At 42.9% G+C, this 71,915-nt stretch overlaps 2 protein-coding genes across 2 annotated transcripts; both read right to left on the bottom strand.

Moving 5' to 3' along the window:
- Positions 1–14,521: 14,521 nt before the first annotated feature.
- LOC117026647 (serpin B9-like) lies at positions 14,522–22,556 on the bottom strand. The gene is made up of 7 exons (XM_033113542.1): positions 22,355–22,556; positions 21,055–21,232; positions 19,866–20,003; positions 19,396–19,513; positions 17,725–17,867; positions 16,277–16,432; positions 14,522–15,122 (listed from the first exon to the last, which is right to left on the bottom strand). Exons 2-7 carry the CDS (start codon positions 21,220–21,222, stop codon positions 14,718–14,720), a joined length of 1,128 nt encoding a protein of 375 aa, XP_032969433.1. The 5' UTR covers positions 21,223–21,232; positions 22,355–22,556; the 3' UTR covers positions 14,522–14,717.
- A 16,698-nt stretch (positions 22,557–39,254) lies between these two features.
- On the bottom strand, positions 39,255–62,102 carry SERPINB6 (serpin family B member 6). The gene is made up of 7 exons (XM_033113540.1): positions 62,068–62,102; positions 53,918–54,092; positions 51,202–51,351; positions 44,522–44,639; positions 43,640–43,782; positions 40,001–40,156; positions 39,255–39,793 (listed from the first exon to the last, which is right to left on the bottom strand). Exons 2-7 carry the CDS (start codon positions 54,080–54,082, stop codon positions 39,389–39,391), a joined length of 1,137 nt encoding a protein of 378 aa, XP_032969431.1. The 5' UTR covers positions 54,083–54,092; positions 62,068–62,102; the 3' UTR covers positions 39,255–39,388.
- Between the last annotated feature and the right edge of the window lie 9,813 nt (positions 62,103–71,915).

Here is a 71,915-nt window from a genome sequence, read left to right as displayed (position 1 = left end):
TAAGAACGCAGGATATGGTGAAGCCAAAAAGGAACACCCACGGAGCCATAGGTAGGGGAGTTATACTACTATATTCTCGCTGGCGGCTGGGTTGGAGATACAGGAAGCAGGAGCCACACTGTTCACAACCCTCACTCCGCTGCTTGCAGGCTCAGTCACCATCTTCTTGCTAGCCCCCATTTTCTGCTAGCGTAGCCACAGCAGTTATATTAGAGGCCAATAGCTCACTGGTTACAGCTGACAGCCAACTAGCCACAGCTGATGGCCATCCAATCACAGTTGATGTCCATTTACTACCTGAGCCAGCACCTTTCTATGTGAGGCCGAGAGCCTGGAAACTGCTTTTTGGGGCTCTGTCCCCACACCCCCATTTTCTGCTAGCCCAGCCACAGCAGTTATATTAGTGGCCAATGGCTCACTGGTTACAGCTAACAGCCAACTAGCCACAGCTGATGGCCATTTGATCACAGTCGATGGCCATTTACTACCTGAGCCAGCACCTTTCTATGTAAGGCTGAGAGCCTGGAAACTGCTTTCAGGGGCTCTGTCCCCACATTCTCCTAACCCAGTTTTAGCTGAAATCAACTAAAATGAGTACCTACAGCAATCTTGCTTATGGGACATTGCACAAGAATGATCTCTTCTGTGTCAGTGTCTCAGAAAATGAAGAGAACAGGAGGCTCAGATGCTGTCCTGATGACAGTTTTAAGAGACGTAACAAGGAAATACTATGCATAACTGTGAATGGGTTTTCATTTGAAGAAACGAGCTGTAAACAGTATTTACAGGACGTCATCAAAATGGCAGCGTGAGGTGAGCCTCTGGAAATCTGCCCTGGAATTTACAACAAATCAAACAACTATAACTCCACAAAGGACTCCCTGCACAGCAGACGGCAAGACGAAGAGGCTCACTACTGAATTCAGCAGTGTTTACAGGACCACTGGGAGTGGTCCTGAATATGGACTGAGTATGAGGAAATAATTGTTCCTTTATTTGGTCGGTGTGAAGATGGTATTATGGTTAGGGAGGAAAATGTTCTTTTTAAGAATAACAAATGCATACTGAAATATTTAGGGGTAAAAGTCATGATGTATATAATTCACTGATTTTTTTTATGGCCATGTCCAATCTCTGAAGCCCATCTACCAAATTTTTCATTTCAAATTTTTCAGTTCTAGAATTCCTTTTTTTAATAAAGTTTCTGTTTCTCTATTGTGTTTCCCCATCTGTTCACTCACTATGCCACATATTTCTAAATCCTTTAACATATTGATAACAGCTGTATTGCAATCTTTGCTAATTCCACCAACTGTATCATTTTTGTGTCTGTTTCTATTAATTGCTTTTTTTCCTGGTTATTGGTCATATTTACTTACACTTTTGTATATTTAATAATATTGTATTCTATGCTAGACATGATTGATTTTGTTGCTTTCCTTTCAACAGAGTTGAGTTTTGTTCTTACTTGATGGCTCAGCTTGATGCTTCAAGGGTTAGGTTTTGGGGAGGCTCTAATAGCTATGTTTAGGGGGCTATATTAACCCTAGTTTTAAGTCAGAGTCTTTCTGGACTCTCAGCTAAATGCCCGTGGTGTTCAGCAGAGGTTACTTAACTCTAGTGGGTCGGAAATTTAACACTGTCCAGCGCCATGCATCTGGAATCTCGGTTCGCCCACTTGACGCAGTCTGTACTCTGCCAAATGTCACAGAATCTCATCCCGTGCTTGCAGCTTAGTATTCAAAGACTAAAGGAACCTCCTATGCATATTTTGGGGGCTACTTTTCTGTGTTTCTCCCTCTTCGCTGGTGCCATGTCCTGCAAATGTACGTTGCCCCGGCAACCGTGGACTCTGATCTCTGTTTGTTCTGCCCAGTGAGACTGCTCCTTTCTGTTTGGGCTCCTCTTCCCCGTGCTGCCCCCAGACAGAATGTGGACCTCATCTCATGTGCTGCGCTATTTCAAAGATCACAGCCTTGCACTGTCTGCCCAGTACCTGAAAGCAATTGGTTCGCATCTTGCCCAGCTTTATGGTCAGTCCTATTGGGAGTGTAAATCTAATGCTTGTGACTCCACTGTGGCTAGAACTAGAAGTGACATCTACTTGCTTATTAACCTCTGAGCCTCTGAGCCAGATCAGTGGTTCTCAAACTTGAGCATGCCTCAGAACCTGCTCCTGGAGGCTCTCTTCCTCAGAGTTGCTCAAGTTGGGAAGGGGTGCTCAAGTATTTGCATTGCTAATGAATTCCCAGGTGATTCCAATGTTGTTCATACAAAGACCACATTTTGAAGACCTGCTGGACTAGATCCCTGTTTTCAACACTGGTTGGTGGTACATAGAAATCACCTGGAGAGGTTTTAAAAAATACCCACACTCAGGCACCAACCCAAAATTAATTTAATTAAAGAGATGCATGGCAAGGGTGCCGTTTGCTTCAGAGCGGCCTCCATGGTGGAGGGTCTGGAAGCAGAGCATAGTGAGAAATGGATCATTCCTTATGTGTCTGAAAGTTTGTTATGCTCAAGGGCAGGCACCTTCTAAGAAGCAGCAGGATGTTCAAGGATGCCTGGCTGGGAGCTGTGCTTCCCCTGGCCTGAGAGAGGCACAGGGCTCTTCCCTTGGCTCCCAACCTGGGGCTGCCATCTGCAGCTCACCTCTGGGACCCTCCACTGCCCCAGAGAAGAGGCCTCCCAGGAGGTGGGAGGGGGCATAGAGCTCATCTGCCAGAACGCCAGGCCAGGGACTAATTCCAGGTCCCAGGTAGTCAGTGTCTAGAATCAGTGCTCATATAAGAACATAACCTCTTGGTTCTCAGTGCCTTCCTTCCCTGACCCTACCCAGCTTCTACTCTACGGCGTGGTTCTCAGAATAAGGATCAAGAGCCATGCCCTTGAGAAAACGGACATCGAGGTGTTGTCCCTGCAAGTGCAATTGCAGTTAAACAACCCAGCCCTCTCTATCTTTGTTTCCAGACACACACCATATCCCTAGATCCTGTTAGACTTTCCTTGCCTTCCCCCAAAGCCAAAAGGAACTCTGGTCGGGCCCCAGGGTTCCCTTGGGAAACACATGGCAACAGCTGGCTGAGACCCAAAGCTGTAGACCAGGTTCCCATCCCCCTCTCCTAAAGCTCCCAGAGGACCTCTCTCCTCTTCAGGGCCTCAAGGGCAGGGTTGAGGCATGATCTGGGCAGCCCAGGATTCTCCCAGACCTGGGAGAATACTCTTCTTATGCCCCATCCCAACACCCTGAGGTCTGGGAATTAATCTCTGGGCCAACTTACTTCACACCAGGCATTTTACTACACCGAATACTGCCTCATCCTGTCCACCCAGGCCCGAGGTCCCAGATGGTGGCACAGACCCGTGGGCACCAAGAGCCATCCTCCTTGGAGAGATCCATCTTCGGATCCTAGCTATCCTCACCCTCCCCGTGCCCACCTGTCCTGAAACTTCCAGCAGTAGAGACTCCTTAACATGAAAGGAAAACAAGGACAAAACACTGGTAGAACATCATTTCATTATGGAACAGGTGAAGCTGCTGGGAGGACTCTGGGCTAGGCCCTGTGCATGCTGGGTCATGCCAGGAGTGGGGCGAGGGCTAGGGAGTGGGCAGACCAGACCACCGCTGGCCCACCTGGAGGAGGGGGACAACACCCCCAGGCTAACAGATGAGGAAGGACAAAGGATGGGTTTGTGGGAAAGCATTGACTGTAGTCTGACAGCCCTAGCTTCCTTTCCCCTGTCTGCCTCCTACCTCTTCACCTCCTATCAGGAACAGAACAGTTGCTTAACCTCTCTGAGACTCAGTTTCCTCATCTGTAAAATGGGTACCACTATTTACCTTCCTGGTGGCTGAGAAGACTAAGTAAAACAATGCTTGTGCAGTGCCTACCACAGTCTGGCAGGAGGCAGGATTTAACAAATGCTACTTACTCCTTTCCCCCTTGAAAGGGGATTACTAAATCCTATTTTTCTCTTACAGTTTTTCAGTGGAGTCCACCTCTTTTTAGAGTAAGTGGATTAAGCTGTACTTTGCCTGGTTGTCAAAGAGATGTCCAGAAACATAGGCTTGGAGAAGGTTGGAGATGGAAGTCTTTTCCATTTGGACCTGTTATTTCATAGTCCTGAAAGGTAAGGACCCAGCCCCCCAGCAGGTGGTGGGGAGGGAAGCATTAGAACTCAGGCTGCTGTCTTCTGTGTTGGTGGTCAGTGTCATGGTGTGGGGCTGGAAACCTTCCCTTGTCGCATGCACATCAGGCAAACAACCTTAGCTTCTTAGGAGCGAGTGAGAGAAGCAGCCCAAATCCCAGGGAACAAAGACGAAAGGCAGTTGATCCCTGTAGTGACAGCTTCCTTTTAGAGGCTCAGCTGTATTTCCAAGTGCTTTTGACCTTCACTGTTGACCTACCCCGCTCTATGAACCTTTTTCACCTTCACATCACAATCAAACAGTCTCTCATTTTGTAGACCAGGAAATGAAGCCCAGAGAGGCCAGACAACTCTAGTGTGGCCCATTTTGGTTTGTTGGGATCAATGCTTGCACTCCCTGGACAGGTTGCCTGGGCACTATCCAAATATCCTGCATATCCAGGGGACATGAGTCAAGCTCACTTACAGAATCTCTCTCTGTCTCTCTCCTATGCACAGGGGTTGAGGGAGTGGCCCCTAGCACTATACAGCTCTCTGAGGAAAAATCTCTGGCCAATACCCTCTCAGATGGTTCTCTCTAAGTCCTCTTATCCAGGAGGGATCCAGAGGTCTGGGTAATTTTCTTTTCAAATCTGCATAAGGGGAAATGGATGATGCGTGTGCACGGTGGGAAAGAAATGCCCCTTTCTGCAGCATTTGCCTGAACTGCCTCTTGTACTTCATTGCAGCTCATCAGAGCCGCCTCGCCTGTGAGGTTCACAGGGACTGTGAACCTCGGATGCCAGGTCTCCAGAAGATCTGACACTGCTGACTAGGGAGTTTGTACAGACCGGGGGGCTCATTCTGTCCTATCCAGACTGCTGGGTTTTAAAAGCTCCCCCATTCCAGCCTTTAAAATACCCCTGATTTTTCCCTCTCAGCAAACTACTCAGTGAGTTTCTGATTGTCCCCTTGCCTGGCTAGTCAACGGCCTCAGCCTTGTCATTCCTTCATAGCTCTGTTGGTCTTTGTCTTGGTCTTTAACATGTTTGGGGCAAAACTGAAACAGAACGATTCCCATTCCAGTATCCTGTTACAACACTATTTAGGAAAAAAACGTGGCTTCTTACCCTTTTCAGCCAAGGATTAGAAAGTTAGAATTCTATCTCAAAATCTTAAAAATCCTGGAGTGTGTATTTGGCTCCTGTGATTAGCATTCTCTGGGAAGGGCCAGCTTCACTTGCAGGCTACTGTGTATTTGCAAAAGATCCCTCTGTCAGAAGGGCTCCCTACTTGATTTGATGCTCTGCGCTGGAGCTCTTGAAATTCAAAGAAGGGATCGCTCCTTTGCATTTTGCACTGGGCCTCATAAAGTACGCTGCTGGTCCTGGTGCTAGGTGCTGAGGGGACAAGTGTGGGAAAACTCCTGCCCTCCAAGAGTTTGCAATCTTGTGCACAAGGGTGAATAGCTCATTTTAATTCGCTACAGCAAGTGCTTCTGCTTCAAAGAATGAAACACTCAAGTGGAGTATTTAACCCACGAGAATCTGTGAGGGTTAGCAGTGATGCGGGCTGTGGGGCTAGGAAGGTGGGTGGAGGGGGAAGAGAGGGAGGAAGGGTTTCCTGGAAAGTGGAAAGTGCTTTGTACTCTCTAGAGGTAAGACAGAGCATGGAATAGTAAGAACCCTACAACTAGGTCAGGCTACAGTTGAAGGTTGTCCTTGGAGAAATGGCAAAGGACGGAGAGGAGCGTGGGTTAAATTATGAAGCACCTTGTGTTAGTCTGCTATTGCGGCCATAAGAGAATACCACAGACTGGGTGGCTTACACAACAGAAATTTATTTCTTACAATTCTGGAGGCTGGGAGTCCAAGATCAACGTGTAGGCAGGTTTGGTTTCTCCTGAGGCCTCTCTCTTCTATTCTCATTGTGTCCTCATACGGCGTTTTCTCTGTGCGTGAGTATCCCTAATGTCTGCCTCTTCTTCTTAGGTCATGGGTCCTATCAGATTAAGGTCACACCCTATGACCTCATGTGACTTAGTTACTTCCTTAAAGGCGCTGTGTCCACATAAGGTAATGTATCACTTAATGAAGGGGATACGTTCTGAGAAATGCGGCCTTAGGCAATTTCATCATTGTGCGAGCATCACAGAGTGCACTTACACAAACCTAGATGGTACAGCCCACTACACACCTAAGCCTTATGGTGTAGCCTTTGCTCCCAGGCTACAAACCTCTATAGCATGTTACTGCAATGAACACTTCAGGCAGGTGTAACACAGTGTGTATTTGTGTATGTAAACGTATATAAACATAGAAAAGGTACCGTTACAATACGGTATAAAAGATAAATGATAGCTCACCTGTGTAGGGCCCTTACCGTGAATGGAGCCTGCGGGACAGGAAGTTGCTCTGGGTGAGTCAGAGAGTGAGTGGGGAGTGAGTGTGAAGGCCAGGACATGACTGCACACTGCTTAGACTTTATCAACGCTGTCCCACAAGCCCTCCCTTTCTTCCTGCCGAAGGGACCAGAAATAGAACAACTAATTGTCAATACTGCTCCATGAACAGGTGTGTGAGCTGGATTGATTGGTAATATAGAGGAGAAACTGACTGCACAGGCATAGATCAGTGTAATAGTGACTGTCAGGAGGGAGTGAAAAGTGGCCTGAGGATCAGGAGGAGTAAGAAATCAAGTTGGAGATATAGAGAAACCTAGGGGCTTGTCCTGGTGATGTGATTTTGGCTATCGTTTGCCGGAGCAGTGATCAGATTAAGGAACCCTGTGGTACTCATGCAAAAAAAGGGGGGGGGGAGGGGTAGCATGGAGAGGATACAGATCCAAGGACTCAGTATTATGACTTTAGAAATTTGTTTTGGGCTCCATTGACCATACCTGGAGAACAGGATTCTCTCTGGCATTGAATTGATGGAAGAAATAAAATTTACCTATGCTTTATGTCATTACAACCTGAAAATATTTCGAAGTACAGGCTGGCTCCACACTACCAGAAAGCTTTCACTAGAGTGTCAGTGACACTTAATATTTGTTAAGATGGCTCCTGTGGACCTGTGTCCTTGTACAGGATCTTAGGTCCTCAGCAAAGAATGTATAGCACTGTGCTCTGAAGACCATGAGACTAGCTCTGGGACGGCTTCTGTGCAGGCTTCTCTGTGCTGGAATGGTTCAGTGCTTGCCTGCCTGGATGGAATCTGTGCACTCAAAATTAGGGTGCTGGGAGAGAAAGGGTATCTATTGCCAAACTCCACAGATATTGGTCCCATCAAAGAGAAAAAATATCCCTCCTGAAGCACATGTCCTTCCATTTATGACAGCAAATTCAGCTTCATTATAATCTTATGGGACCACAGTTACATACGCAGGGACTCATTGACCAACACATCGTAAAGCAGCACATGGTCGTACAGTCACATGCTGAGGTACTAAATTTGAATACGAATTTTGGGTGGAACAAAACTCAGTTCATAACACACCTTGTTAGCTCTATGAAGGAGTTTAATCTTTGTCCTAAACTCAGTGAGAGACTACCAAAGCTGATCTCAAGACTCAGGTCCTCTCCTATCTGGGCACAAAGCTCGACCTTATGTTCTAGGCTCCTTGCAGTCAGGCATGGACGTGAGACTGAGTTCTTGCCAGCAGAATGAAGACAGAAGTGGTGTGTGCCATTTCCATGCTCTGCCCACCATGCTCTTTCTTCTTCCGAAGTATCCTGAGAAGGTGGGTGTTGAATGTGCCAAGACCCTAGTTCTCTGAGTCACCGCTTGGAACACCCATTTCTGACTTTCTGTGAGCTAGACATAGGTTTTCACTGAGATGTTTATGGCCTTGCTACTAGCATTACCCAGATTTGCGTTGAGGAAAGACCTCCCTGCCAGTAGTGTGGAGAATGGCTTGGAGGCCTGAAGAAAAGGCAGGAAGACACGTGAGGATGCTGCTGCAGGGGTCAGCTGAGCAAATAGTCAACAAGTAGCGTCTCAATTTGTATTCCACGGTGACAGAGGGAAGAATGTATCATGCTGTCTCGTGTGGATAACTGGGTGGATTGTCTTGCTTTCACTTCACTCTGATTAGTATCTAATCTGGAGTACCAGACACTGGTCTATGTGCCAAGTATGCAGAGATGATAAAATGAACCTGATTGCTGCTCTCGTGGATCTTAAAGGCCCAGAGATGAAAATTCACTAAGGAGAGCTGGGAAGGTGGGCAATGATCTCAGCATTGCGTGAATTGAGATAGAGGTACTGGTTGGGTGTCCAAATGGAAGGAGGAAATGGGAAACTGGACATGGGGTCTGGGACTCAGGAGAGAGATTCGAGCCAAACATTCAGATCTGGAATGCATCAGCTCTGGGCTGGCAGTGAGACCATTGATGTGAACCACATCAGCTTGGAAGAGAGAGGCTGAAAAGGGGACCAGGCCAGCCCTGGAAGAAGTAGCAGCATTTAAAGAATGGACAGAGGAAAGCGCTAGACAAGGAGACTACGCAAGAGATGTCAGGAAGCTACAAGGAAGATCAGGACCCAGGGCAAAAAGTACTTTCAGGGGATGTCACCAACAATGTCAGCTATTGCTAGAAATCAGGTATCTATTGAATTTAAGAAAAAGGATGGTGGTGGTGACCATTTAGTGCAATGGTGGAATATAAACCAGTTTAGAGCCTGCTGAGCAGGGAGTAGCTGGTAAGGGAGTAGAGAGAGGCTGTGTAGAAAAGTGCTTAATGAATCTTTCCTGTTACTGCTTAGCCATCTGGGGGAAAGGTGGGTACCTATTTCATAATTTATACCAAAACTCATTCCCAGATGAATCAAAGTTTTAACTTGAAAGATGAAATCATTGAAATATTGGAGGAAACAGGGAGACTGTTATAAGCAGTCACAAAACTTGAAAACTAAGATTGATACATTTGACTATATCTAAATCTAACATTTTTTTTAACATGCTAAAAACACCATAAACAAAAGACAAATGAGAAACAATAATTCATTTATATTTTACTTTATAGAAAAAGAGATAATTTCTTTAACATATTAAATTTTCATACTCATGCACAACCTTGGGGAAAATATGGGCAAAGTATATCTGTCAGTTCACCGCAGAGTAAATAAAAATGGCTCTTAAACATAAGGAAAGATGGAAAAAACCTAAGTCATTGAAGAGAAAAAAAGGTCAATCTTCAAAGTCATTCTCATTAAAAACATTTACAATATATGATGTCAGAGGGACAATAGATTGGGGGAGGGGACTTATCACTTTGTGAGGGGTGAAATATCTAACCATTGCATTGTTTTGTACAACTGAAACTAATAAAAAAAACGAACACTTACAAAAATCAATAATTAAAACTCTTTATGTGGATTTTATCGTCATTTCATACCATGTCCCTCAGTATTACACATATGGTTGTGTCCAGGAGTCCTTCTTTCATTAAATTATGTGCAGAGTACAGGATTAGATTTTCCTAATTAAAATTTAAAATAATGGGAAAACAGAGAGAGTAAAATATGGTAGTTCTCCTCCTGAACCCCCTTACTCAAACCTATCCCAGGGATAACCTTGTTAGCAGTGAAGGTACATCCTTTTAAACCTTTTCCCATGGATTCACATACACATGTTTACATATACACATGGAGAGTTTTGTTTACATGAGTGAATCATATTATCACAATGTATTGCAAATTACCTTCTTCACTTAATTTGTTTTCATGATCTTTTTCAGGAAGTTTATATGTAGACCCACAATTTAAATTATTTTCTACACAGTATTCGATCATATAAATGAATTTAATTCTTGTCCAAATTGAGGGAAAAATTACAACTGAATTGCTTCCACTTCATTCATTACCTTTGTGTCCTCTCTTTTTCTCTCGTCCTCCTTCCCCCTTCTTCTCTTTTTCTTTTATTCTTTCTTTCTCTTTCCTTTTTTGCTATCAAAAAAATAATGCTAACTGCATAGTTAGCAATTAAGATGATATATTTTATGTTATGTGTGCTGTTTACCACAATTATAAATAATAATTAAAACCCCTGTATATCTGAATTATTATTATTTTTAAATAATGCCGAAAAGAAAAACCTGGAACACACCTGAGCATGTATACAAATATTTCTGTTGAACAGGCACCTAAAGTGAATATGCAGGTCGAAAGACAATATTTATTTAAAATTAAAAGATTTTGTTAAATTCCCTGCAAAAACCCTTAACTCGCACACACAATGTGTAGGAGTGCTCGTTTTCTCATATTCTCACCAATACTGGGCATCATAACAAAGATCAGCACAGAGATTGTCTTGACAATTGGGTAATGCAAAAAAGACAAAGACAGAAAAAAAATTAAAAAACAGAAACGGGATGTAACAGTTAAAAAGATGTGCTCCCTCTTAAGATAATATGCCTATTGTATAATCATATAGCAGAAAATCCAAGAGAATGTATTGAAAACTCTTAAATTACTAAGAGTTCACCAAATGGGCCATATACATGATAAATGCAGTGACATGAGGAGTATGTCTACATTTGGTCTCTGCCCCACTTCCTGACTCTGCCCCATTACCAGCTCTGAAAACTCTGGTAATTTCCTGAATGGTAGCAGAGGTAGGAGCATGTTTTGTCCTAATATTTGGTCTTTGACCCGGGTTCCCTAACACAGGGCTCCCAAATCCCTTGGAATTTCCTGAGTGATTTGCAAGAGCGTCTTTTGTCCTAATGAGGCCACTGTTGGTGGGCTTCTAGATAGTTTCAGGATGGGGGCTGGTCACCAGAAAGGCCCAACCATGATTAGGAGCTTGGACCTTTCAGTCCCAGCCCATCCTCCAGGAAGGGGAGAGGAGCTAGTGATTGAGGTAATAATCAATCGTAACTACGTGAAGAAGCCTCCATAAAAACTCCTCCGTGATGGAGTTCGGACAGCTTCCAGATTGGGGCCACAGCGAGGTGTTGGGAGCATGGTTCACCTGGAGGGAGTGAAGCTCTGTGCAACCTTCCCCTTTGCTCTGTGTGTCTTTCATCTGGCTGTTTCTGAGTTTATCCTTTATGGTAAACCAATAATAGGAAGTACTTTTCTGAGTTCTGTGAGTCATTCTAGCAAATTATTGAACCTTCAGAGGGGGTGTGGGAATCCCATTTACAGCTGGTCAGTCAGGAGCACATGTGACAACCTGGAACTTGCAATTGGCCTCTGAAGAGTGGGCAGTGTCATGGGACTGAATCCCTAACTTGTGGGGTCTGAGCTAACTCCAGGAAATTAAACGTTGTAAACAGATTAAATGATCCAAATAATTTATATGCTTCATGTTAAATTAATTCCTCCTCCCCAAATCCCAAACTTAAAAAGATTATTTTACAGGGGCAACCGGTTAGCTCAGTTGGTTAGAACATGGTGCTCTGAACAAAAAGGTTGCAGTTTCCATACCCACATGGGCCACTGTGAGCTGCACCCGCCACAACTAGATTGAAACAACTACTTGATTTGGAGCTGATGGGTCCTGGAAAAGCACACTTAAATAAATAAAAGTTTTAAAAAAATTATTTTACATGTTGAAAAATTATTCTAAAGTTCACCTGCAAGAACAAAAATGAGAAAATTGGTATGAACACTAGGGAAACACAGATTATTCTACAAATAATGAGGAGAAATTGGCTATTTGTAAGTAAATCAAATTATAATTTCTCCTGAGTGTCAACAAAACAAAACAAAAAAAATTCCAGTTGAATTAAACAGTTAAGTTGATTAAAAAATAAAATCTTAGAAGAAAAAAACTAGGTGACTAATGGATTTCTCAATAGAAAACTACTTTTAAAAATAAAAGCAGTGTTAGAAATCATTAAGAAAATAACTAGATTTGAGTCTAGGGGGAAAAACCCTCATTAATAAAATATCACAAAACTTTATGGAAAAGTTCTCACTGATAATAAAGGAAATGCATTAGATATGTATCCTTGTATAATATATAATGTTGCAGTTGATTTTAATGTACATAAAAGATATTGGACTATATTCCTCTATCTCTTTTGTTGTTGGTGGTGGTGTCTCATAATATTTTTTTCCAGTATGGTCATGGTATTCTGCATGGAATGGATTTTATACAAGCAGATTAATTTTTCACCTCATCACTTGTTTAGATATTATCTTTCCTTGTTGTCTACTATCAACACATTTTTCAATTCAAAAACAGCACAGATGCTGGGACAACTGCATATCTCAAATATAAAATAATTAATTTGGACACCCTACTTCATATTGCACACATGGCAATATATTAACATTCTAAATATAAGAGCTATAGCCATGAAAGTCTAATTAAAAAACCAGCTGTAAATCTTCATAACTTTGGATTTGGCAATGGATTCTTAGATATGACACCAAAAATATGAGCAACAACAAAAATTAGATAAACTGGGCTTCGTTGGCATGAAAAATATTTTTAGGTCAAAGGCATCACCAAGAAAGTGAAAAGGCAACTTAAAGAATGAGAGAGAATACCTGCAAATCATATCTCTGATGAGAGTCTAGTATCCAGAATATATAAAGAACTCTTACAACTTGACACCAAAAAAAAAAAAAAAGAACCCAATGAAAAAATGGACAAATGACTTGAAAGACTTTTCTCCAAAGAAGCTATACAAATGGCCAATATGCACATGAAAAGATGTTCAACATTATTAGTCATTAGGGAAATGCAAATAAAAGGCATAGTGAGATATCACTTCCCATCCACTAGGAAGGCCATAAAGCAAAAAAAAAAAAAAAAAAAGTTAAACAACAAGTACTGGCAATGTTGTGGAGATATTGGAACCCTCATATGTTGCCACAGGGATGTAAAATGGGTCAGCCACTGTGGAAATAAGTTTGGTTGTTCCTCAAAAAGTTAAATGTAGAATTACTATACGGCACAGCAATTCTCTCCTAGGTTTACACCGAAAAAATGGAAAACGGGTATTTAAAAAAATACATGTACATATACCTGTTCATAGCTGGATTACTAACAAGTAGACAAAAGGTAAGAATGAACTAAATGTCCATCAATGGATGAGTGGATGAACAAATTGTGCTGTATCTACAGAATGGAATATTATTCAGTCATAAAAAGGAAGGAGTACTGACACACGCTATAACACAAATGAATCTTCAACACATTATGCTAAGCAAAAGAAGCCAGACACGAAAGGTCACATATGATTCAATTTATATGACATATCCAGAATACTTAAATCCATAGAAACAGAAATTAATTTGGAAAGCAGTAGAGGGAAGAGGGAAAGGAGAGTAACTGCTTAGTGAGTACAGGGTTTCCTTTGGGATGATGAAAATTTTTTTGGAACTAGAAAAAGGTGGTAGTTGCACAATATGAATATACTAAGGGCCAGTGAATCGTTCTTTAAAATGGTTAGTTTTAAAACGGTTAGCTAAGGGGTGGCCCATTAGCTCCGTTGGTTAGAGCGTGGTGCTAATAACACCAAGGTTGCCGGTTCGATCCCCGTATGGGCCACTGTGAGCTGCACCTTCCTTACAATGAGAAAAAATTAAAAAAATAAATTAAATGGTTAGTTTTATGTTCTCTGAATTTCACCTCAAAACAAAATTTTTAAAAAAAATTTAAATAAGGTCACTGATACCTAACCATTTAAAAACTTACAGAGCTCATCTATGATCAGATTACTTATCACTACACTATAAGTAGTACATAGATATGTAAAATATAGTCCCAACCCTGATGAACTTCAGGTCTAGTTAGAGAACAGATAATAAATAGAGCAACTACCATAAGAGAAATGTCCTTTCTCAGTGTCAATGAGAGTTCCAAAATGCATATGTGGTGATGCTGAAAAGGAAGAATTTCTCAGCGATGACATTGGAAATGAGCCTTAAGGCTTGAATGGAATTTTTACTGTTAGAGGTGGCAGTGGACAAATACAATAATGTAAAGAAAGGTGTTCACATACAAAGGCATCACGTGATAAGTTACACAACATGGTTGATGTAAAAGTGACATCATTCAAGCACGGGTATTAAAGACCAGGTGTCAAAAGATCCCCAGAGCCTGATACAGTGTTTAGCATATACTTGGTGATGAGTGAATGTTACAAAAATGATAAAATAAAAATGTGCACTAAAGAAACTTCCTAGGAACTCCAAGCACCAGAAAAACGATAAACCAGTCCAATAGCTAGCAGCTTTTATTACAATCGAAACAGTCCAGGCTAAGGGAAGTATGTGATAGACTTGAGGTACAAGGCAGAGCACAGTGTAACTAGAATGAATTGCATGAGGAATACATGGGAAATACCTAGGGCCACATAGGAAAACTCGGCATGCCCTCCTACGGGATTTGGACTGTATCTTAGATACAACAGGGAATCATTGAGGTATTTGTCCCATGGTCTCGGTTAAGTGGTGTAAATGAGTGGTCAGTATGGGGGCAGCTGAGTGAGGAGAACACGGCAAATCATTCATCTAGATGAGTAATCTGTCCTCACCTTTGTACTGGGCTGGGATCAAGCTGCAGAGTGAGAGTTGGGGACACAGAAAGAGGGAACGGCTCACAGGCACAGTAAGTGCACCCCCTTATGGAGAGCAAAATCTGCCACAGAACAGAATGCAGTCGGCTTTGTTATGCCTAATGAAGAAGAGGAAGGGGTGGTCCGCACAAAATCTTGGCCCATCTTCCAAGCAACATTCCACAACCACACTGGCCGAAGCAGCCGCGGCCTCCGTGCCCTCCTCGTTCACCTCCACAAAAGCCTTGTGCACAAACTTGGACAGACACAAGTCTCTCTTGGCTGACATTGCTGAAAAGTCAGCCTTGCCCTCTTGAAAGGCATCAATTAGTCCCAAACGTTGGAGCACAGATTCCATGTCATAATCCTCTTCCAGTTTAAATCTTGGGAGGAGAACTTCAACTTCAGTACACTTCATACAGTCTGGTTTGGTCCATGCTATGAGTTTCTCAAAAGTGAGATTTTTTTCCACCTGAAAGACCAGAGTTAGACTTCAGGATTCATCCTTCAGCCCGTATAAATATGCACACAGACATACTCAAGTATGCTTTCCTCTGCTATAGATGATGGGTATTGATGGTCACACAGGACCAGCGGCAACTGTGAGACCTTGCACTTGTGCTGTTACACACACGGCTTCCTAGCCAAGAGGGGTGACCTCAGACCGCCTAGAGGCACAAAGGCCTTGGCGGCTCCTCTCCTGACCCAGCAACTTCTGAGAGAAGTTTACCCTGACAATAGTCAATGCCCAGCTGTGTGTGCTTTTTTCCTTTTAACTATTTTTCTCTTGAAGACAACAAGACATGGCTGCTAAGAAAAAAGACTGGAAAAGATATGGTGCCCGTATAGCCCCCCGTGAAGGGAACGCTGCCCAGGGGGGCATCCAGCATGCTTTCTGGACAAGAGATGTCACTGGGAGATGGACTGAGGGAGAGCAAACACTGTAGCTTCCCTCACATAGGCCCCTTGGGACATGGGAGCACTGCCTGCACCCAACGCTAGTGTGGGGCCTAGAACCTCCTGGGCAATGGTTGATCCCCTCACCCCAAGAACCCATGCGGAAAGAAAACTGGGGGGGTGGGGGTGGCGAGTGCCATTTTGGGTTGTTCCTGGCTCTGTGCCCGGAGTGCTGGCCGCCACCCTCATCCACTCCCCCCTTGCTAAGTCAATGTGTAAGATTTTCTCATTCCCTGTTTCGGGTTCTGGATAGACACAGCGGTTCTCAGTTTTTAAAATAGAATGCTAATAGCAATGATTATGAAAAGAATAGTGGATCCCATTTACACAGGGCTTATATGTACCAGACAATGTGCTAAGCTTGTTCCCTGAATCCCTTCCATTTTGTCTTCCTTACAACCCTACCAGAGAGATAGCGTCATTATCCCCAGTTTAGAGATGAGAAAACAGAGGCCGAGGTGCGGTAAAGAGCTTGGTGAGGTCACATAGGTAACAATGGGAGAAGTGGGTCCTGAGTGACAGTTTGAGCCAGCGCCCACCTTCTGAGCACTGCACTCCACAGCCCGGCCGCCCGCATCCCTAACTGGAAAGGCAACCACAACAGGTGAAAGCAGTGCTGCAGTCTACCAGCTAAAGAAGGACACGAAGGGGTCACCCGGCCCATCTCACCGAGCTCAGGTCCACGCCGACGTCCGGGAGCACAATGAGCATGCTCAGCTCCTTGCCCGCGTAGGGCAGCTCCAGGACCTGGGCCTGCACCTCTTGGATGTAGGCGAGGTTGAACTCTGCTTCCTGAATCATCATCTGCACCGGCCTTTGCTCTTTCTGACAGGAAAAGACACATGCGCATCGACGTCAAAACAGACTGTGGAAAGGGCAGTGAGCATTTCCAAAAGAGCGCAGTTGACTCCAGGAGCGTTTTTAGCACCCGCGATGGAAACAATATTTGGACTCTAGCTGACACCCACTCCTCCATCATCATTACAAGGTATCGATTGTGAGTGGACCTGGTGCTTGCCATGGCACCTTAAGAAGATGATTTATTCAGCTGAGTGAATGTGCTACTCTGAATTTTCCAGAGGGGCAACACAGACTCTCCTCATTTAAAACATGCCCCACAAATAAATTTAGGAAATAATATAATCAAATGATTTCTATTTAATTAGAAAAAGGTTTTATGGTAAAGTGGGATGAAACTTATAGTTTCACAGCTATGTGATTGGCGTGTGGATGATTATGCCTTCTTAGAAAGCAGTGTGGCAGCAAGTATACAGAACCACTCATACCTTCATGCATGTACATTCCATTGTCTGAATTGTGATACTCTAATCCAGGAAATAGTATGCAAATTATTAAAAGGTATATGCATGCAGAAGTTACTTGAAGTAGTGTACTTATTACATTAACTTTTAAAAGTTGATACGCACTACCGACTATAACATTTAAAATAGTTTCTAAAATTAATGCTGGAACAGTTCTCCCCCTCCCCACTTTGCAACAAGAGAGCAGATTATATAAACTACACCTTATACCAAACAAAAGGGAGTCAGGTGCTACCTGTGTAAGTTTTCTAATTTTATTAAAATGGTGTATTTTAGGGCCTGGGGGATTTGGCTATTTTAATGACTGCCTGAATTGAAGTTATACTTCAACGTCAAGACTGAGGTCTTAGTTTTCATGTTACAAATTTATAAATAATTTATGAATGATTATACATTAATTAACAGAAATTCAGCCTAGATTAGAATACCTGATTAAAATTTATGTTTTCACATTCTCTGTCTCTATCTCCCTAAGACACACATATGTCACACTTCCTTAACACCTAATTATTTTTTGTTTTCCATCTGAACAACTTGGGCTTAAAGTTGGCAGAACTAGGTGTCAGCAATGACTGTATGAGAAATTATTGGAGGCAACAAGAGCAGTGATAAAATGCAAACAATTACAGGCAACAACTACTTTTAATTCCTTTAGTTCTTTTCTAGACTTTAAAATTTCATTCAGAAACGTGTTGTTTCAATTACTTTTAAACAATCATTTATGCTTCTACAAAGTTAAATTTTTCCATTCAATTCTTTCATCAAACTAGCTGGACTTTTGAAAGCTTCCCCCACCTGGTTTATTTTAAAAGGCATTTCCATTGTGCATGTTTTGTCAAACTCTTCAGCCCATCTTCCTTTGAAGTAGATGGCGTTGACAAGAACCAACCTGGTCTGTTCGTTGATCGAGTTAACTGGCAACAAGTCCTGAATTTTACCTTTTGGGAAAAGGAGAGAAGATATTCAGTTGATTGTTATAAAAGCATGATTAGTAAACCATGGTAAGGTTTATTGGCAGCTCCTTGATCATTAGTCAAGAACCGAACATACGTTTTTCAAATTTGCTAAGTCTGGTTTGCGACATACAGAGGTCGAAAACAACACATACAAGTGGCATTCGTGATCACCAATACTTCAGGAACATCTACAAAGTTAATGGTGTTGAAACACTTCTAGATCACTTAGGGAAAACACTACACCAGGTTGGAGAACAAAAGAAGCAGGAAATGAGAGACGGGCTGGAGGGGCCATGGCTATTTCATGTGGTTACGTGGAGGGTTGTATCTAATGCTCCAAAGTTACGTGCAATGATAACATTCCACAACCACGTGTGTAAACGCCTCAGGAAGCCAGAATGAATGGCTCAAAGGAGAAATAGCTGGCAATGACAGCAGGTGCGTTGAGGAGCTTCTGGAAGCCTCTAGAAGAGATTTCAGTATTTGATCCTCCAAACACAACACAAGACATTCCTGGAAAGGTAAGGTGGAAAAGAGAAGGATAATCCCTCTTCCCCTGGATATCAAGGTGTACCTTTTCAATGTAGTAAGAACATCCCTGCTAATTCACTGCCTCCAGATGGCATAAGCGGTAAATAGTTCAAGTAGTAACAGGGGAAATAACTGCTGAGTCTTTAAGGCAAGACAACCTCTTGTTCATTACTGACTTGTTTATTAACAGCAATAGGAACGTTCCCAGTGGTACTAAGTATGCTTGGTACAGAGGGGCCTGAATGGTTAAAACATCACACTGCCGTGGAGCGAGGGGTCCGAGATCCGAACATGCCTCTCTGAAATGAAAACGTATAAGGCTCAACCCTACACAAAGGGTGATTTCAGTCTGAAGAACCGAACAGTCCTCACCCAGGGTTTGCGCTGGGCCTGTCACGCCACGGTCTATCTATCAAGTCTAACTCAGGGAGTGCAAGTGCAAGACATGAAAGAAGCAGTAGAATAAGTAAGCTTAACGTGTAGAGTGAAGACGGTGGTGATGGAGGGCCACAGAGAATCTGGAAAGAGGAGGCCCTAGTGTATGACTCAGGGAAGATTTGACCACGAGTCTCCTTCCTACAGAGATGATGGATTCACCCAGCATGTGAGCCTTACAGCCCAAGTAAAAGCATGTTCCACTTGCAGTTACTAAACTGGAAATTTGGCCTATGAGTTTCTTTCGACATCTGTATCAGTCTCTCTGGTCCTGGGAGAATGGACAAAAGTAAGTCTCACTTGTTGACCTGCTGAGCATCTGTGAGTAGATTAAGGGTCAGCTGTTCCATGACGTCCAGCCTATCACCTTACTCTGACCCTCTGAAACACTAGTGAAACCAGAGAAGCAGCAAGAGGAGGGGCAGAGAAGGGAGAGGAGCAGGGAGCAGAGCAGGAGCGGGAAGATGAGAGAGAGAAGGAAGGGGAGGGGGAGGGAGAGGAGCAGGGAGAGAGGTGACGAAGGGGGATAACGAGCCATTCTGACCTTCAGTCTTTTTAGAGACCCAAGTGTTGATATGTTCCCTGGACGGCTCTGCAGCTTTGGCAAAGGAAAGCTGCTCCAGCTCAGCATGATAGAACCGAAGACAGGATTCCTTAAAGGTCTTTGGAGAGAAAAGTGTTCAATGAGGCTACGTTCCGAAATAAAGTATCAGCAAGTTGCCAGAAATCCTGAAAATTACATGGTTTTTATAAAAAGGAGCATACATCTCTTCAAAGTGACCAGATCTTAGTCAACTAGATCTTAAACTATAATAAATAAGCAAGTACTAAGCCATGAATACCAGAAAGGGATAAATGAATATTTGAAGTAGTCACATTTTAAATATTCAAGTTATGGTTATAGAAGTATGACTTTTTAAAGCAATGTTTATCATAAGCTTCGGATCTCTAGTGTCTTTCGCTTTGACTCTATATTTTAAATACAACTTTTATTGTTCTGTTGATTCAACTTACTGAAAGGAATTCATACGTCTTTTCTCCAAAGAGCCTGCTGGCCACTCTGAGCAAGTACTTAGTGCCAGGTTTGTTCACTTCAGCCAGAAGTGACTGGAAACCCCCATGAATGTCCTTCTCCGTGTTTAAAAAAAGCACCTGTGGAGAAAAATAATTTAAAACTGTCAACATTGTTCTTGGGTCTCAAAAAAAAAAAAATTGTATACAAATTTTTTTCTTAAATGCACCTCCCAATTTTCCTTTAAAAGGACATTGTTTTTTATTTAAAGTGGGTATATAGTATGTACTAGAGAACAGCACCTTGAGGGGGGTGGAGGGAAGATGCAGAGGGAAAATAACAGGGAAAGAGGGAAGGAGGGAGGAAGGGAGGGAAGGAGGCAGGAAGAGAAAGAAGGAAGGAGAATAAGGAATAAAGAGGAGCAAAAGAGTTGCTTTCTGCCTAAATAGATCTTTTTCATATAAAGAAGAGTAACAGGGAAAAATGAAAAGGACAAGAGGGCATCAGAAAAGAAGTTATTTAAAAATCTTGCATCCCAATGAAAGCTTGAGTATGTACTAACTAGAGGAAAGTTACCCCAAAAAATGTAGTTAAATGCTTTAAAAATTCAAACAAAATGGACAGAAATACAGAAATAGAGGGAAACACATCACTGTGAATCTCTGACAACTTAGAAACCAAGAGCTAGTTCTGGAGTGCCCGTTATTGTCTAGTCTAACAATGGGGTATAAGGAACTCTCAATGTCACACCTCCTAAAGTCACCAGACAATTTGGGGGCACTCAGAAATCATTCCTTTAAGGGTTCACAAGCTGGCTGGCCTAAAACAGAGAAAACTTCATCAAGTATGAAGAACCATCACACACACACACACACACACACACAGGACCAGTGAATATTTATAGTTACAAAGTCTTTTATTCCAAGAATCAGATAGATCTTAGCTACTTAGATTTAAACTAATTTTAGTATTATTTTCTAAACAAAGATAAAGTGCTAGGATCAAGTTTTGAAAGTTTTATCCAGGTTAGTCATTGGAGAAACGTTTCCCAAAAAATTTCGGGGAAGGAGTCCCTGAGCCCTGTCCTCTGCATCTTCTTTATGAGGTCTGAGGTATGAAGCTGGGAGACAGAACAGAATAACCACAAAGGCAGTCCCCTCTTTCTCCCAGGGGACACAGAGGCAGGTTTACCTGGGCCATCTCGGCAGCGGTATTTCCTTTTGCCCCCAGGAAGACCATGGCCAGGGCAGAGGAGATGCTCACAGGAGAATAAAACACGTTGTGAGAAGGATCGTCTTGACATAGTACCTTTAGAAGGTGGAGGGCAAAGGTGCCATTTGCTTCAGAAAGAGCATCCATGATGCAGGAGCTGGAACCAGAATAAAGAGAATAAGAGAGAGGCTGCTCGAGTAACATCTCTGGCTGTTACTGACCTAATACATGGTAAGTTTGAAACTACTGTTTTTTAATCTTAAAACTCATAAATATTTTAAGCGAGGAACATCCATTTACTGTTGCTCTCTGTGTAAAACATCATTCAAGTCCAAATTTTCAGGTAATTAGCTAAGTGTGGTAGTGGCAGTAGATCAAACTGACAAGCTCAAAGCTCCCTTGATTTAACTGGCACATCCTCCTCCACCTGGCACCCCCTCCTGATTCAGCTTCCACCTCTAGCCACCCAGAAAACTCTCCCATCCCCAGAGCCACCTCTAAGCCTTTGAAAACACTTTAGCTGACTCCCATCCCTTTCAGCAGGGTAATGGCCCAAACATCACATCCTCAGGAGGCTTCCGATTCATCCTCTAGACAAAGTTTCCCTGTACTCCTCCCTGCCTGTCTCTCCCCAGCATCAAGCCCCAGTCTTTATTGTAATTCCTTCTTCAATTGGTGCTGGTCCCACTAGATGGAAGCTCTGAAGGCCAAGGGCTGTCTGGCAGGTCTGAGCGCTCAGGAAAAAGGAAGGGCTCAATACATTTTACTGAATTAATGAAAGAATTAGGATGGATCAGAAGTGTTTGGGTTTGCAACTGGGGACTGGTGATTTCAGCAGGACAGAGAAGAGGGAGGGCAGATGTCCTGTGAATCCGAAACAGAGAGGAGCGGTGAGAAATTAGGGCGAGCAGGTGGGAATGGGGCTGCAGGGTGAGGATCCCGCAGAGGGGAAGGGGGCGACGCTGCAGCTCCGGAAGAGGCATCAGAGAGCAGAGAGGAGACACTGAGGGGGGCCCGTATCGGAGGCTTCCTTGAAACCACCAGGCACAGGCCCTGGGACCAGACACAGCCAAACCCCAACTGTGCTGCTCACAAGCTGTGATCCACAGAGCTCGGATTTCTGTAAACAAGAAGGCGCCGCCCTCTGGGCTTCGCTTTCAACAGAGACAGCCCTGGCTCCTGATTCATCCTCTAGACATCCTCGCGCCGGGTCTCTAAATGCCAGCCTGGGAGTTCTTCTCCTCCCTCCGACCCCCGACCTGCCCCGAGATGCCCCCACCTTCAGCACCTCCGCACTCCTGCTGTCGCGGCCCTCGGAGCCTAGACCCTCACCACGGGAACCGCAGACCTGGCCCCCTGCAGTCCTGCTCCTCCGGTTCCCCCTGGCGCTCTGCCTCCCACCGATCTGAAGCCCAGGCCCCCTGGCCCTGGGGGGAGTTGCACACGTACTTCCCTCGGCGCGAGGGCGGGGTACCGGGGCGGAGCCCTTGGTGGTTAGTGGCAGGGTCACCACAGTCCCCTCCCCACAGGCCTGGGTTGGAGAAACGCCCTCAAACATCAGGGGTGAGAGTAGAGTTTAAAATGAAAGTAAGTTTGTTTCGCAGAGTGAAAAGTTCTCCTTGTGAGGGAAAGGAGGAAAGAAGCAAGATACAAACAGAATAGGGGCAGGCTTATCCTTAGTGTTTGTAAGGTACAGCCTGTGGCTAGTTTGTAGTAGGTGTAATTACCGGAATGGCCGTTAGAATGGAATGTCTTTGCTCCACAGGCTTCAGATGGTCTGTTCTGTGTGATTGATTACTGTGTGCCTGAGATCTGTGTCTGGTAGCAGGCAGGTAGCAGGCTTGGAATCCAACCTCCTACTTCCTTCTTCTGTCAAAATAGTCCACATGACCCTTCTTCTTCCTATATTACTAGTACCTGAGTCATTTCCACTCCTGGTTCCTGGGCTGTGGTGCTGGTGTGCAAGTAGCTCCACCATGTGCCTCCAAAGTGCTGCAAAGTGACAGAAACAGAAACTCAAGCAGACTGGTGGGGACATGGGGTCACAGGCAGGGTGGGCTTGGGGCTGGTTGTTTCAGGGCAAGGCAAGCAGGGTGAGTAGGGCACAAAATTTTCGGAGGCATGCAGTCTTAGCTGCCATTCCAGCACTTAGGTGACACTGAAAGTGAGTGCCTCCTTAAATTTTGCACCCTAGATGCCTCCCTTTTTAAAAAAAATAACAGCTTTATTGAGATATTCAGCATATCAAAATCTTCACCCCTTAAAGCACACATGTTGAAACAGGGCCCAGTTGGAACCCCCACAAAAGAGGCCTTGCAATATCCCCTGTCCCAGTTCCCTGCTTTAGATAATTACCCTGAAACTTACGCTTGCTTGCTGATCACAATACCCTCTGCTTACTGATCACAGCCTCTAGGGCCTAGCATTCTTTCCAGGTTACTGTCATCACTGCTCTTGGGTCGACGACCACATTGGAGAGACACATCGCCTGAGAGAAGGCTCCATGCAGACCCCCAGAACCATCATGTGGTCTCTGGAGGAATGTCCAGATTTTCCCTTAAATATCCCAGGCTGGTCTGAGGATGTCAATGCAGTTTTTGGAGATGTTAATCCACTGCCTTCTCAGACCACCGGTGCTCTGATAATAAACGCTTATTCTGTGACCCAACTCATGTGTCAGTCTATTGGCTGAGCAGCGCAGGCAGCATGAGCCCAGGACTCGTTTGGCTTCCAGTTTCAATATTGGTGGTTTTTAGTCTGTTCACAAAGTTGTACAACTATCACAACTAACTTCAGAACATTTTCATCACATCAAAAAGAAACACCACACCCCTTAGCAATTATTCTCCATTCCCTCACCCCCCAGGCCTGACAACCACTGATCCATTTACTGTCTTTGTGGAGCCCATAAAGATGCCTGCTGTAGGCATCTCCTGTAAGTGTAATCCTACAGAATGTTCTACAGCGTTTTGTGACTGCCTCCTTTCACTTAGCAGAACGTTTTCAAGGTTTGCTCTTCATGGTTCAAGGTAACATTTATCTGTACTTCCTTTTTTCTACATATATTAATAACTCTCATTTATTGAAGACCTACTCGATGCCTGGGATTTTATTAGCTAGTATATATATAATGTTTCATTTGATTTTTTATTAGTTTCACGTGTACAAAACAACCTAGTGATTAGACATTTATGTACCTCACAAAGTGATAACCCCAATAAGTCTGTTACTATCTGACACTGCACATAGTTATTACAATATTATTGACTACATTCCCCAGGCTGCACTTTATATCCCCATGATTATTTTTTTTTAATTATGGTTGACATACAATATTATTTTATATTAGTTTCAGGTGTACAGCAGAATGATTAGACATTTATATAATTTATGAAGTGCTTCCCCCAATATGTCTAGCACCCGCCTGACACTATATATAGTTATTACAATATTGTTGACTATATCCCCATACTGTACTTTACATCCCTGTGGCTCCTTTGTAACTACAATTTGTACCTCTTAATCCCTTCGCTTTTCTCATCCAGCTTCCCAACCCGCCTCCCCTCTGGCAACCATCGTGTATTCTCTGTATCTAAGATTCTGTTTCTGTTTTGTTTTTTCATTTATTTTGTTCTTTAGATTCCACATACAAGTGAGATCATATGGTATTTGTCTTTCTCAGTCTGACTTATTTCATTTAGCATAATACCCTCTAGGTCCATCCATGTTGTCACAAATGGCAAGATTTCATTCTCTTTATGGCTGAGTAATATTCCATTGTACAAATGTACACAATTTCTTTATCTAGTCATCTATCGATGGGCATTTCAGTTGTTTTCATATCTTGGCTATTGTAAATAGTGCTGCAGTGAACATAGGAGAGCATGTATCTTTTTGAATTAGTGTTTTGGATTGCTTTGAATAAATACCTGGAGGTGGAATTACCGGGTCATAAGGTAGTTCTAATTTTTGAGGAAACGACATACTGTTTTCCATAGTGACTGCACCAGTTTGCAATCCCACCAGTAATGCGTAAGGATTCTCTTTTGTCCACATCCTCACCAACACTTGTTGTTTGTTGATTTATTGATGATGACCATTTTGACAGGTGTGAGGTGTTATCTCATTGTGGTTTTTATTTGCATTTCTCTGGTGATTAGTGACACTGAGCACCTTTTCATATGTCTATTAGCCATGTTTATGTCCTCTTTGGAGAAATATCTATTCAGGTCCTCTGCCCATTTGTTAATTGGATTGTTCATTTTTTTTTTTTTTTTTTGGAGTTGAGTTGTATGAGTATTGTATAAATTTTGGATATTAACCTTTTATCAGATGTATCATTGGTGAATATCTTCTCCCATTCAGTAGAATGTCTTGACATTTTGTTGATGGTTTTGTTTGCTGTGCAAATCACTTTAGTTTGATGCAGTCCCATTTGTTTATTTTTTCCTTTCTTTTCCTTGCCCAAAGAGATATATCAGTAAAATATTACTAAGGGTAATGTCTAAGAGTTTATTGCCTATGTTTTCTTCTAGGGGTTTTATGGTTCCGGGTCTTACATTTAAATTTTTAATCCATTTTGAGTTTATTCTTGTATATGGAGTAAGAAGGTGGTCCAGTTTTATTTATTGAATATACCCCAACGTATATTCTTTCTTCCTTTGCCATAGATTAAATGACCATATAGCCATGGACTTATTTCTGGGCTCTCTATTCTGTTCCATTGATCTATGTCTGTTTTTATGCCAATACCATGCTGTTTTGATTATTATGGTAGTATAGTTTGATATCAGGTAGCATGACAACTTCAGCTTAGTTCTTTTTTCTCAGAATTGCTGTGGCTATTCAGGGTCTTTCATGGTGCCAGATAAGTGTTGTGATAATTTGTCCTGGTTCTGTGAAAAATGCCATTGGTATTTCATTGAAGTTGCAGATTGCTTTGCATAATATGGACATTTTAACTGTATTAATTCTGTAAGAAGGGGAGAGTGTTCGGGCGATGCCATACTAGATGGGCAGAGCAGGCACCCAGGGAGTCACCAAAGTGGTAGGCACATGGGTTTTGCCAGACCAGTGTGATCTCAGATTTAGCCCTGTGGGGTTATGTTCAATACAAGAAAGATGGCATCCTAATGTAGGCTACGTGTGAGGTGGGCTCCACACAGGGATCATGGCAGCTGCCCCTCTACCCTTACCTGTAGGCACAGAACTCAGTCTTTCCCTGTATATATCTGATGCCTCTCTAGTTGCCATCCTTCTGCCTGGGTCCAGAGTAAGTTCTTGTAAATGAGTGAGTCTGTGGACGGGCCCTTTAAGAGGCTGTCTGGGTTTCCGGGAGCCTTCCATTTCAATGGAATGAATGGCCAGCATTTTCGCTGATTTTCATCACCAGATGTCCTGGGAACTCCTCTTCCCAGCACAGGACCCCTGGGCTGAGAAGCCCAGTGTGGGACTGGGACCCCTCATTCTTCGGGGGGACCTCCACCTCCAAGGTGTTCCTCCCTGTGCTCAACCACTACTTGTGAGTTTCAGGTCAGCTTGTGTCACATCTCTGCTCCTCCTGCCAGGCTCAATGTGGTCTCTTCTTTATATCCTCAGCTATAGGTGTTCTGTTCATCTAGTCTTCAGATGATTTTCAAGGTTGATTGTTCTATAATTTAGTTGTAATTTTACTGTGATTCTGGGAGGCAGTAGACATCGTGTTTACCTATCCCACTATCTTGGACCTTCCCCTGTACTTCCTTTCTTTCTATGACTGAATAGTATTCATAATAATATTGGGTGTGTCAACCGATGGTCATTGGCACCAATTTAATGCCAACACAATTCCCCAATTTGGGGTGCAGTGACGGAAACTTTATTCAGTGCAAATAGCTCAATTGTGATACAGGATGGCTGTAGAATAGCAAGGCTGTGAGGAGTGTGGCGTGCCAGCCGCCACGAGTCGATCAGTACCTGAATGGGGGAGTGGGAATGAAAAAAGACACTCACACAAATGATGATGCGATCGATCGGTCTCCAGTGATGCTGAAGCACCGGGTTTACTTTCCTTCACCAATGTATACCATCTGGGTACGTGCAGCTTAACAATCACGAGTGTGCATTACCTCATTGAGAGTAAATTTTTAACTTCTACATAGAAACTACAAAAATCACTGAAACTTCCCCAAAGTCATTATCTCATGACAAAGCCCACCAATTATCCTGATAATCATCAGTCCTCTGTGTCCGGGAACCGGCCACTCCTATCCCATACCTCAGCAGCTTGTAAGCACCCTCCAGGCGCAGGCAAAGACAATGCCTTAGGAGCAAAAGCAGGTTAATCATAAACCGAGCCAGTCTGCAAGGGCCAGAGGTACAAGAAATCTTGGCTCCCGACAGAGGAGGACCTTCTTTGACTAGACAGCTCTGCTGTACTCCACCTGCTCACATCTGCTCCACTCCTCTCTTCCCTGTGCTGATCTGCTCCACTCTGGTCCAGTGAGCTGTCTTCAGTGTTTCTTTTCATGTGCTTATTGGCTCTTTGTATATCTTCTTCAGAGAAATGTCAATTCAGATGCTTTGCTCATTTTTAAATTGGGTTATTTGTCTTTTTGTTGTTGAGTTTTGTAATCATATTCTTTTGTAATCAGAAAAATATATTAATGTAGAGAGCTCGTTTCTTAAGCAAGGGATGTGCTTGAGCCACACCTGAGCATGTATGATAAACTAGAGGGCCATTGTGCCAGAAGTTGTTGAGTATATGATGGTTTCTTGGGGGGATTTAGGTGAACTAGGCAGGGTTTTGTGTGAGCTTGGGGGAAGAGGGGTAGAAGAGAAGGGATGGAGAGGACTGCAGGTCTCTTTTTAGTGTTCTGCCTCCTAACCCAGTCCTGAAGCTCATTGCTAAGCCCCTGGCCCAGAATCAGAGGCTTATGGAATAAGGAGCTGAAGGAGTCATTTTACAGACTACGGGCGGCTGCAGAGTTAACGTGTCAAAATCTCTGGCTTTGTGAGCCATGAGGCCTGGGCACTGGCATCTCCTGAGGAGCCTGGCAGTGGGGATAGGGTGGGTGGAGTGCAGGGGGCACAGAGCTTCGAGGTGATCCCAGGACAGAAGAGCAGAGGGAAGTCCTTGGATCCCTGAGATGCTCCAACCATGCCCACAAATAATGGGCCCAGTCTGGGAGGGGTGATATCCCAGAGCATGTAGGGAGAGCAGAACCACTCAAGGTCACCCCAAACACTCCAAAACAAGCACAGCCTTGTCAGCCCCAATCTTGAGCTATCTGAAGCTTCAGTTCTTCCCGGAGGCTGTGACATGCTCAGCACAAACGTTCACAAAGTTCCCAGATGCACACACTTTATTTTGTCATTTGAACCACTACATAGATCTGGTCACCCAAGATTTAAATTAAGACAGGTAGGCAGAAGGGGCAGATGTGCACGGACAGCAACTGTTTCTTTCTAGAGAAGAGAAGCTGCCGCAGAGCACACTGCTGCTGGTGTTGTACTGCCTGGTGAAGGCGAGGAAACGATGGCCTGCAAACCCTGGGTTCTGTTTTGCTGCCCTAGGCAGTCCTGAGCACCAGAGCCACTTACTTCCCTGCCTTCATCACTGGTCTTGGCCAAGTGTTTGTGCTCAGCCTTGAGCACATGCTTCTTAGTCAACATCCCAGAGAAGCTGGCCTTGGCTTCCTCGAGCGCACCAATCATCTCCAAACTTCAGAGAACAGACCATACGCCATGGCTCTCCTCCAGCTTTAATCTGGGAAGGAAAAGTTGAACTTTACTGAGTCGGCTTTTCTGGATTTGTCCATGCTCTGAACTTCTCATATGTAAATGCTTTTTCCACCTTGAAAAACAGAGTAAAATCCTAAAATCCAGACGCGACATCACGTGCCCACTTATTACCTCACTGTCTGCCTCCCATCCTTACTCCCCCGAGAAACTAGATAGTGAATTCTGATCCCAAACAATCCACAGACTTTGTTCTTCTCATAAACACACCAAGATTTTTTCCCAAACTGTCTCATTTTCCCTGTATTATGGACACAAGAAAAAAACAGCTAGAAAACACCCATGACAAGCAGAATGTTTGAGAAAGAACTATTTGCCCTAAACTCATTGAAAAAGATTTTTGATTTAAAAAATTCTCATAGCCAATTGCTATATTTACATTTGTGCAATACACATTACTGTTCATCAGAGGATGGTCTGCCAAAGGAGACACAAATATAGCGAGCGGCTCAGAACTCTGCCAGGAGAAGAGGAAATCGGGGATCAGCAGCAGGAAGGGTGGTGTGCTTTCCAAGAGGAGGGATTAGAAATGAGAGTCACGCGGTTTTTGTTTGGGGCGTTTGCCCTCCCGCAGCAAGCTAACTGCCTGCCATAGAGTTAGCTCTCAGTCCTCTAGAAACCATGGCTCCTTCTCTGTGTCCACAAGGAAGAAAGAAAGGCAAGCAGGAGAGGGGGCTTCCACTTGCACCTGCTCCTTCATTTACCACCTGGCGTGCGCCATGTCCGTGCTTCTTCCAGTGACAGCTCTTTGGACATTAGCTCTATTCCCAGTCTCTCCTAATTTGTCTTCTTAAGTAGCCTCATGACATCAACTAATGTTCAGGCCTTTGGAGAGACAGCTCTTGTTAGAAAAGATATTATTGGCCAAAGGGAGTCATACTTTATCCTGAAAAGTTGCCCAGTTACTTCATTGATTTTATAGCTTTGGTTTTCTTGGGGACGGGAACTTGACAAGATGCGTAGGGTCGGTCATTTTTAAAGCTTGCATCAAATACATTTTATACTTTTACATCTTTGAGCAATATGCTTTCTATTAGGTGAATGGAGGCCAAATCCATGCTATGGATCCCTACCCTCATCACATCAAAAGGAAGCATAGGAAGTGTTTACAGTCAGCCTTCATACCTGGTAACATTTTTTTCTTGTGTTCATAATTGTAAAGCCGTGACTTTCAAAGCAACAGTTAGGCACAGCTCTCACTGCATTGCCAGAAGGTGTCTGAGTAAATGAAGATCATGATAGCATAATACAAAGGTGCTGGCTGCCTCTGTGCTCCGAGGCTTAGCAGAAACTCCCCTGCAATCCAGACGTCACCAGGGACAGACGATGCACTTGACCAACGATGAAAAAACAGAACTCTCAATAGGAAAATGAAAATGGTTTTGGTTCTTTCCTCCACTACCCCTCAGTAAAAGATGTATAGTAGTGAATCAAGAGATTTTGTAATGTTGTTTATTTTGCCCATCAAAATCTTTCCCATCTTACTAATTTAAGAAAGTAGCAGTATATCTGAAAAATATTTCCCTATGTGGTTGATTTTTAAAGGTCTTCACAGATAAAAGACATACAGGTTCCCAAAGAGGAAGCATATGTCTGGGATTTTCCAGCAAAGTCCAGAGGGAGGAAGTTTAGGTATCTTTCAAAAATTACTACTTTATGACCTGACGGGCCCAAGGGAAAAACAGAATTGTGCTGCTGGCATGAAAACCTGGCCAGCACACACACAAACAAGCGTCTGGTAACAGGGGCCGCGCTACCCCTGAGGAGATGCCCAAGCCCAGCCCAGCCCAGGGTAGCCCCTGTCCTTCCTGACTATCTATGAGGCTAACATGTCACCCGCCAGCCTTTTCTGAGGCCCAGTCATTATGTGTTTCTGAACTCTTCTGCAGCTTTAGCAAAGAACAACTCCTCCAGCTCTGCCTGAGAGAACTCTGACAGGATTCCCAAAGGCCTACAAAGAACAAATACTGAATCTGTTCCTGTTCTACAAAGCTTTCCACAACTTCTAAAACATTTTTTCCCTCTTCACATGTTTCTACATAAGTGCTCACACAGGTCACACTGCATTTTAAGACTCATGAACTCAGTTAACAAAACAGTGTTGACTACCAGCTGTGCCAGGCCCTGTGCTAGGTGCTTGGCACCAAGCTGAAGACACAATATGTGACGTGAGGTGGCTCCATCTGTTGAGAGAGACCAAATTTACACAGAGATATTTTCAAGGTGTTATGAGAACACAGACGGTGGCAGCCACACCCTAACACCCCAAGAATATCCCTGTCAGACACTTAACTTCTCTATGGACCTCCTGTTGCATCTTATGTGTCCCTCACTAGACTGTAAGCCTTAGGACAGCCTAACTCTTCTTTACTAATTTTTGTATCAGTAGCATCAACCATAGTGTCTGAAACATATTTGTTGAATGATGGAAAGGTTTCGTGGTGGGATGTGATTATCCAGAAATATTATAGCTCTCCAACTGGACAAAAATGGAAAATGTATTTTAGATCTAGATCATCATGGCAACTTAAGAGAACAGGAAGCAGGGAAGGGCCTCTGGGAATGGATTGGGGTAGAGAGTGGGGTGTGGGGTGTGTGTGTGTGTGTGTGTGTGTGTGTGTGTGTGTGTGTGTGAAGGAGGGGAAGGGAAGGGATTAGGGAGAAAACGAAGGCGGGGAATGAGCCTTGAAATATAAGTTGGGGCCAAATCAGGAAGGGCCTGGACCCTATACACTAAAATCCAGTTATGTCTCCTATAATTACTTTGTTTCGGATATAGTGCTTGGCAATTGGCTCCCATCCTCTGCTCATCTCTTGTTCTTAAATATTTTTGCTTCTATAGAAGAAAAAGGAGATATATGGTAAAAACAGCCAAGAAACCAAGAAAGGTGGCAGGTGGGTCCCTGTGTCTCCAGTATTCTCCAATATTGGAAGATCAGGCTGATGCTCAAAAATGAACATCAATTGACCAGGATCTTCTGGGAATCGCCATTACTTATCCTGGAAGATCCAGCGAGCCACAGGACCCATAATCACCCCCAGTGAGATCTGAGCCCACAGCCTGAGCAGACAGCCTCTATGGGGTAGCACCAGCAGTGGCAACGACACGGATATATTTGAATCGTACAGAAGAACACGTGGCACTGCCAACCAGTCAGATGGCCAGAACCACTCCATCAGTTCATTCATCTCACAATAACACCACCCTGAATACTAACTGGTAGAAATTTTTTGGACTTCACTTATTGCATTATGGAAAGGTTTTTCTGGACTAAGGAATTTTGTAGAAATGTAAAGTGTCAGCTTCACAAACAGATTTTTATTTAGAAAGACTTTTAATTTTGGGGGGGTAAATACCCAGAAGTGGAATTGTTGGATAATATGAGACTTCTACGTTTAATTATTTTAGCAACTGCCACACTGTTACAGATTCGTTTTTATAAACAGGAGGATCCTCATCTGCTCTTTCTTCCTCCTGTTTCCCAGTGGACTGCAAAATGCCTCACACTACAGTGTTGAAACTTTGTTAACCTTTAAAAAGAGTCTTCTGAGTCTCTCCGGACACAGTGGGAGGAATGCCGAGCAGGGTGGGTGACATAGGAAGGCTGGGGACAACTGTTCAACCAGAGCTTCTACATTGTTCAATGTTTTATTTTAAGCTTCCTCCTAAAATATTTCAAGAGGGAGTGTCTCAAAGAAGTGTGACAAACACCTTCTAAATACAGAATAACAACTCAAACCAATGCAAATTCTTTTAAGTTTCAAACAATGTGTGAAAATGTCAACCAAGTAAGTAGTATAATGGCGTAGTTTGCACAACAATACCCTACACATAGCAGTTCATATTACATGTGGAATGTTAAAGTTCCTCCACTGACCTCAAATCACAAAGTGTCTTGGAGCTTTCAGCTGTACAGCTTGGACCCAAGGGCTGCAGCTGCTGGAAGGTGGCATGTTGGCTGCGTACACACCCCTGGCAGAGCCAGGTCCAGCCGCTTCCAGCCCCATGCAACCTCACCTTACACTTGAAGACATTTCAGGAAAAAAAGGCTGCGAGCCAGAAAGGGACATTCAAACTTCAAAGCACTGGGCCCACCAGAGCATGACACCAAATAAGGAAACCCAAAGAGGGAGGGGATTAGGTAAAAAGGATGATGAAGACACAAATAAAATTTGAATTTGACTCTACCTGAGCAAGAGAGCTTTGCCATCTAAATGATTCAGCCATAAACCTAGGTGTGAGTAGGAGTGTGAGTGTGTGTGTCATGCAGGGTGTCATGAGGGGTCTCTAGTCCCGCTCCCCACATAAGAACGCAGGACATGGTGAGGCCAAAAAGGAACACCCACGGAGCCATAGACAGGGGAGTCACACCACTATATTCTCGCTGGCAGCATCCACCTCTCTGCAATCCGCTCTTGCAGGCTCAGCCACCATCTCCTTGCTAGCCCCCATTTGCTTCTAGCGTAGCCACGGCAGTTATATTAGTGGCCAATGGCTCACTGGTTACAGCTGACGGCCAACTAGCCACAGCTGATGGCCATCCAATCACAGTTGATGGCCATTTACTACCTAAGCCAGCACCTTTCCTCGTGAGGCCAAGAGCTTGAAAACTGCACTCCTGGCTCTGTCCCCATACTCCACCCCTACAGGGTCTCACCTCACAATCTACCCGACAAGCGTCTTCCGCGAGGGGCCCTGTGTGAGGAGCCTGGAGGTGAATGCAATATCCAGGACACAGCCAGGCTCTCTGGGCACAGCCAGGGTTTCTCAGGGCACCACCAGTGCTTCTGGGCACAGCCAGACTTCCTGGACTTCTTAAGGTACCACCAGTCTCCCCAGGCACAGCCAGGTCCTCTCAGAACACCACCACTCTCTCTGGGCTTCTCAGGGTACCGTGCTAGAACAAGAGTGACTCACAGTCAACGTGCTTACATATTATTGATGGTGGCCGGTCAAGACACAAAAGAAAGCATCCACCGGTTCCACTACATGGTGGTACGTTCCCAAGCAAACAGTCAAGCGGTCCATTAAATTAGGGATGGAAGGCAATTCCCCATAGTCCATAGTCATTCGCCAGGGCTGTCCTGGAGGTGAGGGACGACCTTCACCTCACCCGCATCTCCCACAGAGGACTCAGTAAGCCTTTCCTCCTGGGACTACAAGTCCTGCATCCGGGCTGCCTCAGCAAGAACTTCCCAGCTCACAGGGTCGCAACGACCTTCGCTTTCTCTGGCCTATGCTGGTTGGGGAACCCTCCACGTCTTCCCACCCCTCCACGGGGGTCGAGCTCTCCAGCAGCTGCATGGCTTTTCCTATGCTGGTTGGGTAACCGTCCACATCTTTCCACCCTTCCACGGGGTTCCAGCTCTCGGGCAGCTGCTCCTCCTGGTCTTCCTGAGACTGAGTGTTCATACGCACAAACTGCTCCACTGCCTTTCGGAAAGCTTTGGCCGGCACCGTACCCTGCTCGCTGCGCCATTTGTCATGCAGGGTGGCCTGCGGGGTCTCTGCTCCTGCTCCCCACATAAGAACGCAAGATGTGGCTAGACCAAAAAGGAACACCCACGGAGCCATAGGTAGGGGAGTCATACTACTATAGTCTCACTGGAGGCTGGATTCACACGACGTGCGACCTGCTGTCCGCTTTTCTGCCAACCGATCGATGACTCTCCTCGACTCCCCTCGACTCCACTTGCTAACTACAATCCACCGTGCTAACTGCAATCCATGCTCTTGCTAACTCAGCCACCATCTTCTTGCTAGCCCCCATTTTTTTTTCTGCTAGCGTAGCCACAGCAGTTATATTAGTGGCCAATGGCTCACTGGTTACAGCTGACGGCCAACCAGCCACAGCTGATGGCCATCCAAATCACAGTCGATGGCCATTTACTACCTGAGCCAGCACCTTTCCATGTGAGGCGGAGAGCCTGGAAACTGCACTCCTGGCTCTGTCCCCACAGATACATAAATGAAAAGATATTCCATGCTCATGAACTGGAAGAATTAATATTGTTAAAATTTCCATACTATGCAAAGCAATCTACAGATTCAATGCAATCTCAATCAAAATTCCAATGGCATTTTTCACAGAAATAGAACAAGCAATCCTAAAATTTGTATGGAACTACAAAAGACTCCAAATAATCAAAGTAATCTTCAGAAATAACAGAGCTGGAATCATCACATTAACTGATTTCAAACTATATTACAAAGCTATAACGGTCAAATCAGTATGGTATTTGGCATAAAAGCGGATACAGAGATCAACGGAAAAGAATAGAGAGCCCCCAAATAAACCCATGCATATGTGATCATCTAATTTACTACAAAGGAACCAAGACTATACAATGGAGAGAGGACAGTTTCTTCAATAGTGGTGTTGGGAAAACTGGACAGCCATATGCAAAGAATGAAACTGGACCCCTATTTTACACCAAACACAAAATTAATGCAAAATGAATTAAAGACTTAAACGTAAGATCTGAAGCCATGAAACTCCTAGAAGAAAACTTAGGTGGTAAGCTCCTTGACATCAGTTTTAGCAATGATTTTTGGGTTTGAAACCAAAAGCAAAGTCAACAAAAGCAAAAATTAACAAGTGCTAATACATCAAACTAAAAAGCTTCTGCACAGCAAAATGAAAAGGCAACATATGGAATGGAAGAAAATATTCACAAATCATATGAGGTCGGACAAGTAACTTCATGAACTCATCCTAGAAAAAGTGCTACTGTGTTTCCCCGAAAATAAGACCTAATCGGAAAATAAGCCCTAGCATGATTTTTCAGGATGCTCATAATATAAAATAAGCCCTACTGTATTTCCCTGAAAATAAGACCGGGTCTTATATTAATTTTTGCTCCAAAAGATGTATTAGGAGCTTATTTTATATTACAAGCATCCTGAAAAATCATGCTACAGCTAATTTTCTGGTTAGGTCTTACTTTCAGGGAAACACGGTACATATCTCATTGCTGAATATAACTATTGTCACCTTCGAAGTACTCCCCTTGGGAAGCTATGCACTGACACCAGTGCTTAGTCCACCCTTCAAAGCAATTTTGGAACTCTTTTTCTAGAATGGCCATCAGAGCTGTTGTCATATTATCTTTGATGTCCTGAATGTCATCAAAATGTCTTCCTTTCAATATTTCCTTTATCTTTGAATAAAGAAAGAAGTCATTGAGGCAGATCAGGTGAGTAGAGAGGGTGTTCCAATAAAGTTGTTTGTTTACTGCCTCCCTCACAGACAGTGCCGTGTGAGCTGGTGCACTGTCGTGATGCAAGAGCCATGAATTGTTGGCGAAAAGTTCAGGTTGTCTATTTCACACAGCCTTTTCAGCATTTCCAAATAGTAAACTTGGTTACCTGTTTGTCCAGTGATATTCCGCAATGAGGTATATAGCACTTTTTCTAGGATGAGTTCTTCATTGTCAGACCTCGTGCGCGCGCGTGTGTGTGTGTGTGTGTGTGTGGTGTGTTTCAGCTATAAAAAGAAGGAAATCCTACCATTTGGAAAAGCATGGATAGACCTTGAGGGCACTCTGCTAAGTAAAATAAGTCAAAGAAAGGCCAGTACTGTATGATCTCACTTATAAGTGGAATCTAAAACAAACAAAAAACCAAAATTCGTAGATAAAGAAAACAGATTGGTTGGGGGTCGGTGGGTGAATGAAATGGGTGACGGTGGTCAAAAGGTACAAACTTCCAGTTACAGTATAAGATAAATAATTCCCGGGGGGTGTAATGTACAATATGGTGTCTATATTAACAAAATTAAAAAAAGAAAGAACAGACTCCCACCACTGCCCCCCACACACACACGTAATTCCACCACGTTTAAGTATAACAGAAAGCGTTTCTTTCCCGTCCAGTTTTTAAATATTTTTCTGATTGTACAAGAATACATGTTCGTTGCATTAAAAATTTAATTACTATATATATCCAAAAAATTAAGCAAAACCCACCCCCAACACTGGATCCTCCTTTAAACATAGCAGTGCTTAAATTTCTTGCAGCTCTTCTATTCACCTGGAGCCAAAGGGAATTTGGATCACTGCTCAAGATGCTCCCAGCGGCCAGATCCTGGGTCCTGCACACTATTGAACAGTCCTTTAGAAACGCAGTGAAACCTGGGCGAGGAAGGGAGGCCACCTGGGCACCTATCCCGGAGGCGACTGGAGGAATGTCCACATCCCAGCTCCTAGTCCAGCCCCCAACTGGCAGGAACATTCAGGGCCAAGGCCCGGGACCTGGCTCCCTGCTGCCCACCAGTTGGGGAATAAAAAATCAGCGTCAACTTGCGCAGGAGCCCCCTGCTCTCCATCCCCTTTCACCCAGGCTGTGCTGTCCGACCGCTGCTTGCTGGCGTTGGCGCGCAGGTGTGGGTCTCCTGGCTCCGCGGGCCTACACACCTGCGCGCCCTGGGCCTCCACGCATCCCACGCCAGGTCCCCTTATGCGGCCGCAACACTGTGGCCCCTCCTCTGAGAACCGCAGCGCGATCGGAGGGGATCAGGCTCACAGCAACTCCCTGTGTCCCTCCTTCAGGGACGGCCACCCTGCTGGGGTTCCTAAGGGCCGCTGCACCGGGGCTTTAGATTCACACCCAGGGCCTTCGTTCTGGGTCCCATCCCGAGCTCCACTTTTCAAATGGGAAAGCAGATGCAGAGACTCCTTCCTGTTAGATGCAGGCATTTTTCTTGCTCTCCTGCACTGCTGTGATCACAGCTGTCCTGCCGGTGGGAGCTGCAGTTTCCACTAAGACCTTCACACATAGGCTTTGGGCGGTGGAGAGTCCCACCAAGGCAGGAGTGGAGATTTGGAGTTATCAGTACCTGACCTTAGACCCTGGTTCTACGCCTTTGCTAGCTGCAAGAATTGTTCAGGTTACTTAACCCTCCCCGCCCCTAGATCCCTCCTGGCTTTATTCATTGCTGAGGATTAAATAAAATCACCTATGTAAAATACCTAATGCAAAGAAAGTCCTTGGGAAACATTTGTGAGGGGGGAAGACCAACTTTAATCTAGAATTAAATCTTGGAAGGATTTTATGTCGTAGAACCTTACAAGAAACGCACAACATAATGGACATGTATTTTGGTGCAATTTCATAAAAGATGTGGAAGCATTCAGGTGACTGTACCTTTTACTAAAATCATGCATTGAGTGAGAATTCTTCGATGTAACAGACTGCTAAAGTGAAACAACTCAATGAGACCTAAAGAGCCTCTTAGAGCAGTATGCATGTTGTTTAGTCTACATACATTGTTAATTTTTTCATGGCAAAGTTCCTAACAGTGTTATAGGGCTATAACAGGACCACTGGCATTCATTTCACAGCTTACTACTGATATGGCTTATGCAATTAGCACTGTGGGGTCGGGGGAGGCTAACAGGGACAAAACCAGCAACCTCTCATAACCTTTTCCTCTTCTCATGCCACTCATCATATCAACTTTTCCTCAGTCCCAGTCACTCCCCACGGCTAAGTTGCTGGCTTGGCTACAACAGGGAAAGCGAACCAGAGACAGAATAAAAATGTGCATCACATCACATCAGTTAAGTTAGAGGGAGCCCAGGCTTCTGATGATTGCAAATAAGTCAGTGGGAAAGTCCTCACAGCTGTCCTCTAGGACATAGCAGAGGTCTCCCACTTGAACCTCACACATCATTTGGTTCCGGTATCACTAAGCACAGTGATCACATTTCCAGCAAGTAACACAAGTGGCTGCAGAAACCTTAGTCACCTCTGTTTTTCTAATACTTGCAGTAAAATAGAAAGTCATCTGATGTACACTCAAAGTTGTCTTAAGCTACATTACTGTGAATGGACTTATCTAATCATCTCTGGCACCTGGTAGCAATTTAACTTTTCCAGGGAAAGGAGATCGTTGTGCATTTGAACAGGTGTGTGACCACAGAGCCCCATGAACTACAATAAAAGCAGAAACACACATGAGAAATGGGGCTGATTTCTCACAGGCCTAAGTTAACTGCTCCTCCTGCCTCTGTGCGGGCTTTTGGAAAGCTCACAAGTTTTGGAATAGCGCTCCCTGCTGAAGGTCTCTGAGACCTGCTTCCCACAGTTCCTCATGGCCTCTGTTTCACTCTGTTCTCTCACTAATGGTGCCATGTGGAGAAGAGAGAGAAGCACTGTTGATCCCCCTGTGCCGGGAGAAGAGCAGCACAGCCGGTACTCGGCCCAAAGTGAGGAGCTGAGGGCCTCGTACAGGTGTGCAGGTGGAGGGTCACCTCTCAGAGCAGGGCGATTTGTATTTGCTAAGCAGCCAGTGCTGCCCTTGTCAGTGTGACCACAGACCCTCCTGAATGGCAATTTCAGATCCTAGCAAACATCTGATATGTGAACACACAAATACACAGGAACTCTGAACACGGGATTTCAAAATTAGGCCCTTTATTTTTGGATTGCTACCAAAGGTCACTTTGGATTGCAGGCACATTGTGAAGTGTCAGAGGAAAAGTGGGGCAGCAGGAGACAGGAGAAGGGCTCTGTGCTGTGCTGACCATCTCTTTACGGCGAGGAGAATCGGCCACAGAACAGAATACTGTTGGTTTTGCTGTGCTGGATAAAGAAAAGGAAGGGGTGGTCAGCACAGAACCTGGGCGTCAGCCTTGCACATCGAAGCATCATGACGGCGGCAGTGGCAGCTGCGGCCTCCGTGCCCTCCTCGTTGACCTCCACAAAGGACTTGTGCACAGCCTTGGACAGATACAGGTCTCTCCGCGACGACATTCCAGAAAAGTCCGCCTTGCCCATCTCAAAGGCATCGGTCATGCCCAGAGAACAAAGGACATCCTTCATGTCATAATTCTCCTCCAGCTTAAATCTAGGGAGGAACACTTCCACCTCCTCTTCATCCATCATGTCTGGATTTGTCCACTCTATGAATTTCTCATAAGTAAGTGCTTTTTCCACCTAGAAGAGGAGAGTTGAAGATTTTATGACTTAGAATAGTGCTGCCAGATAGGACCATGCCCTATGGTGTGAATGCTCTATGCTGGCAGTAAGGGAAGTTATGCTAGTTTTAGGCATACCCACCGGGAAATGCGGAGAACAGCTAAGCAGACACTCAAACGTGATTCTCTGGCCCTCACAGCGTGATTACTGCTCAGCACTCATTACCTTTTCCAAATCCACGTCTTCATCTGGAAGAATGATGATCATGTTGAGCTCTTTGCCGACATAAGGAAGCACCAGGAGTTTGGAGAATGCTTCTCCTATGTAGGTCGTAAGAAAGGTGGATTTCTGAAACATCATTTGCACAGGTTTCTTCTCATCCTATAAAGGAAAAGGGTAAACATTAAGCTGAAACAAGACAAATCAGAGCTGGTCACTCTGGGCCCCTAGAAATACTTTCTTGACTTCTGAACACCACATCTGCCCCCTCTTTTGCTGGCTTGTCTTCATTGTGACTTTAAGTAGAATTCCCAAATTTCTATTTCTAGCCCGAACTAGTCCCCTGTACTCCAGACTCGTGTATTATACTGCCTACTTAACACCTGCGTTTGGGCATAAAAGAAACCTCCAATGTCACATGTCACACTGGGCTCTTCACATCCCCTTCCAAGTCTGCTCCATTTACAATTTTCCCATCTCAGTTGATGGCAATGCCATTCGTCCCATTGTCAAAAACCCTGGAGTATCCTTGACTTGTCTTTCACACCCCACATCTGACTCATTAGCAAATCATTTTGGCTCTACTTTCAAAATATGACAAAAATTCAATTTGTTCATTCCACCTCCGCTGCTATCAGTCTAGCTCTGGTCACTAGGATGACCTCTTAAGTGACTCCCTAATCCTGCCCTTCCCCCTAGTCTGGTAGCCAGACGGATTCAGGAAATCAAATCGTTTAAGTCAGATCACGTCACTCTTTGGCTGAACACCTTTCTATGGCTCCCCCTCCACTCCAAGGGAGTGAAAGCTGAAGTCCTTAAAGCAACCTGTAATGGTGACAAGAGCTTGTCCCCCATGCCCTCTGCTCCCATCTCCCTTTGCCCATCTGCTAGAGCGACAGGGACCCTTTGGTAGTTCTGTGGGCAAACCAAGTCCAGTAAGCTCGTCCCCAGAATCTGAGAGCACACCCCCCTGCCTCGTTCCAGTCTTTGCTCAGTGAAGGCCAAATACAATGGCCTGTGCCTTTCTCTCTGTCTGTCTCTCAAGGACTACCACTATCTTACACTCCTATTTTCTTATTTACACATACTGTCTCTCCCCCAGAAGAATGGAAGCTTCGTGCCAGGAGGCGGGTTTCACCGGTTTTGCACACACTGTAATAGGACCTAGCATGATGCCTGGCTCTCAGCCAACATTTGCTGACAGATAAACAACTAAAGGACAGGAACACCGAAAGGACCAGGCAAAATGAACAACATCTTACTAGGAGAAAAATGCACTTCTCACCACTGCATCCTCAGTCAGACAGTAAAGAAAACCCAGGGACAATGACCACATCCTACCCAACGTCTTCCTAGGCTCCTGCGTCCTGTGTAAGACTCGCAGCTACTGTGTCTTTACTGAAGCCCAGGCTTCAGTAGAAGGGAGGTACACTACAGGCATTGTGGGAGGTACACTACAGCCTCCAGTTCTCTGGTATGTCATAGCACATTACTCTCTAGTAAATGGAAGAAACCAAAGACATTTCTGTTTCAGCTTTTTTGTCTGAGCCTTGCTGAGGCTTGTGTGAACAGGCCTCAGGCGGCTCCTTCACTTCCTCGGCTAGTTAACAACACACTTTTTCCATAATGGACCAGATAATAAAGATTTTCAGCTCTGTGGGCCATACATTTTCTGTCACAGCTACTTAACTTTGCTGTTATAGCACGAAATACGTAACCAAACAAGCATGGCTGTGTTCCAATAAAACTCTATTTAAAAAATAGGTGGCTTCGGCCTGCAGACCCCTGCGTTAGACAATTTCTTCCTCCAACCCTCAGCGCCCAAAGCCTCCAATCTTATAAAATAAAAGGATCCAATCTCAGTAACTAAATATACAATTATGTAGATAGGGTACATCTTATTTAGACATAAAGGAATTAAAAGGAAAATTTGTATCAACTCAAAATCTGTTTACTTTCGGTCTCTCAGCCCCATAGGCTAGTGTGCTCAATTCCCACTGCAGCCCCTTTCCCTGCTGTGAAGATAAGAAAGCAACATAGAATACCTAACCTGTAAGATAGAAGTCCTCACCTCCTTGGAGCTAGCAGAAGCCACATGGACTAGTTGTGGCCTAAGAGATACCGAAGAAAGGTTTCTCTTTCTGAAGAAGGCAGAAGCAGCGAAGGAGAGGGCTTCTGCACTCACCCCGTCCTTCCCCCTTCATCCTGCCTGGACTGTGGTGCAATCACTGTGACCACGAGCAAGACCACACGCTAAGGATGGCAGAGCAGGAAGACACAGAGCCAGTTTCTGAGACCATCACCCCACTCTCGGCCTTCCTCTGGGCCTCCTGGTAGGGGACTGAACGTCTATGAGTTAAACTACAGTGAATCGGGGGTTCTGTTACTTACACTTGAATGAAGTCCTAACATCCATCTCGTTAAAGATTAATTTCAAGGAGAGAACCAATTTTGCCAGGGGAAAATAAGGCAGTTTGTTTCAGAATAAAGCTTGGGAGAAAATGTATTTCTTGAGAAACTAAAGGTTCAGGCTCAATCCACCTGGAAGATTTAACTTATGGTCAATGATCAAGAATAAGCTACAATAAACCTACTCTGTCTACTTTGGTGTATGTGCAAAAATCTCTACAATTAAAGACTAATAAAATAGAAAGTGCACTGGAGTCAGTGAGAGAAAGACACAGGGCCGTCAGCAAATAACATCTCCAAAGCCATAGGTAACTCAACTCAGTGTCTATCCTATATGTATGTGCTTTTGTTCTCTTGTTTTCAAACAAAAATTTGTTTATATGACGTATGATCAAAAAAATACGGTGAATGTTTACATTAAAACAATTTATTACAGTAAGTCACATTGCCATTCATCACCCTCAAAATACTCCCCCTTACTGCGAACACACTTATCCCATGGGACAAAATTTTGATGGGGATGAATGGCAATGTGTCTTTTAACGTAATAAATTTTAAAAAATTTAAATATTCACCATGTTTTTTTAATCACACCTCGTATTATCCGTATTATCAAAAGAAGACTGCAGCTCATTCATTCGTTCAATATTTATTGAGCACCAACTATGTGGCAGGCTCTTGTAAGACAGCCCTCTGCCCTCAGATGGCATTCAGCAGAGAAAAGTCATTCAATCACTGCAGTGCCACCATGAGGAAGTCAGGGGGCGCTGTGACAGCTTAGAGGAGGGGTACAGAAACTGGACTAGGCAGGAGGACCATCAGGCAAGGTTTCCAGGAACTAACTGCTGGAAAGGAAGGAGTATAGAAATACTGGTGGGAATGAAGGTAGAGAAATGGGTAGGATCCAGGTCTACAAAGAGCCTCAGACACCAACCATATTTTGGAGTTAGAACTTTATCTCAACAATTGAGAGGTACACCACCAGATTGTGATACAGAAGGAACACCTGGAAAGAATATGGCAGATGACATGGGAAGGCAGACCAGAAGCCTAGGGTTACTAGCCAACCTTTCGTGACATAGAAAAAAGAAATGGGGAGAAAGGCCCCCAGGCTTGCAGGCTGCCTAATGCCATATAAAGCCCAAATTACTTGAGGTGAGGCTTCTCACAAGTTTTAAAAACCATTGTGAACAATGAGACTTTCTAATGGTTTCTTTTGTTATTCAAAAGACTCACCTTGCTGACTTTAAATGGTCTTTCATGGGTCTGCTGTTTGTTAAACTGTTTATCCCAGTTTCCCTTGAAGTAGATGGCATTCACCAGAACAAGAGGAGTCTGTGGACTCACTGAATTTGGAGACAGCAACTCAGTAATTTTACCTGAAAAGAAGGATTAAAGAACCAGTAAGCTAGGAGTTTCCCGATGCATGCTTCGAGGATAATATTCACATTAGTCCATCTCCTTGGGTAGTCAAGTATACAGATAAAGGAGTTCACTGCCCCCCAACTATAAATTTGTAAAGGGATATTGGTCCTTAAAACAATAGCAGCAACACAGCAACAAAACCTTTCAAAGTTCTGGTAAGAAAAATACCATCATTTGAATAAAACATGTAAAATAAACAAAGTAACCTGTGCAGGATGAATTCATAACAAGTGAGACAGAAAGAAATGCTTGGTGCCTAAAGAGAGGTGAGAATTTGTAGCAAGTGTAAAGAACACTTTAAGATTCACAGGGAAATGAGGGAATCACTACGTGTCTTGCAGTCGTGCATGGGACTCTGGGCCCAGAGCAATGCTGGACGGGGACACAGCTTGAGATCTGTATCCGAATTTTTCTTTACACTATTTGTGAAAAGAAAAGACTACATTAACAACAACAAAACTTAACGTGGATTGTTCTGTACAGAATATTTAGAGACATCACAGATACACTGCTAAGAACAGGAAAACGCTAGAGAAAATATTCATACATTGACAATATTTCAGAAGTGGATTTTAAAAGTTTACAGTTATTTAGAGAAAAACATCATTCCTGTTTTACATTTGATGTTGTGAAGGACCGGGCAATAAGATTGATTAAAATACTACTAGAATAGAATAACAATGTACTTTTCACCTTCTGTCTTGTTAGCCACCCAGGTGTTTATGTGTTTTCTGGCCTCCTCTGTAGCTTTGAAAAAGTCAAGCTCTTCCATCTCTGCTTGGTAGAATTTGCGGCAGAAATCTTTGAAAGACTAGGAGAAACAGAGAGATATCACTGCAAGGCTACAAAAACAAGCAACACCAACAGCTTACTTCTTCACTGTGCCAAATCAGAATATATAATAGATAATTTTATGATTCATATATGTAATGTACAAAGATGAGGAATTAACTAACATCCAATTTCTCAATTTTTAGCTACATTTGATCTTAGCTTATAAACTAAGAAAAACAGTGGTCCAAATATCAAATCAACATCATGAACCACTAGATCTTCTAAGGGAGTAGCTGTGCATCAGTGAGGTAAGTACAAAGACACTTCGATGCAGCAACTACAGAGTGTGTCACTCCCAACAAGCCACTGCGTCTGGGTGGAATGCTACGTGACATCCTACCCACAGCAAGGCCTCAGCTCCCTCTATGTTTCATAACCAGGGCCTGCTGTGCCATGTAATCTGGGGAAAGTCATACACAACTCCCAGCACAACTTGTGTGATGATGGAAATGTTCTAAATCTAAGCCACAGGGGACCACTGAGCTGTTGGAATATGGCTTGTCTGCCAAGGGACTGAACGCTTAATTTGATTTCACTTTAACTACTCCGAAATTTAAATAGCAACAATGTGTCTAGTGGCTACCATTTATTCTAGACTATGAGCAACTCGCAAAACAATGTAAACTATATTTTGTTAATATAGTCTGTGACATGATAATACTAATGAACACCTACATTATGCCATATAAAAGTAAAAAATGTGATGGAAAACAAAAGCACTAAACTAATTTGATGACAGTGTACTGTGGAATGGTGTCCCAACCTTTCTTCTGAACAGCTTACAGCTAAATACTTAATTCCCCTTTCAGAATTGTTTTTATATTACAGGATTTCACATTTCTCCTTCAGTATAGCAGAAGAGAAGCAATGCGGCCCAGTGGCTAAGAACACAAGTCCTGTGACTTACTAGATGTGTGATCTTAAAAAAGTTGTTTAGTCTAAGCTTCATTGTTCTCCCCTGCAAATGAGGATACAGCAGGAGCTATACCTCAGAGGGTTACTTTGGGTACCAGATGAATTACCATTAGTACTGTTTTATGAGACATTTGAATTCTCAGTATGTTGCAGACACTGCACTAGGTGATCTCATTATATCATTTCATTTAATATTTGCATAGTTCATGCTTTGCCAATTTCACAACTGTTTTGTTTTTAATTTTTCAATTACAGTTAATATTCAGTTAATATTATATTAGGTTCAAGTGTACAACATCCTGATTAGACAGTGATCCCCTGACTAGTCTAGTACCCACTTGGCACTATAGTTAATACAATATTATTAACTATACTTCCTATGCTGTATTTTACACCCCTGTGACTATTTTGCAACTGCCAATTTGTACTTCTTAATCCCTTCACCTTTTTCACTCTAACCCCCGCATCTGGCAACCATCACGTTGTTCTCTGTATCTATGAGTTTGTTCCTGTTTTGTTTGTTCATATATTTTGTTTTTCAGATTTCATATATAAGTGAAATCATGGTTTGTCATACTGTCGGACTTATTTCATTTAGCACAATACCCTCTAGGTTCAAACATGTTGCCACAATGGTAAGATATTGGTCTTTTTCATGACCAAGTAATATTCCATTGAATATATGTACCACCTCTTCTTTATCCATTCAGCTGTCAGTGGAAACTTAGCTTACTTCCATAATTTGGCTATTGTAAATAGTGCTGCAATGAACAGAGGGGTGCATACATCTTTTCAAATTAGTGTTCTGAATTTCATCAGATAAATATGCAGAAGTGGAATTGCTGGGTCACAAGGTAGTTCTATTTTTAATTTTTTGAGGTCCCTCCATACTGTTTTTCATAGTGGCTGCACCAATTTACAAACCCACAAATAGCACAAAGCGTTCCCTTTTCTTCACGTCCTCACCAACACTTGTTTGTTGATTTATTGATGATGGCTTTTCTGACAGACGTGAGGTGATAGCTCATTGTGCTTTTTCTTTGCATTTCTCTGACAATTAGTGACATAGAGCATCTATTCACATGTCTATTGGCTATCTGTATGTCCTCTTTGGAGAAATGTCTATTCAGGTTGCTCTCCTCATTTTTTAATTGGATTTTTTTTTCTTAGCAATTTTTTTTTTTAACTTTAATTAAAGTTTATTGTGGTGACAATTGTTAGTAAAGTTACATATATTTCAGGATTTAAGTCTTTAATCCATTTTGAGTTTATTCTTGTATATGGTATAAGAAAATAATCTAGTTTCATTTTTTGCATATATTTGTGCAGTTTTTCCAACTCCATTTATAGAAGAGACTGTCTTTACCCTATTGTATATTGTTGTCTCCTTTGTCAAAAGTTGACCATATGGGCATGGGTTTCTTTTGGGGCTCTCTATTCTGTTCCATGGATCTGTGTGTCTGTTTTTATGCCAGCACCATGCTGTTTTGATTACTATTGTAGTATAGTTTGATATCAGTTAGTGAGCGTGACACCTCCAACTTTGTTCTTCTTTCTCAAGATTGCTTTGGGTATTAGTGGTCTTTTGTGGTTCCATGTAAATTTTAGAATTGTTTGATCTAGTTCTGTGAAAAATGCCATTGGAATTTTGATGTGGATTGCACTGAATCTGTAGATTGCTTTAGGTAGTATGGACATTTTAACAATATTAATTCTTCCAATCCATTAGAGTGTGATATCTTTCCATTTATTGGTGTCCTCTTCAATTTCTTTTATCGATGTCTCTTATAGTGATCAGGGTAGAGGTCTTTCACCTCCTTGGTTAAATTTATTCCTAGGTATTTTATTCTTTTGGATGCAATTATAAAGGGAATTGTTTCTTAATTTCTCTTTCCAGTTGTTTGCTACTAGTGTACAGAAATGCAACTTATTTTTGCATATTTATTTTATATCCTCCAGCTTTATTGAATTCATGTATTAGTTCTAACAGTTTTTTGGTGGAGTCTTTAGGGTTTCTATATATAACATCACATCATCTGCAAACAGCGACAGTTTTGCTTCCTTTCCTGTTTGGGTTCCTCTTATTTCTTTTTCTTGCCTAATTGCTCTGACTAGGACTTCTAATACTATGTTGAATAAAAGTTTTGAAAGTACGCCTCCTTGTCTTTTTCCCAATCTTAGAGGGTTTATCATACATGGCCTTTATTATGGTTAGGTGTGTTTCCTCTATCCCCACTTTGCTGAGAATTTTTATCATACATCTTCATTATAAAAGCATTTGTCAAATGCTTTTTCTGTATCTATTGATAGGATCATACGATTTTTAGCCTTCGTTTTGTTTTTGTGGTGTATCATGTTAATTGATTTGCCGATATTGAAACAACATTTCATGCCAGGAATAAATTCCACCTGATCATGGTGTATGATCATCTTAATATATGGCTGAATTTAGGTTGCTAATATTTTGTTGAGGATTTTTGCATCTATATTCATCAGGGATATTGGCCTATAATTTTCTTTTTCTGTAGTGTCTTTTCTGATTTTGGTATCAGGGTAATGCTGGCTTCATAATATGAGTTTTGGAGCCTTCCCTCTTCTTCAATTTATTTTTTAATACTTTCAGAAGGATAGGTATTTATTCCTCTCTGAATTTCTGGTAAAACACACCTGTGAAGCCACTTGGTCTAGAACTTTTGTTTTTTGGGGAGTTTTTTGATTACTGATTTGATTTCATTAATAGTTATCAATCTGTTCAGATCTTCTGTTTCTTACTGATTCAGTCTTGAAAGATTGTACAACTTTGTTTCTAGGAATTTATTGAATCCTTCCAGATTGTCCAATTTGTTAGCACATAATTGTTCCTAGTATTTTATTATAATGCTCTGTATTTCTGTGGTGTCAGTTGTCATGTCTCATTGTTCATTTATCATTTTGTTTACTTGGGCTGGGCCCTCTCTCTTTTTTTCACAATGAGTCTGGCTAATGGTTTATCAATTATTATTATTATTATTATTATTATTATTATGATTAATGTTTTCATAGAACCAACTCTTGGTTTCATTGATCTTTTCTATTTTCTTTTTAGGCTCTATTTTATTTATTTCCATTCTCATCTTTATTATTTCCTTCCTTTGACTCACTTTGGGCTTTGTTCTTCTATTACTAGTTCTTTTAGGTGTAAGGACATAGTGTTTATGAGATTTTCCTTGTTTCTTGAGTTAGGACTGTATGCTATGAATTTCCCTTTTAGAACTGAATTGGCTGTGTCCCACTGATTTTGGGGTCATATTTTCATTTTCATTGTCTCAAGGTATTTTGATTTCTTCCTTGATCTCACTGTTAAACTATACAATGTTTAGTAGCATGTTACTTATCTTCCACGTGTTTGTGTTTTTCAGTTTTCTTCTTATAAATGATTTCTAGTTTTATACCACTGTGGTTGGAGAAGATGCTTGATATGATTTCAAGCTCTTAAATTTATTGAGACTTGTTTTGTGGTCTAACATGTGGTCCATCCTGGAAAATGTTTCATGTGCACTTGAAAAGAATGCATATTCCTCTGCTTTTGGCTGACACGTTCTAAAGATACCTATTAAGTTCATCTGGCCTAGTGTGTCATTTATGGCCACTATTTCCTTGTTGGTTTTCTGTCTTGATGAACATGATGTCAATGGGGTGTTAAAGTCCCCTACTATGACTGTATTACTGTTGATCTCTCTCTCTTTATGTCCATCAATATTTGCTTTACATATTTAGGTGCTCCTATGTTGGGTGCATACGCATTTACAAGGGTTATGCCCTCTTATTGGATTCATCCCTTTATATTTTGAAATGCCCTTCTTTGTCTCTTGGCACAGCCTTTGTTTTGAAGTCTATTTTGTATGATATAAATATTGCTACTCCAACTTTTTTTTTTCCATTTCTATTTGCATGCAATATCTATTTCCATCCACTTAGTTTCAGTCTGTGTGTATCCTTTGATCTGAAGCGGGTCTTTTATAGGCAGCATATATATGGGTCTTGTTTTTTTATGTATTCAGCCACCCTATGTCTTTTGATTGGAGCATTTAGTCCATTTACATTTAAAGTAATTATTCATAGATATGTAGTTATTGCCATTTTATTGCTTTCTGATTGTTTTGTAGTTCTTCTCTGTTCCTTTCTTATTCTCCTCTCCCTTCTCTTCTGTGTTGATGACTTTCTATATTATGTTTCGATTCCTATCTCTTTATTGTTCATGTATCTCTTATAGATTTTTGGTTTGAGGTTATAATGTGCTTCATATATACAAAGCTATGTTTATACCAGTCTATTTTAAGTTCACTTATGCTTGAACACATTCTAAAATCACTACAATTTTTACTTATCCCCCTTTATGTTTATGTTTTTGTCATTATTTTGACTTCTTTTGGTTGTGTGTATTTGTCTGTATCCCTTAATTTATTTTTGTAATTACACGTGATCTTGGGACCCTTTGTGTTTATTGGAAGTTTTGTTTTTCTTCATATCTAAGGCTTTTAAAAAGATGGTAACAACCTATGAAGTAGCTAAGACTGATAAAAATAAGTATAGCAAGTTGGAAAAAAAAAATCACATTGGTGCGGCTACAGTATTTTGGACGGCAATTTCGCAATATTCACTTCAAAATGTCACTCCCTTCTTCTCTTCTACAAGTCTACCTTGGAGTATTAAATGTACAAAAGTGTTCACTGACTGTATGGCTCAGATTAGGTACAACCTAAATGCCCATGAGTGGAAGAATGGTTATAGTACATCCACACTTAAGAATACCAGATAGCAAAAGGGGAAAAAAAATTTTAAAATATAGAAAAAGGATACCAGGTAACAGTTAAAGAGTGACGTAGTTCTACATATACCGAGATGCAAAGAATTTAAGTCACAGTATTAGGTGAAAAGAAACAAATTATAGAAGAATATACATGGTAAAATTAAGTTATGTAGGAAAAAGACTCCACAAAACAAATTTCTATATGTACAGGGGGATACATATCAAATCTATAAAAGCTCTTATACTGGGAAAAGGAGCAATGGGGTATGGAAAAGAGGTTGTAAGAACTCTTGCTTTGTCTGCTATTTTTGCATTTTTACTTAAAAAGAATATACTCACATATTAATCGAGTAGCTTTTGAAAAATGAAAAAAGTCATGAAAGCATTGCAAATAAAGAGAACCAATATACTTAGACAAATAAATCTTTTTAAAAATTCTGCATTGGAAAAAACAATCAAATATTTACATGTGTAAAACGTTGAATATGTCTCACAATGCACAAAAAATTACCAATGTGTAAAAAACAATGATTACAAATATTCATTTCGATCTTTTGTTTTGCCAATTCATCTTGTATTGTGCTATGCTCCAAAGTTTTTTGTTTTTTTTTAAACGATTCACTTACACTTCACAAAAGTTTGGATAGTATTTGTTATAAGGCTATTTTTATAGAGGACAAAACTGAAAGAGAGTTAAAGGAAGTGCATGAGGTTAGTAGACCTGAGTTCATGCCTATCTGTGTGAGTTTGTAGCCTACAACTTTCCGTTGTTACACATGCCCTGTGTTCCTCACTGCCTTTACTTTCTTAGTGAAAAACAGCAATTATGACTTACTGAGTTGAAATCATAAGACTTTTCTCCGAAGAGCCTGTTGGCAGTTCTAAGCAAGTACTTCGTACCAGTCCTGTTAACTTCGGTGAGAAGCAACTGGAAACCCTGGTGGACATCTTCACCTCCACTGCTGCTTTTACTTAAAGAAAGTGCCTGAAGTCAAAAACAGAATGAAAATACACAATTTCAGTATGCTCTGATTTCAGGAAATGGATACAACACTAAACTCAGCCTAAGAACTGTACAGATCTTCACTATAGCTTAAAAAAAGATTCATCCAATTACAGACAGAAAGTATCTTGAAAACCACCCTCGTCCTGCAACACGCTTTCTGGAAGGGAGTCAGAGCCCTGCCAGCACTGGCAACGAAATACCCCTTGGCAGGCCCAGGTTCTGGGTATTCCCTACTTTTAGTCTGCCTGAAAATTAGGCTGCCAATCAGGTCTCCCATCTCTGTAAACACAGGCCAGTCCTGATACCGAAAGGTACAGCCTCCATTCAAGGGTCCAGCCTGGCCCCGTGACCAACAAAATGAAGGAAATGTGACACTGTTCCAGGCATGGGCCTTCAAAGGACTAGCAGCTCGACATCGCTCTCTTTTGCCCCAGCAGCCATGGTGGAAGGAAGTCCAAGCTATCCTGTGGAGGCCGTGTAAAAGCCCTAGAGAGCACCACCACATCGGGACAGATAATTATAGAATGGGGCCCCAGCCAATTGCCAGCACCAAAGGCCCAGACATGCGGTAGAGGCCTCTCTTGGATCATGAGTGATCTCAGCTGGCACCATGGGTTCAGACCACAAAATCTGAAAAATAATCATTGTTATCTCCAGCCACCAAGTTTTGAGATGACTTGTTTTGCAACCATAGAAGACCCATGCAGCAATCTAGACATGGAGTTCTGCCATAATAAAAATCTGTAACATGCAGCACTTTGGACCAGGCAGCTGGCAGAGGCTGGACAGAAAGGGACTGAGGAGACTGAGTAGAGGCTGCAAAGACAGTGAAAAACTTACTGCTGGAGGCTAGAGGAAAGGAGCTCGTGGCATGTACTGGCATAAGAACTGGAGAGACTGTCACCTGCAGTGATGGGAAAGCTTGGAATTTTGCCAATGAACCACAGATATGGTTAAGGAGACATCGAAAAAGACGGTGGTTTCTTTTAGCTGCCGAGGATAAAGTATGGGAACTGAAAGATAAGCTAAAGAAGGAACTGTTTCATTTTCAAGCAGAATTTAAAGGAAATATTTTCAGCCTAGGACTTGCTGGGTAAAGTATAAAAATGTTTCTTATTCCCAGCCTCTACTTGGCAAATGATTATACAAATAAGAAATGGCCTCAGGGCAATGGTGAAACCCAAGGCACAGGCCTCAAGGGCAGGGTCAAGATCCCCTTTGATAAAACCTTAGAAAGATTAAGGAAGTGCCTCACAGACCCTCTTGGCTAGGTAAAGGTCTTCTGAGCATCTTGAGGACATTGTTCCCCAGCACAGAGTCCTGCCTCAAACAGGTATTGTGCATGTGCTTTTGTTCAATGAAATGAATTTAAGTCGATACACAGAAATCCTATAACTGTTTAGAAGAACACCTGCCGACACCTTGATCTCAGACCTCCAGCTTCCAGAACTGTGAGGAAATAAATTTCTGTTGTTTAGGCCACTCAATGTGTGGTACTGTGTTACAGCAGCTCCGACAGACTGAGATACCTCCCCCCACCATTTCTGAAGGGCGTGTCCACTGCAGTTATTCCTCCCGGTGTCACCATTGAGTGCTGGAGGAGGGACATGTGAGCAATACTGTGTCTCAAGTTCACAAAGCTCTGCATCCAGGAACCTCACAGAGAGCCTCAGTAGCCCTGTCCCTTCTGGACTTCAAGCCCGAGTCTGGCCCCATGATGAAATGACACTCTGGGGTCTTGGGAGGGGTAGGTGTACCTTTCCTATGGCAAAGCTGTGAACCATTAGGAGCCAGAGGGCAGCCGTGGGGTCCCTGATGAGCCATGCCTTCCATCCTCACACCCTTGTGCTACATGCTTGGCTTCAGCCGGTAGGGCATTAGCAAGCGTGACAAGCAGAGGCTGGATAAGCACATTCAAGCGTGTCCTCTTGGAAGGTAGGTACTGCGCTGTAAGGCAGCCCAGGCTACCCTGCCAAAGAGACACCATGTGGGAAACCTAAAGGACGAGGCAGCATGTGGAGGAGGCCACCTACGTGGAAGAGGCCTGAGGCCCTACACCAGTGACCCAGCAGGGCCAAATGGGGCAGAGACCACCTGATGCACCCAGAGTCAATCTTCAGCTTACACACTAAATTTTGGGGTGTTATATACTGAACAATAAATAACTGAAACACTACTGAAAAGTTAAATGACAAAATTAAAATAAGAATTGCTAACAATTGAAAAGCAGTTGACAATACCTAAAGACTACCGCCAAGTCAACCTGGACCTTGTGCCTTTGTATCTACTCATAAACTTGTGTCCAAGCCATTAACAGAGTGGTGAAATGACTCATTCTCCTGATTAGAGGGTGCTACTCCATCCCTAACAGATCAGACGTACAAACCCTAAGGTGCTTGCACAGGGCTAACATGCCCACAACCCATGCAACACTAGCAGAGTTATCTGTCAAGACCAAGTGCTTTGGGATTTTAAACATGGAGGACCAACTCAACTGACAAATTACTGGCATCACTGGTGCCCAGAAATGGCTTTAGGCACATACCTGGGCTATCTGGGCCGCGGTGTTTCCCTTTGCCCCCATGAAGACCATGGCCAGGGCAGAGGAGATGCTCATGGGTGAGAAAAACACATTTTTCGAGTTGTCCTCACCCAGCTTTTTCAACAGGTCCAAGGCAAAGGTGACATTTGCTTCTGATAGAGTATCCATGATGGCGAGTCTGAAACAATGGATTTAAAATCTGTCACATAAATATAGGCTCACATGTTGTCAGCATTTCACTGTTATTAACAGTTACCATTGACACTTTGGTTCAATGAGCAAGCAAGTACACCTACAAAACTCTATTTCTTTTGGGAGGGCTTCAAAATTTTTTTGTGTTTTTCTAATATTAAGTTAAAAAAAAGTGATGTTTATAATATAATCCTGTTTTGTGCGTGGAGCGGGGAAGAGCAGGAGGACTTTTATCTGTGTACTTCTCAGTGAGCCCACAGAACATATAGAAGGATACACACTCACCTGCTTACCCTAGTTACTTCCTGGGGGTGGGATTAGGAAAGAAGTTATCGGCTTTTGGTTCCATTTCTGTATTGCTTGGTGTGTTGTATGAACTCATATGTATTATTTTATAACATAAAAATCACTCTAAATGATAAATCCAACAATCACAAAGTTACACAAGAAAAGATGATTGAATGTTTTTATAATGTAGAAGAGTCCATTTTAGGATAGCCTAAAGCCTTAAGATAAAAGATAAATTAAACCACATACAAAGACCTATGAAAGTCTTACAAACAAGCACTCTTGAACTTGGATTGTCCTAGGAAACCTATGCATGTGTCAAACCCCAAATCTAAGGTCATGCACCCCAGGACTCCCCTACCCTTGTTCTGGACAACAAGCACTTGGCTGCTGCAGGGCAGTGAGCATGTGCACAAGTCCACCCTCAGACCCAGGCCTCAGAAGTCAGGGATTGGGCTGCACATGTGATTGGCCCAGGCCATGTAGGCCCCAGAGGGCCAGGTGGGGTCCGGAACAGGAACCCTTCAGGCAGTCGGGGATGCCTTGGGTTGGGTACAGACAGGAGTCTTCAAGCTGGTTAAAGCACAACAGGTCTTTAGAGAGACTTATTATCAACTTCTCATTTTACAATAGGGAACCTGAAGTTCACCGAAGTGAAATAATAAATCCAAGTGTTAAACAAAAAATCTGGACCTCTTATTCCCCTTCAGCTTTCTCCCCCCTTTTTAAATTTTTCAATTACAGTTAACATTCAATATTATTTTGTATTAACTTCAGGTGTACAGCATAGTGGATAGACATTTGTATAATTTCAGAAGTATCCCCCTGACTAGTCCAGTACTCACCTGGCACTATACATAGTTATTACCATATCATTGACTATATTCCCTATGCTTTACTTTACATCCCCATGACTATTTTGTAACTACCAATTTGTACTTCTTAACCCCTTCACCTTTTTCACCCTGTCCCCCAACCCCCTTCCCATCTATCACCCCAATAAATCTAGTACATAGTTATTAAAAGATTATTGATTAGATTCCTTTTGCTATACCCTACATCCACATGACTACTTTGTAACAACCATTTTGTACTTCTTAATCCCTTCCTGTTTTTCACCTACCCCCTCAACACCATTTCCATCTGGTAACCATCAAAATGTTCTTTGTATCTATCAGTTTGTTTCTGTTTTATTTGTTTGTTTTGTTCTTTAGATTCCACATATGAGTATAAGTGAAATCACATTGCATCTGTCTTTCTCTGTCTGACATACTCCACTGAGCACAACACCCTCCAGGTCCATTAATGACACCACAGATGGCAAGAACACATTCCCTTCCATGGCCGAGCAATATTCCGTTGTATGTATGTACCACCTCCTCTTTATCCATTCTTCCATTGGTAGACACTCAGGTTGCCTCCATATTTTGGCCAATATGAATAATGCTGCAATGAACATATAGATGCACACATCCCCTCGAAGTAGCATTTTGGGTTTCTTCAGATAAATACCCAGAAGTGGGATTACGGGGTCCTTTGTCTCACATTATAGCCTTTGTTTTAAACTCTATTTTGTCTGGTATAAGTACTACTATCCCAGCTTTTTTGGTTTGTGTTTTTCCATTTTCATTTTCTTGAAATATCTTTTTCAATACCTTTACTGCCAGTCTGTGTGTGTCTTTTCAATCTGAAGTGACTCTCTTATAGGCAGCATATGTAAGAGTTTTGTTTTCTTATCTATTAGGCCACCCTATGTTTTTGATCAAAGCATTTAATCCATTCACATTGAAAGTAATTATTGATAGATATGTAGTTATTGCATTTTATTATTCATATTTTTATCCTTTTTTTTCATTTTAAAGAAGTACCTCTAACATTCCTTGTAACACTGGTTTGATGGTGATGAACTCCTTTACCTTTTTCTTGTCTGGGAAGCTCTTTATCTGTCCTTTGCTTCTAAATGATAGCTTTGCTGGGTAGAGTAGTCTTGGTTGTAGGTCCTTCTTTTCATCACTTTGAATATTTCCTGCCAATCCCTTCTGGCCTGCAAAGTTTCTGTTGAGAAATCAACTGACAATCTTATGCGAGCTCCCTTATAAGTTACTATTTGCCTTTCTCTTGCGGCTTTTAGGATTCTATCTTTGTCTTTAACCTTTGCCATTTTAACTATGTGTCTTGGTGTGGGCCTGTTTGGGTTCATCTTGTTTGGGACTCTCTGTGCTTCCTTTTGCAGTTCCAATTGGGTGTGTTCTGCTACCTTGTCTTCCAAATCGCTGATTTGATCCTCTGCTTCATCTAATCCGCTGGTGATTCCTTCTAGTGCATTCTTCATTTCAGTTAGTGTATTCTTCACTTCTAACTGGTACTTTTTTATGGTTTCTATGTATTTTTTTTATGCTTGCTATCTCTTTATTGAAGTTCTCACTAAGTTCCTTGAGTATCCTTATAAACAGTATCCTTATAAATAGTGTTTTGAACTCTATCTCTGGTAGGTTGCTTGCCTCCATGTCGTTTAGTTCTTTTTCTGGAGTTTTCTCCTGTTCATTTGGGACATATTTCTTTGTTTCCTCATTTTGGCTGCCTGTTTCCATGTATTAGACAGATCTTCTATGTCTCTTGCCAGGTGGCCTTATGTAGTAAGTGCCCTGTGGGGCCCAGTGGCACAGTTTCCCTGGTCACCTGTGCTGGGTGCTCCTGGAGTGTCTTTTGTGTGGGTTATGTGTGCCCTCATGTTATAGTTGAGCCTTGATTGCTATTGACATGTCACTGTGTGGGACGGACCCTCAGGCTGATTGTGGGGTTTGGCTTATGGGCTGCTGTGCTGAGGGGGGTGGAGTGGGTGGCTTGCCCCACTGAGTGGGATTCACTCCAGTGGGTTCAAATGCCTATTGCAACTGCCCTTTGTGTGTGCTGCTTGTGGGGCTAATTGGGAGGTGCTCTGCTATGGTCTGAAACCAGTCTCCATGTATGTTGATTCTGGGGCCTCTTGGGAGGGGCTTCAGTGCAGTCCCAGGTCAGCCACTGCCTGTGACCAGTCAGGGACTACCTGGTAGGAACTACAAAGTGATCCACAGTTGTCTGCTGCCTGTGCTGGATCTGGAGGCATGTGGAAGAGGTCATGCTTCCAAATGAGGATGGCTGCCACCAGTGCCAGGCCTGGAGTAGTTCTGCAAAAAGCCAGGACAGACCAAAACCTGCTTCTGCCTACTGCTGGTTGTTGACTGCCAGCTCCGGTAAGGTTCAGCTGCCAATAACGATTCATACGGTATGGAGTTGGGTGTGGCGGGGTCTTAGTGAGTCAGCAGGGTAGAGCTACAGAGCTCACCAGGCCAGTCAGATTCAGATTTGGCCATGTGGGGATGGGCTCAGCTCAACATAAGCAAGATGATGCCCACCTGCCGGCTGCACAGCAGAAGGATTCCACAGAGGTAAAATGCTTACTGTCCTCCGGCCACATCCCGAGGCGACACACCTCAGTCTGCTCCCCATATGCTTTTGACACCCTGAGTCACTATTCCTTCGCCAGAGCCCAGGGTGAGTGCCTGAGAGCGAGTTTGTGCACAGGCCCTTTAAGAGGATGTCTTGGGTTTCCCATAGCCTTTGGTCCCACAGATGGTTGGAATCCCCACTGTCTTTCACAGCCGGATGTTGTGGGGGCTCATCTTCCCAGCACCAGTTCTCTTGGCTGGGGAGCCTGGTGTGAGGCTGGGGTTTCTTGCTCCACTGTGGCTAAGATTTCATCCACCACACAGAAGTTTGGGGTGGCCCATTTTGCATCTCTGCCCCTCGACCAGTCTCAAGATGGCTTCTTCTTTATATGCTTAGTTATAAAACTTCTGTTCAGCTGGACTTCAGATGGTTCTCCAGATTGACTGTTCGATTTAATTATAATTCTGATGTGTTCATGGAATGAGGCAAGCACAGCATTTATCTACTCCACCAGCTTGGGTCATTCAGCCCTGCTTATCAATTTTAAGAAGAAAAACTGGTAAAACAGGGTAACTTCTGAATTAAGAATTAGACAAAGAGGAGCTACCCCAATACAAGAAACACAGTCCTGAGTGTTCCTAACACAATCAAATGTGAAGACCCAGACTAGTGTCTGTGGACCCTTACACACACACACACACACACACACACACACACACACACACACTGCACTGGTCTTCTCTTGCTAAGGACAGGGACACCTCTGGCTTTGGCCCCAACATGGTTCAGCCCACATAGAAAGCCTGCGGTGTTACTCAGCCCCTCAGGCCCTAGGTGAATTGAAAAAGGACAGCAGTTTAGGGCCCTGTGCATATTAGGTTTGTTGCAAGTTCAACTGGCCAAGGAGATCCCATGTGCCGCCCATTCCCTACTAAAATCTTTCAGTTAATGGTCAATTAATTGTCAGTCGGGTGAAAAAACAAAAAACATTTTCTCAAACAAGCATACTGCTTACACAACAAAGAATTTTTTTCTTAAATATTTAAGCATTGGTTACATATTTTAATAGATCAGATTGTTTAATGCTTTAAACACCTTTTAAAGCAAACTTACGAATTTCACAACCAAACCTTAGTAAACATTTAAACATCTATAAACCTAATAAATCAAGACTTAGAAATCTAGTAAGCCAGAATCACCTAAGACTTTCAAACATGTTTAAAAATACACAAAACGGTACAATGGTTACAGAACTTATTTCTACTTAAATCCAGTATGAAGGTATTAATACCTTGGGTTTGATTCATTTTATCTTTGTTATATCTTTTTATACCTTCACTAAGGTGATAGCAATGCTATTTTAGTGGTTCTCTAGCCTAAAATAATCTTAAGGGACCATCCTCTTCTCCACACAGGCTGCCAGGCTCCTGGTCACTGTGCTACCCCCAGCTGCTTCTGGAGCCCAGAACCCATTCTTTGATAGCCAAGCACATTCAGAGTAAGTTAGGGGTGTTTTGAGCTTCAATTCCCCCTTCATAGGGATTTTACTAAGGCCTCAGCCAAACACCAAATTCCAGTTTCTTGTAACTTGATGTCTTTCCTTAAAATGAAGTATTATTTGAGTTTTCCTTTAGGTTTTATAACGCAGAGTTCTACCAAATAAGTCTTTTAGTTTAATTTTTAGGCTTTTAGGATAGTTTGTATAACTACTATGCGTGTTAACCCAGGAAACAGGAATAACCAAACTTTTACATAGCAATCATAGATGAATCATCAAGATCTGAACCCTCCAGAAGCATATGGGTTTGGGTGTTGTTGTTGGGCCACACCAGTGACAAAGCTGGATTGAGGTTTCCTTTCAAGCCCCTAAATATACCATGCTGTTGAAGGAGACACAAGTTTTGCCACCCCAAAATATACCTTTGGGGATATTGATTTTAAGCTGGTTATTAAGAAACAAAAGACTCAGAAAGAACCATTGACCCTCCCCCTTTACCTGCCTACAGGAATTCAGACATAAAAACCTACTTACAGGAAGGGAGTATCACCTCAGCATCATAATATGAACTAAAAGTGGCAGAAGGAAGAAATCTAGCAAAGCCTGTTTGTTGGACTCCCCGCTCTGCTTCTGGGTGACCCAGACACTTGCTTTCCAGAAGTTTACTCTTTCTCACCTACTTTTAAATTGCCTGCTTTCCCTTTGAAATTCCAGACCCCTGCCTCCCTCTCCTTTGTCCTGAATGGCATATAAACCTCAACTGCCCGATGATGAGTCTTGGGTCTCACATAAAGAACCATTAAAAATATATATATTTATTCACAAGCATAAAAACTGGGTATTAAGGTTTTATTAATGACCAATTATATATATATATATATAAAATCTCAAGTCTAACAAATCTATCCTAGCACCATTTTTTTCTGTATAGCACGTTTTTCCCTATAGCACCACCAGTAACTTTGAACAGTTAATGTTCATAATTGCTTTTATTCGACTGATTAAGTCTTAATCATCTTTTTTAAGGTGTCACTATTTAATTGTGCCTCTGGCCTTCTTGGATTAAAGATGCCTTAATTTCCCACAAAATTCCGCCGTTTAAAGATTGGTTAAATGGAGACTTGGGCTCCTAGTTTGTTTCCTGGGGCTGTGTGTGTGTGTGTACTTCTCTGAACATTAGTTATCTAATATGTAAACAGAGGATGATTCCTCCCACTTCATAGATTAATGTGAGCATTAGATAAACCAATGCCTAGCGCACAGTAGGTATTCAATAAATGGTGCGTAGACTTATACATTATTTCCTTTCTTCTGATGTCTAGGCCTTATGTCACATTCAGCAAACTTGGAAATACAAGGTGTGCGGTCTTCTCGGGATCCTACAGAATATGTTTGGTGTGATATATTGTATTTTTAGTACAAACATAAAAAGAACAGTGATTCATTCATTCAAATTTCTCTTTACTGTTAATGGTTGGAGTTAACTCTAAGAAACTGAATTGTAGTAAAATGCCTTGGATTGGAATTGGCCTCATATAATTTTAAATACTTAGTTTACATGGCCCCAAATAGGGCTCAAATTGCACTTTTTGTGTTGGCATAATTACTCAATAGTCATGAAATACTGGAACACACCCCATTGTAATACTGATAACAGCAGTCATTCATGTTACTCACAGTGCACATTACTTAGCCCCAAGGATACAACCCTGCAGGATCGTAAGCCAAAGGTTACTTTTCACACCCTTATGTCACCATATCAATCCTGAACCACACTGTGGAGGAAGCAGGAAGCCCAACAACAAGGCCCAGGAAGCAAAGTCCCAGCACTGACCCAGCTTCCCCAGAGAATCTGAGTGTTCCTGGTGGCATTTGAATTATTAATTTTTGATACTTCTCATTTCCAAAACTGAGCCTTGGGGGCGGAGGAAGAAGGAAAGTGACTAACTTAAATGCCAATTTCTTCTAGCACCACAACCCCAAGTATGATTAAAATTTTTTTTTCTCCACGTCCTCTTAGCCCTGAGGACACCAAATCTTGTAATATTTTGCCTGCAGTGAGTTTAATTTAAAAACAAAACAGAACAGACAAGTAACAAGATGTGGAATAGTTCTCACTTTTATCTTCACAGGCCTGAGCGACCTCGAAAGTGCGGCAGAACTTGCCAAGCTCCTGAGCTCAAGACACACTCAGTGGGCAGGAAGACCAGGCTCCAGCGAGCCTGGAACCAGCAGCCTTTGGCACAGACCCCTTGGCTTCTCTCAGGCTTCCAGTTCCCCTCCTCTCCCCCTCCGCCGCCACTACCCCGTTTAACGATCTGCTCGTCGCTGCGCGCGCCCGCAGCTTGGGGGCCGCGGGGTGGCCGGGGTCACCTGTGGTCGAGGAACCGGCGGGCGTCACCAGTGACCCAGGGGTAAGCAGGAGTCACCTGGGCCCCAGGGGTCCTGCGCAGCAGCCAGGGATGCTCGGCGCCGCCCCCATTCCCTCTGGCCGCCTCTCCTGCGGGCTCAGGGCTGTGCCTCTCGGGTCCTAACGATCCTCGGCGTCACGGGCCAGGCCAGTGGCTGCCATGCACAGCTCACTAGTGGCGTCACCGTCCGCTGCTGCCGCTGGGCTCGTAAAGGTAACCCGAGCCGTAAGGCTCCCCCCGAATCCCCCATCCCAGGACGGCCCCGCGCGGCCCGGCCGCCCCTCCCCGCCTCCGGCGCTTGCCTGGCCTCGGAGGATCCCACCCCAGACACTCACCGCAGACTATCGGCGATGCTGCTGGAATAAGCGGAGACCCGAGCAGATTCCAGGCTCAAATACAGGCGGTGCCGGAAGGCGGACCGAATCCCGGGAAGCGAGCTGGCGCTCCGCCCTTTGCGGGAGCCGGAGCCGGAGCCGCCCTTCGCGGTCAGGCACAGAGAGGAGGGCGGGTTGGGGAGGTGGCCGGGTACACTTCAACCGCAGCCCAGGAGCCGGGCCGATCCGCCGGATCCGGACCGGCTCCCGATGACGGAGGGACGTGAGTCCTTTCTGCTGCTAGTTGCCGTCACTTTGTCCACTGGGCCACCGGGGAGGCGAATCAACCCAGGGCCTGACCCGCCTGATATTTTCCATCAGGAGGCGAGAGTGCTCAGCCCCACCAGTGTGTTACTGTGGCTTTGTGGAAACTGTTAATTATGCCCTCAGTGACCAGAAAATTGCGGGCTCCTGGCACATGGGCTTAAGTTGGACAGTGCAGAACAGAAATTTAAAATGAACAAAGCATACGCGATCCTCTTGTGTGTTAAAAGACTCCAGTGCTCTTCTGGACCGTGTGAATTAGACTCCAGGGTACTAACAAATTACACAAACACATAAGAAATCTTGACTTGCCTTTTAGTCTCTTATCTTTGGAGCGCCTGTAGTTCGAAATTAAATTTGGTTTTCTCCTGTTAAACCAAAGAACCTGCCCTTAGGCGCTCCGGCAATTAAGGCTTATTGCCATCCCTAGCTAAGTGAATTATAGAGGCCTGGGGCTTCCAGGGGGAGGAGGGCAGAAAAGAGCAGATGTGTGTAATCCGATGTTGACCATGCCAAGCAAGTAAGTCTTTGGATGAAAAAGTTACCTCTGACAGTCAATATTTTATATTAGTTTCAGGTGTACAGCACAGTGGTTAGGCATTGATATAATCTATGAAGTGATCCCCCATAAGTTCAGTGCCCATCTGACACCCTACGTAGTCTTTATAACGTTATTGATTATATTCCCCATACTGTGTTTCACATCCCCGTGACTATTTTGTGACTGACTACCCATTTGTACTTCCCAATCCCTTCACCTTCTCACCCATCTCTCATCCCCCCGCCCATCTAGCAATAAATAGTCACAGGATGTAAAATACAGCATAGGGAATATAGTGGTATTTTAATAGCTATGTATGGTGTCAGAGGGGTAGTAGACTTGGGGGGTTATCACTTTGTGAGAAGTATAAATGCCTAATCATTATGTTGTTTTCTACACCTGAAATTAATAATAAAATTAAATTGAATTAAAAAGTTACCTCTGGTAATTGCTAGCTTGTAGGCCAGACCTTCTATTTAAATTTTTTTAGGCACTTAAGGGAGAGGTAAAGTTTTCCCCAAATTTTCTAGGTCTCCATTGCCTTCAGCTCAAAATAATCCACATGCCAAAGTGGCACATTTTGGGGTGGCATATTCTTTTCCTCTTCAGATCACATTGAATTTATCTTGTAGTTAATTAACATTTGTATATTGATGTAGTTGTCCTATCTAAGAACATGCTGGATCTTTCTATTTGCTCAAATATTTTTTTCTTTTTCAGAAATGTTTTATTAAAGTTTTCTTCATATAAGATTTACACATTTCATGTTTAGTTTATTCCTAGTTATTTTATCTTTCCGTTAATATTATAGGTAAACACCTTTCTTCCATTATATTTTCTAACTTTTGTTTGTGAGAAAATTGTTTTTATGTGTCACCTTTATAGCCTGGTGCCTTACTGAATTTTCTCACTGTTTGTTTTAGTTTTATTTTCCATTGATTCTTTTGAGTCCTACAGCTATATTATATCATGACGAATAGAAATGGTTGTACTTCTTCCTCCAATTTTCATGCCTCTCTTTTGTCTTTTTTGATTGCATTGGCTAACACCTCCAAGTGTTGTTAATACTTACAAAATAAAAAGGTGAGCATAAGAAGCCAGCATGGCTTCACAAAAGAGCAAGTCATTCTTAACCTCGTTTACTTTTTCTAAAAGTAGGTTTACTTGGCAGGGAGATTGAGGCAGGAATCTGTAGACCAGTATTCTCCACCATCCTGCCTGGATTTAAATTAAGTTGAACTGTTTCCAAATTATGTAAATTACTAATTCTAGGCCCAGCATCCTCCTAGAAAGAGTATAAAGGTGTTGAATGTATGTTTTCACATTTTCGTAACTTAGTATCCTAACAGGCTTATAATGGAAAAACAAAATCAAAACTAAAAGTAGTCAGATATTTTAAAATAAGTGATATGAGTACACATTGAAGAACTACTCTAATCACAGTTCTTGTGACAAAGGCCTGGGGTTTCAATTGTCTATAACCAAATGCGAAACTCCAGTTTGATGTGGCGTCACTGGAAATGCTTCCAGGACTTTTCCCCCTTTCCTTTTAGCCACTGGTTTATAGAATGGAAGAGGTTGCTAGTGTTACCTGAGTTTGGGTTCTTGGGTTTCCTAAGATAAAAATCGAGAGGAAACCACAGAAAAATATCCATAGGCTCAAGCACAAAGGAGGCAGCACAGAGAATGGAAGGTCCTCCGAAATGCTCGGGGGGTGACTTTGTTTGGCTGCTTTTATAAGCTGAGGACAAAGTAGGCTTGCAAGTAAATGTGGGCTTTCTGAAAGCGGCGGCTTTCTTTACAGGTCACCTTATCTGGGAATCATGTTAGAGCCTTTCAGTACTGCACTGTGGGACAAGATGGCGCACTGCGCAGTGTGGCCACTCTCTGTGGGAAGGTGTTGTAGCATCAAACCTTGATCAACTGCTCTTGCAGAATAGTGGTTTAGAAGAGAGATGGTAATCAGCTACTTTTGCATTTTTTGCATAGGGGTGATGGCGTGGTGGTACTCTTGTGGTGAGCTTATGCAGCGTTCCTCCTGGCCATTGACATTCCTTTGGCCTCAGGGCCCAAGTCCCTCTGCTGTCTCACTAGAATTCTTTAATAAGGACCCCTGGCAAACCACCCTCTAGAGCCGAAGGGATAAAGACCTAAAGGTTTTCATCACTGAGACCTCTTCTGTGTTTTTCATCTTCTCTTCCTCATTCTTATTGTTTAGTCATTAACTATATCTTTGGTGCTAATTCCTTGATGGAGAGTGCCACTCTCTCTGGACACAAGGGCAAGAAAGAGAAGGTGGAAAGGCAAGCAGGGATGAATCAAAGATATGGTGCATCTCATCTGCACTCAGTTTTCCTCAAGGCTTTTCAGTGTTTGGAAATTCATTCACAGAATCTCCCAACAAAGTTGTCTTGGAAAGCTGAGTTTGGGGGCCTCTAAGCTATTTCAGTCACAGGTGATGGTTGGAAGAGGAGAGGGTAGTGGCCCCGCCAGAGAAGAGTAAAAAGGGGAAGGCAAGAGTACCCCCCGTCCATTTGAAGAAGGCCACACACACAGTTGTTTCTTAGTAGTGCTTGGTGATTCACTGGTGTCTAATGGTATAGAAAATTCACTTCAAAAATAACAATGATGTCAACAAAACTATCTGACTCCAGAGAATGTTTTTTTCTTTCTGATCCCAGTTTAATTGGTCCCTGCTACTGACCCTAACTGAAAATATATGACTCTTGCTCAGCAATAACATGGTATTTTCTTTTCTCAAACTTCCCTGGATGGGGAACTTGTTCATTTTTGGTTTCAAAAGACTGTAAAAAATAATATAAAACAGAGCAACTTTAAAATACAGTCACAGCTGCCATTCCAGAAGAACTACCTTGCACATCTTCAACCTCAAATCTTTGAAATATTAAAATGGGACAAAATAACCTTTGGCCTGGGCCTAAGGCAAGCACTGTATCCCAAGCAACTGTTTGTTATGCTAACGAACTGAAAATTAAAGACATTCTTTATAGCATCACTGTGTTAGCTTATCTGCACTTATAGAAATTCCTTCCTTCTATTCATGTAATTGTTCCCCTTCCATTTCTGATAAATACCCCTTGCCTTCACCCCCTAATCAGAATGCCATTTCAGGTTCTGCCTAAGTCAAGGCTTCCGGAATAGCTATTCTTTTGGATCTCAAATAAATGCTTGTTTCCTCTCACTTTGGCCTTTTATGTTTAAGTTAACAGGACTTCAGTACTCCTGTACAAATAAAAGTAAACAGAGCCTTTTAGGTGTTTACAAAACCATCTGAATTAACAATCGGTACATTAAAAATAAAGATTAGCCAAGGATCTTGATGATGGGTACTAAACACAGCTCATTTTACTTATAAATTTGGGGTTGTTACAGGTAAATATTTTGTTTCACTGTTTTACTTTTGAAAATAAGTCCCCTTTGAAACATTGGAAATAATAGATTGACAAGAACACAATCAAAAAGCATGTTGTAACCCATGTCTAGCTCATTTAACACAAGTTGGCTTTGACATTAGAGCATGGCACAGGAACTCACCCGTGATCAGAGATCAAAGAACAGCAACTAAAGCCAACACCTTGAATAAGCACATTCTGTTTTGCTGACACTTCAGCTCTAATACAAAAGGAGCAGAGAGGCTGCTCCTCTCATAACTGGCGACACCTCACGGTGATATTTATGGTGATACTGATATTACGTGACACTATCGTTCTCCATGCATGTTTTTTAGTATTACATGGATTGACTGACTCATAAAACTTGAAGAGCAAGTCTACCTTGATGTCAGTGGTAGAAATGGACTTGCATTGATTTAGCTATACGTTTTAAAAATCAGATCACAGTAAATGAGCCAAGGAAAGGCTAAGTGTCCAAATAGTCAACTGGAATCTTCCATGAGTAAAAAGAAAAATTTACCCTAGTGGTTAAACTATCCTTGATTAAGTCAATTGCTTAGCTAACCCAGTCTAATTAAATGAACATTTATCACACATCTATAATGCAAAACATTGAGATTGGTTCAGAGCTAGTACCTCTGCCCTTCAAAAAAGGATATAAATAAGTTCCCAGTCAACAACCTACAGCTATTTGGTTTTCCTTATAGATAATGCAGGGGCAGAAAAAATAATTTACATCCTACCTTTCTAAATTCTTCTAGCTGGACTAATAATCAAATTAACAGGAGTCACATTAACAGGAGAAAATTCCAGATTTATTATGTACATACGGGGATTCCATAAGAATATGACACCTAAAGACATACTCGGTAATCGAGCCTTATATGCCTTAACTTGAAAGAAGAGAGAGGCAGGGGTCTAAGATTTCAAAGGGAAAGCAGACAGTCCACAGGGAGATGTGAAAGAGCAAACCTGTGGTAAACAAATTCTTACCAGGCCACCCAGAAACAATTGGACATGGAGGGCAGTCTAACAAACGGGATTTGCTAGACTTCCCCTTGTGTGCCACACTTAGTTCACATTATGATGCTAGGGGCATGCTGCCTTACTTTAAGCAGGTTCTTGTCTCTGAATTCCTTACGTAGGTAAGGAGGGAGGGTCAATGGTTCTTTCTGAGTCATTTGTTTCTTAAAATAACTAGCTTAAAATAATCAATATCCTAAAAGGTATATTTTGAGGTGACAAACTCTGGTCCCCCACAAGAGTAAATATTAGAGTGTTTTCTGCAACCAAAAAAAAAGTTATTTAAATGATATGTAACAATACTCAGTTAGCAATATTACAATACTTAATAGCTCTTGATATCTAATATCCTAACAGTTCTTTGAAAGAAATGCTAGCAGCCACTCCCACTTGAGAAACCTGTTCTGGTTGTGGGTCACTTCTAAAAGACAAAGACCAGGCAGGCAGTAGAGAACATGCCATGAGGGCATGAACCAGATAGTGTTGCTGGACAATCAACCCCTGCTAAGGACCAAATGTAAGTATTACCTTCTGCCAGTGACAGGTCATCAAAGAAGTCAATTTAAAATAAGACACTGCCCAAAGTCGGCAAAATGTAAGAAACAGATCTCACGAGACTTCAGGCATTGGATGAATAAATGCACACACTCCCTTCTTCTGGGAGGTGTGCTCAGCTGGGCGGTAGACCCCGGCTTCTCCAAGTTTCCTCTTTAAGGACAGTTAGGGGAGGACTTTAGGCTCCGATCCTTACACCACCCCAATTTGTGAGGGTAGGCCAGCCGTGCTCCCACCACACTCCCTGCGCCTGCATTTATTACAAAAAACTGGTGTTCTTCCAGTGCTTTGTGGGACTGGGACAAAGAACCTGCCTTCTTTCCTCAAATATCTTAGTGTAGGTTCAGATGCAAACACTGGAATATGTTTGTCCAGCTGATCACCTCCCAGCGTTCCAGGCTCACAGGAACAACGTGCTACAGAAGATTCCTTATCCCATTGGCTTTCTGTCCCTGAAAGGTGATCATAGACCTGCAACTCAGATAAATACGGGGCCCTCCAATCTAGACCTAACCTTGATTTTTCTCTCTCCTTATGAAATTCTAGAGAAAATCCAACATGGAGTTACATTTTCCACTACCACAATTAAAATAATTCATGGGTGGGTGGGAATTCAAATGAATCCCTCAGTGGCACAGAGCACTATGAGTACTGAGCAGGATGGCTGGGAAAACATGGTCGGGGCGCAATGCACACAGGAAGTTTGTGGGCATTCCTGAAGAAAGGGTGTATAAGTTGAGACACAGAACAACAAATATAGACAAGTGACTATATACTGTTTTCTTGTTTGTATGAGAGGGAGAGTGAAAATAGCCCAGAATTAAATTCTTGACAAGGGAGGAAAGATTACTGCTGAGAGGGGAGAAAGGAACGTGAAAAATTCCCCTGAATCAGGGCTCCGCTGCGTCTATGCCAAAGGAGCTAGACCATGGGCCTTCAGAACTCTGCCTGTCTTCCCTCCATCACACCTTCCCTCTCTCTGTCTCTTCTTTCTTTCCTCTGTCCTTCATTCTTTCATTCTTTTTACTTCCCTCCCTCCTTCTCTTCCTTCCTTTCTTTTTTCAGGCAACAAGAAAAAGAGACAGGTCTGAGTCAAAGTCTCCAAAAAGTAATTTGGTTTTATTTTGTTTATTCCAATTAACCGCAGGCAGCTTCCTGGCCAAAATACTCTGTCTTCTTGAGCAAACAGCACTATCAAGGTCTCTGGAAGGAGTCCCCCACCCCCGCCCTGGCGCAGGCCCTCCTTACTTCTTCCCCCGCACCCAAACCAGCCTCTGTCCAGTTGCCAGGTCATCCTCTGACCCAGGGCATCCATTGTTTTTACAATAAACATTCATGGTGCACTTTTGACTAAAGTGCCAGGAATTTGGAAGGTTCTGGAGTGAAAAAGAATTAACGGTGTTCCAGCCTTCAAGAGTCTGTTACCCCACTGATCATAAACAATGGCCTGGAGTTAAATACTACAAAGGAAATATGGCTCCAGTCCTTACATCTCTGGTCCTCATCGCTTCTCTGTCTGTCCCTTCTGGGACCGTTTTCTCTTGTTACCGAAATAAAGAGGTTCATTTCCCTACATGCATCAACACCAAACGACTCAGGAGCAGGCTTTGCAGCAAAGAAAGGAAAGGTGTTTTTTTTTTTTTTTTTTTAAAGAAACGGCATCATACCTGGAGACACAGGTGAGCTACTGCTCAAACACCTGGCTCCACAGGCGAATACTGTGCTTCCCCAAATATAAGACCTAACCAGAAAATAAGCCCTAGCATGATTTTGCAGGATGACATCCCCTGAACATATGCCTTAACGCGTCTTTTGGAACAAAAATTAATATAAGACTTGGTCTTATTTTCGAGGAAACACGGTAGGTTACAGATTATATAGGTAAAGTCACAAGACATTGTGGGTTAGGGGTTCAGGGTCCTGTTGGGAGCTGATTGATCCGAGGTGAGGGAAGGGTAATGAATCATTTCTTCAGGCCTTGAGGAAGTTCTAAGGCTTCCCCCCCCCCCCCCAGTCTCTCTGTGTGATCTCATGGGAAAGAATGCAGGGGGTTGTTGAACTTTAGCGCCCCAGAGCTGAAAGATAACTGAGGCAAGATGTTATCTTGAGCCTGCAAGAGGTCTGGACAGTGTGACCATTAGTCAGGTCCCTGCAACTCTCTTCCTCATGGGTTGCTGATTATCGGGGGCGGGAGGGGGAAAGGCTAGGTCTCTAAGAGCAGAGAGAGAAATACGTGTTTTAGAACTAGGATTTAAAACAAAATTTAATCAAAGTCATAAAGACCCTCGGTTTCACTGTCCACACCATTGTCCATGCTGACCCTTTGTCTTAGAACGTCCCATGTATCAGACATTCAGCTCATCAGCCTTTTTCTTGAGTGTTTTCAGCTTAACCTCCATCCTCCTCTATTGTTTATCTCTCTGTGTAATCAAACACTTGAATTTTAGTCCTGAGTCCTGCCACTTGCTATCTGAGTGATCTTAGGGAAGTTACTAAATCTTTTTGTCCTGAATTCCTCATTTGTAAAATGAAGATAATCTTCTTGCTTTGCCTGTGGCCTAGAGTTGTTATAAAAATCAAATATACAAATGGATTAAAAGTGCTTTCTAATTGCAAAAGTATTCTACACATACAGTTTATTATGTTCTATCTCACATTAAATGTGGGTTTGTTTTTCTTTCATACGTTGTAAACTCCTTTACGAACAGGAGCACATTTGAACTATCTTCATGTTTCTCAGTGTTCCTAGCAGATTTCAACAATGCTGTGGGCCTCAGCCAGAGGGTGAGCAGGGTACCCTCCTCCAGGGATGACAGGCCCATCACACACTCAATATGAATGGCAGCCCCGGGAGCTGTGCAGACAAAAGAGGCCTTTCCCTCCCCCAGGACAGGATCCTAACATCCCAGAAAATGAGTCAGCCTTGCTCTGCCACAGCTGTAGTTGTATTTAATTTTTAAACCATCTCTAACCCCCAAGAACAGGTACTCAGGAGGGTGAGTGTTAGATGTGGGTGTACATAGCACAACACCAAACCATGACTCATGACGTTTAGATCCACATCAATGCCCGTGAGTGGAATGGCCACACTTGGTGCCCCAGCCACATGGGGCAGTTCCTGGACCCGGGCCTACTCCTCCTCTGCATAGGATACGAAAGCCTGAGCTGCTACTCATCACCTTCACTGGATTGTTCTCATTCTAAAAGAAAGCAGGTGTAATTCAACAAGATGACTGTGAATGAAAAGGGGGATCTATGGAAAAAAACCTCACAGAGCGACCTGATCATTAATTCCTAACTGGGCAGATCATGGAAGATGATCAAACCCCAAACCTATAACATTCAGTGAAAGTTTTTAAAGCAAGCCTTGCCCATTGTTCTTGTGCGTCTAGGTTGCCACACCTTTGAAATGCCAGATGTAATACCCTCAAAGGGGTAACCACCTTCAAGGGAGCTCATAATGTTAGCTATCCTGTATTATGCCCCCTCCCTTGCTTTCTCCCACCTTCATGTAATCCCCCTTACGTTCCCTACGTAATTCCAAATGCATAAAAGAAACTGCAAACTGTTATTCTCTGGGGCATTTCAGATCTTGCTTCCCAGCAATTGTCATTTGGCTCAAATAAACTATTACAAAAATTCCCCAGAGGTTTTGATGTTACATAGGTTGACATGACAACAACCATGCAATGAAAAGGGGAACACAAAGGTGTTAACCTATTACAAATGTCAGCTTGACTCAGAATACTCACATGATGCAGAGGAAGAGAAAATCATCTCTGGTGTTTGGGTACTCATTTGCATTCAAAAACCCTCAAGAAATCATTGTGATTCTTGAAATCTGAAATAGTTTCTTGTGGCTGCTATAACAAAGTACAACAGTCTGTGTAGCTTCAACAAGAGAAGTTTATTTACTCACAGTTCTGGAGGCTGGAATTCCAAGATCAAGGAGCCAGCCAAGTTGGTTCCCTCCAAGGCCTCTCTCCTTGGCTTGTGGATGGCCATCTTCCCCA

Source organism: Rhinolophus ferrumequinum, chromosome 9, assembly GCF_004115265.2.
Source record: "Rhinolophus ferrumequinum isolate MPI-CBG mRhiFer1 chromosome 9, mRhiFer1_v1.p, whole genome shotgun sequence".
NCBI classification, from domain to species: domain Eukaryota; kingdom Metazoa; phylum Chordata; class Mammalia; order Chiroptera; family Rhinolophidae; genus Rhinolophus; species Rhinolophus ferrumequinum.
This window is presented reverse-complemented; position numbering and strand designations above follow the sequence as displayed.

What these genes read in the sequence shown, in the direction of transcription:
- LOC117026647 (XM_033113542.1), bottom strand. Translation starts at nt 21,222, where the DNA reads ATGGATGCTCTTTCTGAAGCAAATGGCACCTTTGCCCTCCACCTTCTA. An exon ending in AGACGTATGAATTCCTTTCA is followed by an intron (nt 19,514 to 19,865) that starts GTAAGTTGAATC and finishes TTCTCTCCAAAG; the next exon opens with ACCTTTAAGGAATCCTGTCT. An exon ending in TGCCTTTTAAAATAAACCAG is followed by an intron (nt 16,433 to 17,724) that starts GTGGGGGAAGCT and finishes TTTTCCTGTCAG; the next exon opens with AAAGAGCAAAGGCCGGTGCA.
- SERPINB6 (XM_033113540.1), bottom strand. Translation starts at nt 54,082, where the DNA reads ATGGATACTCTATCAGAAGCAAATGTCACCTTTGCCTTGGACCTGTTG. An exon ending in AGTCTTATGATTTCAACTCA is followed by an intron (nt 44,640 to 51,201) that starts GTAAGTCATAAT and finishes TGTTTCTCCTAG; the next exon opens with TCTTTCAAAGATTTCTGCCG. An exon ending in AAGACGTGGATTTGGAAAAG is followed by an intron (nt 39,794 to 40,000) that starts GTAATGAGTGCT and finishes CTCCTCTTCTAG; the next exon opens with GTGGAAAAAGCACTTACTTA.